Source organism: Leopardus geoffroyi, chromosome C2 (genome assembly GCF_018350155.1).
Source record: "Leopardus geoffroyi isolate Oge1 chromosome C2, O.geoffroyi_Oge1_pat1.0, whole genome shotgun sequence".
In the NCBI taxonomy this organism is placed as follows: domain Eukaryota; kingdom Metazoa; phylum Chordata; class Mammalia; order Carnivora; family Felidae; genus Leopardus; species Leopardus geoffroyi.
Genome location: NC_059333.1, coordinates 6,696,914 through 6,768,065, shown reverse-complemented (window position 1 = coordinate 6,768,065; position 71,152 = coordinate 6,696,914). Strand labels below are relative to the sequence as shown.

General features: G+C 51.8%; 1 long non-coding RNA gene across 2 annotated transcripts; it reads right to left on the bottom strand.

Moving 5' to 3' along the window:
* Positions 1–32,730: 32,730 nt before the first annotated feature.
* LOC123610576 lies at positions 32,731–70,529 on the bottom strand. Of its 2 annotated transcripts, XR_006718209.1 has the most exons (3): positions 70,386–70,529; positions 69,204–69,266; positions 32,731–33,179 (listed from the first exon to the last, which is right to left on the bottom strand). It is a non-coding gene; the product is annotated as an uncharacterized LOC123610576 (long non-coding RNA). The 2 variants fall into 2 exon arrangements; XR_006718208.1 differs by lacking the exons at positions 69,204–69,266; positions 70,386–70,529 and adding an exon at positions 42,434–42,849.
* Positions 70,530–71,152: the final 623 nt, after the last annotated feature.

Here is a 71,152-nt window from a genome sequence, read left to right as displayed (position 1 = left end):
TTCTCCAGTTTCTTTCCAAATGAAATTCAAGTCTGCCCAGATGTCTGTTCCAAAACATTATTCAGACGCCAGTGACATTAAGCCAAGTGGCAGCTCTCAGGATATGGTGGGTAAGTGGCTGGAGCTGTATGTCCTTCCTGTGCCGAGATCCACACAGGGTCCCCAGCGTCTGCGTAGCCCCTCCGTGGGCTCCAAAAGCCTCCGCGCGGAGCCCCGGTCCATGGTCATTGAGGGATGTGGTCACTGAGGGACGTGGCCCCATCACCCACAGTCAGTGAGGTCTTGTGAATGTTCTAAACACGTGGATGCCATCGTTTCTAACCATCAAATGTGTTTTGAGTAGCATCTTCTAAAACTAAACAGATCAGGGCACCAGTTTATGAAATCTGCCTTTCATCTTTCCAGCCACACACAACAAGGCATCCTTAATAAACTCAAATACTGCCAGTGTTCTGCTGCCCCTGGGGAACAGGTCCGAGGGAGGGGTGGGGTCCTGCTGTGACAATAAGAGCTTCCCCATTGTCTCTGAGCCCATGTCCAGCCTGCCGTGCCCACCAAGCCTGCAGGTGGGGTTTGGGAGAATCACACGTGATTCACGAAGGTCTGGCGGGGATTCGCCTGCTGGGCACAACCAGACTGAGCGTGTTAAGAACGGGCAGAGAGTCTGCAGGCCAAAGAAGATTTAGCTGGTGTGTGATTGGCAGAGGCTAGTCCAACACATGCTGTCACTTCTGGAGTCCTGTTCTCTCTGTCTACGGAAAAAACTCATGGCAAACCCCGCAGCCGTGGGCCGGGCACAACCCCCTGAGTCTTTCTGGGGAACTTACGCATTACTCCAGACAGAGGGGTCCCACCCGTGCTTCCCCCCACCCCGACCCCTACCACCGGCCCAAGTAGCTGGGGCTTGTAAGACACAGATGGGTGCCCGCAAACCCCCTTAGACCCATTCGGTGTCTCTTGGCGGGATTTAGTTCTGCTGTCTTCCCTCCCTTCGTCTCGATTCGTTTCCTAATGCTGCTTAGCAGATTACCAAAAATTGAAACGCAGATCTGTTATCCTACACTTCTGGAGGTCAGAAGCTCCAAACGCAGCCCCACTGGGCTACAATCAAGGTTCAGACAGAGCCGACTCCCACTTCTTGGGCTTTTCTGGCTTCTACGGGCTCCACGTTCCATGGCTATGGCCCCTACATCTTCAGAGGCAGCAGGAAACCAGAGCGTCTCTCTCTGCTTCCAGTGTCACAGCCCGTTTTCTTTTTCTTACCTGCCTGCCTCCTTCTTCTAAGGACCCTTGTGGCCACACCAGGCTTATCTCCCCCTCTCCACATCCCAAACTTAGCCCCATCTGCAAAAACCCCTTGGGGAACTCACAGGCCCAGGTCCAGTGGAGGCCCATGGCCCGGCCACATGGGGCCACACACACATTGGGTGGCAGGAGGGACGGAGCAGCTGTGTCTCTTGGCCTGGCTTCCCATGTTGACAGTATTTATGGCCCAGTTCTCCAGAAAAATGTCCCCCACCCTGTAAATCCCTTTCACCTGCCCAGCCCCACGTCCTGATCTGGCATTTGGGAAATATGGCCCCTGGAAGTGAAATGGGGACCCACCCACCCATCGCTGTGGATGTCGCTCCAGGAGACAAACACCCACTAAAAAGCTCAGGACATCAGATGCCCTCCACCACGTCCGGCGGAATTCACTATCCCACGTGCACGTGGGCTGGAGGCTAATCCTCTGCGTGTCTGGGCAGCTGTCAACAAAACCTGTCCCCAACCCATACCCATCCTCCCTCTCTGCCCACTGCTCCCCTGGTCCAGGCTGCCAGTCTCTCCCGGGGACAACACAGCGGCCACATGAACCTTCTCCCGCCTTCCCACGTGGCCCTCTCCTCTGCTGCTTCGTGGCAGCAGCCAGCACACCTCCCAAAATGCAGTCATCATGTGCCCCGCCCCACTGAGAACCTTCTGGCACCTTCTGGCACCTTCTCATCACACACACAAGGAAATGCCACAGGTCCAAATGGCCTCAAAGCCCCCGTGATGTGGTCATAGCTCCCTCGTCGATCCTACCCTACCTATCCCGGCTCCAAGATCATTCCAGCATCAGACCTTTGTCCCCAGCTGTTCCCTCTAAGCCGATCCTGCCCCAGCAGCCCATCCCTTCTGGCCTGCGGTTGCCAGTGGGTGACTCTGAGCACCGTGCATCCTGCCTCCTTCCAGGTACCTTTCTCCTGCAGAGGCGGGGTGCTGTGGGTAGATCTGTGTCCCCCAAACTCCTATGTTGAAGCCCTAACCTCCATTGCCTCAGAACGTGCCCTCGTTTGGGGATATTGTTCTTGCCGTGGTAGGTGGTTAAGATGAGGTCATTATGGTGGCCCTAATCCAATGAGACCTTATAAAGAGGGGAAATTTGGCCACAGAAACAGACAGGCACGGGGAGAATGCCATGCAGAGGTTGGGGTGAGGCTTCTACAAGCCAATGAACCCCAAAGACGCCAGCAAACCTCCAGAAGCTGAAAAAGAGCCTGAGACAGATTCATTCAAGCCCTCAGGACGAACCAACCTGGCTGACCCCTTGATCTCAGACGCCAGCCTCCGGAGCTGTGAGACAGTACATTTCTACTGTGCAATCCAAGCCTGTGGTGCTTTGTTACAGCAGCCGTAGGAAACTGATGCGCTGGGGAAGCTGACACCCACACCTCACGATCCCCGTGGCTGGGCTACCAGGAGGAGTAGGTCCCACCAACTCGAGTCCTTGCCTGAGATTTGGAGGGGGAGAGCTCCTGCCCTGGCGGTGGAGGTGGCGGGGGCGGTGGAGGTGGCGGGGGCGGTGGGGGCGGTGGGGGCATCCCTACGGCAGCATCCCACGACTTCCCTGTGTCCCAAGGCAGCTACGGGGGGAGCAGTGGCCAAACTAAGCGCTATGGGTGTCCAGAGGCATTTCCAGGAGCTTCCAGATCCCAGGCTCCAGCCTCCGATGCATTCTGAAGCCAGGGCTCCCATCGCTGCCTGCTGGTTCCCCACTCGCCTGATGGTGAGACGGTGGGTCACGCTCCCAGCAGGCCGTTTGAAGGGCCCAGGCCTTGGAAGGCTTGTGAAAGCATCTGGTCCCTGCCCTGGGATCTGGTCCTGCTTGACACAGCCAGGATGGCTGCCTTTCCCCAGCTGGACACCGAGTGACAGACAGCATCCATTTAGACTCAAATACTGCTTTCCTCAAAGACACTGTCCACTCTTCCTCGTTCCTACTGGGTTTCCTTTTCTGGTGCCCTCGCTGGTGTCTAAATGAATTGCGTTTGGTGCTTACTGTCCGAGCCGTGACCTCCATGGAGACCCTGCTCTTGTCTTGCTCACCCACATCCGCCTGCCCAGCACAGGGCTCGGCTCACAGCAGGTGTCTGGGGGGAAAGAGAGTGAAGGTAGGAGACGGGGCCACCCCAGAATAGGCCTCTTTGGCAGAAAGATTATTTTGAGCTGGTTATTTTTGAGAAGCTGCAGACATGGGAGAAGCTCTAAAATTAGAGTTGAAGTTACAGTTTTTTTAGGTTTTCTTTTAATGTTTATTTATTTTTGAGAAAGAGAGAGCAAGCAGAGAGGGGCAGAGAGAGAGGGAGACAGAATCCCAAGAAGGCTCCATGCTGTCAGTGCAGAGCCTGACGTGGGGCTTGAACCCATGACCTTGGGATCGTGACCTGAGCCAAAATCAAGTGTGAGATGCTCAGTCAACTGAGCCACCCAGGGGCCTCAAAGTTACAGTTTTACAAAATACATTTATAAGAGGCAATCTCCACATATAAGGGTGTCTTCCTCACCGTACCAGGAGCAGGGGGTGCCTCTAAATCACCAGAGCCCTTGGGGGCACCTGGGTGGCTCAGTCGGTTAAGCGTCTGACTTCGGCTCAGGTCATGACCTCACGGTTCGTGGGTTCCAGCCCCGCATCGGGCTCTGTGCTGACAGCTTGGAGCCTGGAGCCTTCTTCCGATTCTGTGTCTCCCCCTCTCTCTGCCCCTCCCCTGCTCGCGCTCTGTCTCTCAAAAATGAATAAAACAATATTTTTAAAAAATGTTAATATGAAAAAAATAAATATCATGTTTGGCCATTTCAGATAAGACAGTAACAGCTCCAAAATAATGAGATAGTTTGCTTCTCTTTAAAAAGTCACAGGAGGGGCACCTGGGTGGCTCAGTCGGCTGAGCATCCGACTCTTGAATTCGGTTCAGGTCATGATCCCGGGGTGTGGGATAGAGTCCCACTTTGGGCTCTGCACTGAGCGCATCATCTGCTTAGGATTCCCTCTCTCCCTTTGCCCCTCTCCCCTTTCTCTCTCTCTCTCTCTAAAATAAAATAATAAGTAAGTAGATAGATGATAGATAGATAGATAGATAGATAGATAGATAGATAGATAGATAGTCATAGGAATGACTGAAGTCCTTTAAGGATCTATGGGTCCCTTAGTTCCCAAACCCCTGACTGTGGCCATTTCTGGCACAATGACACTCCCTCGGTCCACCCCACTCTTCACGTGGCCCTATCCACCTGACAAACTGAGGGGCTTCGCTTAGAATCCTATGTTTTTATCAAACACACAATTTTGGCTTTCTATAGGATGCCCTGGGCCACTCTAAGCCAGAGTCACAAAGTCTGGCCCACCTGTTTTTGTTAATAAAGTTTTATTGGAACCCAGTCCATTTGTTTACACATGGTTTATGACCGTTTTCCAGAGTTGAGCAGGCGAGTGAGTGGGAGACTCTATGGCCACAAAGCCTGAAATATTTATCCCCTGGCTCTTTAGCACATGTTTGCCAACTCTTGCTCTCTATAAATCCCACTGGCCAAATGTCCTGGCCCATGAAACACAACCAAAAGGGATATGTGTCCCTTCCAGGCTGAGACAGTGACAAGCCCCCGTGCAATTCCTGTCTTGGCAGAGACCATGAGTGATAGTACAGAGCGGAGCCCCTGCCGCTGCTCACATAAGGCAGGCGTGCAGTGAGCAAGAAATAAACTTTCACCTGTCATGCCACCGAGGCTTTCGGATTGTCTGTCACAACAGCAGAAGCCTAGCTTGTCCTGACTACTGCCACAGTCTTCTGGGGGAAAGCATTAACTTGTGTTTCTCAAAGTTTAAAAGTGTGCACTTGCCCCAAATCTCACATGGGCATTTGTGAACTACCCCAGGGGAAAAAACACAACTGAGATAAAGTCTTTTTTACCCAGCCAAGATGGCAATTCATTAGTACCTCTAAGCACATTAGAAACGCCAAGACCTTCGTCTCTACCGCATGCTGCCGGGCGGAAAACAGCACATGTATGGACACCCACAGCTACTACTACTAATGACTATGCAGTGAGAACATATTTTTAAGTTTATTTGTTTATTTTGAGATGGAGAGAGAGCTCGAGTGGGGTAGGGGCAGAGGGAGAGAGGGAGAGAGAGAATCTCAAGCAGGCTCTGCACTGTCAGCGCAGAGCCCAATGCAGGGCTCAAACTCACGAAGCCAAAATCAAGAGTCAGATGCTTAACCGACTGAATCACCCAGGTGTCCCAGCATTTAACTATTCTTATAATATTTAAGAACATTTTAAATATGCCAGGCTCTGGGGCAACTGCTTTCCCAGCATTATCCTACTTCATCTGAACAACACCCTATAAGGTAGGGATCATTCCGCTCCCCATTTTGTGGATGAGGAAGCTGAGGTCTAGGAAGGTAAGCAACTTGTTCAAGGTCACCCACAGCTATCAAGTGACAGCACTCGCATACCAAACAGGCTGCTTTTTCAGACTGCAGAAGGAAGGTGGAAAATACAGGACATAAGAGCCATTCGTTTGCATTGGGTCTTGCAAAGGGGACACGTTGACAGTCACAAGGGCAGCTCTCTGTCAGGGGTGAGCCTCTCACTGGCTGCAGAAGGAAAATGGCTACTTCCAACTGTCCAGCCAAGATGATCTGGGGACCCAGACATGCTAGTCCCTGCTTTACTTTCTATCAGCAATGTCAACGCCACCCCTTGAGATAGAGAAGATAATATTGTTGGATTTAGAGTTGATTTTCTCCATCTTATGAAAACGTGGATAAAAGCATCTTGCTCATTTTATTAACCTGAAACATGGCATCTAAGGAAGAATTTTCCAACCTGATTTACACACCTAACCTCTTCTTCCAGCCAGATTATATCCCCACGCCTCTCCTTTGGGGAAATTCTGGAACCCACACTGCTGTCCATTGCACCTGCAACCAACCCACGGCCCAGGAATGGGGGACAGAGCAGAGGGGTTCATCCCTCTGGTGGTAAGAAACCCAGTGCCCCTCCTAAGTTCCTGGGTAGAAATCTCCTCCCTGGCATTTGACCTCACAACTCCCATCTTTCCTATGGTAGACACTCATTCATTAAGTTGCAGTGGCTTTGGTTTGGTTTTGAGATTTGGGAGTAAGTTTCATGACAGTATTAAATGACCAGCGATGCCCTGTTATCTGGTTAGGTCCTCTGTGGAAGATCATCACCATGGGGAGAAGGAATAAGGGCAACTGAGAGATCTTCACTTATGAACTGGAATGCCAGTATCTCCCCACCCCCAGATGATCCACCTGAACAATAATCAATGGATGATTCTTATGATACCTTAAAGCATTACAGTTTGCATATGGCCACTTTGGGGACCATTGTTCTTAGCGCTCTGGTTTGTGTTTTGTGATTCTCGAAATACCTCCCCAAGGCCTGGGTGGCCCCAAGTCCTGGAGCCACAGAAGACTGGGTCCAGTACAGAGAAGGGAACATCAAGAGGCACTGAGTTGCCCGAAAGACCGACAGTCCCTCAGAAGGTCCACAGCTGCCTCTTTCTTGCCAGTCCCCAGGGAGAAACCCCCAGATCGGAGGCTTTCGATCAGAGAAATTTTGCCCCCCATCAAGGGTATTTGGCCATGTCTGGAATGGGGAGAGACAAGCAAGGATCAAGGAAGAAATCCAGAAGGTCCTCTCTCTCTGGGCCTGCAAGTGCCGGTCACCTCACTGGCCTGGAGACACTCTGGGTTGTCACAACGGGAAGAGGGGTAGCTGCTGGCTAGCACTACTGAGTAGAGGCCAGAGTCATTGCTCAATATCCTCCAATGTGCCCGACTGCTTTCAGGACAATGATCCAGCCCAGAATGTCGGCTCTGCCGAGTTTGAAAACCCCTGGACTAGCTCAGTATATTTAACGAAGAAATGAGAACCACGGTTGATTCTGGAATTGTAAATTCTTACGTGAGCCAACCACCAGCTTCCACCCTGCTGCAATTACCCAGGCAAAGTGAGTTAGCAATCTGAGCCTCCCCATAAAACTAGCCCTCTAATTGTTGTGGTTTCACACACTCAGACCTCAGCCCGAGCAGGATCGGAGGGAACTTCTGCAGGGAACACTGGGCAAGTGCAGCTGGGCCCGGCCCCATAGCTCCCATTTGTTTTATGGAGAATACAATCTCCAAGGTCATCTGTAAGCCCAACATCATGTTAGGGACAAAACTAGTAAAGCCAGGCTGGTGATTTAAATATCCCCAACCATCTACCAAACTTGTAAGCCCAGCATTATTTTATTCCAATAAGAGCCCAGTGACATATGGCTATGTTACTACCCACAGTTTCCATCCCTTTTGGTTGATGAGCCAACTGAGGTTTAGGGAGGTCCAATGACCCATGGGAAGCTGTACAGCCAACAGCAGTGGTCCTGGGCAGCCAAGGCCTGCCTTCTGGATGCTTGGTCAACCCACACATCTACTCTGAAACCAAGGAGGAAGGAGCATAGCACCTACTCATCTGCTCTAAACCTTTTCTTCTCCTGGGAAGCCAGGGAAAGTTCTCATACCAAATTAATACTGGGCATCTTCACAGAGAGGTCTTCATGCGGGGTCGGGCTTCACCTTGACTCTCAGCAATGGGGATGGCAGGACAGAGCCTTTGAACAGCCCTTGCCAAACAGGCCATGTGTCCAGACCAGGGCCACCGAGGTATGAGCGAGGACACCAAGTTTCATTGAACGAAAGAGGGGGTGTCAATTTCAGAACTGTTTTTCACTTAAATCATGTGCAGTAATGTCCTTCCGTGTCTCCCTTGGAGGGTCATCTCAACAGGAAATGGGATCAGAGCTTTGAGCTTGGATTTGGGGGTCATTTATTCTCCCAGCTCCTAATTCATTCCTCTCCATGGTGTCGCTGTAGCCTTCTTGGGTCTTGTTAAAAAAAAGCCTGGATCGGCCCAAGCCTGCTTTCAAACAGAAACGAAGAAATCGCATTCAATGCCAGAGAGTCTGCTTGCCCAAGAAGTGTCCTCGCTTACCATATCAATGGCATTGATGGCTCCTGTGACCATGTCTCAGACACGGAAACCAGCAGCTGCTCTCTAGAAAAGGTTGTGCACTCTCTTTACCTGCAACTGCCACCCCAGCCCCGCTGTGTGATGCCCACACAGCAGGTACACCTCACAGTGCTGACATTAACCACCCTTTGGAGAACCTCCTTTATGCCAGGGCCTAGGCATATGGTGAGACAACAAACGGATGCGAGCTCCAAACAGGCCCTGCTCGCCTGGTACACACCTCGGGGAGGGGGGAGGGCCTCAGCTCCCCTGAGGGGGTGTGGCAAAGCGGTGCACACATCCACTCTGAGCTGGATCGCCGGGATTAAATCCCAGGGACCCACCGCTTAGGACCCTGTGATCTTGGCAAGCTACTCAGCTGGAATGTGCCTTAGCTTCCACTTCTGTCACCAAGGAATAAAAACCAAGCCCGCCCCTCGAGTAGGCTTGGGAATTAAATGGGTCACCAGTGCTGGCCACGGGAATGCTCCAAAACAGGGGCTGTTACATTTACCTTCACGATAACCCCGTAAGTGGGGATTTCCGGGTCTCGTGTCACAGACAAGGAACCCGAGGCTCAGAAAAAGTGCGTGACTCACTGAGGTCCCCCCAGCTGGCCAGTGGCACATACACATAACTCTGAAGCCAGCTCAGCCTTCCCCCCGTGCAGGCGGGACAGGGCCCGACACAGTCCGTGGCTGACTGGTGGCTGTACCCCCTTCACAAGTATGGTTCTGCGGTGACTCTGACCGACGTCTAGTGGAATCTAATTTTGAGTCCAACAGGAATGATCGCAATGCCAGGCCACACCTTTGCTTTTTCGCTGATGGCAAAAAAATTATCATTATTGTGTGAGCCTCATGGGTAAGGACCCAGCACTGGGCTGGGCTGCAAAGGCTTGTGCGGACTTGATCTGAAAAGCTCTCACTTCCAGGATTGGGACTCTATGTAATCGCCTATCCTAATGCTGGAGTAGAGGATTTCATTAGAAAGAACCATGGCGGAGAGATGGCGTTGGCCTCTGGCTGCTCTGCTTCGTGTCTGGCTGTGTTGCTGAGCCTGAATCCTCTGGACAGGTGGCCAGCAGGGCCCAAGCCCCCCACCCTGTGGTCTGGGACAGATGTGACTTCCGGAGAGAGGGAAGGGGAAGGGCGAGCCAAGGTTCACTCCAAGAGTAGGGACCTGGCTTTCCGGTCTATGTAAGACTCACCTGACCTTTCCTCATGCTGAACTCCCTGCTCTCCCTTCATGGCCCCCTTCATGATCTTTCTAATATTGCCTTTATTCGTGGACAGTTCTCATCACGGGTAAGAGAGTAAGTGACTTGTTAGCTCAGTCTGGCAATAAATGTTGAATGATGGAAGAGTGGAAGGAAGGAAGGAAGGAAGGAAGGAAGGAAGGAGGGAGGGAAGGAAGGAAGGAAGGAAGGAAGGAGGGAGGGAGGGAGGGAGGGAAGGAAGGAAGGAAGGAAGGAAGGAAGGAAGGAAGGAAGGAAGGAGGGAGGGAAGGAGGGAAGGAGGGAGGGAAGGAAGGAAGGAAGGAAGGAAGGAAGGAGGGAGGGAGGGAAGGAGGGAAGGAAGGAAGGAAGGAAGGAAGGAAGGAAGGAAGGAGGGAGGGAAGGAAGGAAGGAAGGAAGGAAGGAAGGAAGGAAGGAAGGAGGGAGGGAGGGAAGGAGGGAAGGAAGGAAGGAAGGAAGGAAGGAAGGAAGGAAGGAAGGAGGGAGGGAGGGAGGGAGGGAGGGAGGGAAGGAAGGAAGGAAGGAAGGAAGGAAGGAGGGAGGGAGGGAGGGAGGGAGGAAGGAAGGAAGGAAGGAAGGAAGGAAGGAAGGAAGGAGGGAGGGAGGGAAGGAGGGAAGGAAGGAAGGAAGGAAGGAAGGAAGGAAGGAAGGAGGGAGGGAGGGAGGGAGGGAAGGAAGGAAGGAAGGAAGGAAGGAAGGAAGGAAGGAAGGAGGGAGGGAGGGAGGAAGGAAGGAAGGAAGGAAGGAGGGAGGGAGGGAGGGAAGGAAGGAGGGAAGGAAGGAGGAAGGAAGGAAGGAAGGAAGGAAGGAAGGAAGGAAGGAAGGAGGGAGGGAGGGAAGGAGGGAAGGAAGGAAGGAAGGAAGGAAGGAAGGAAGGAAGGAAGGAGGGAGGGAGGGAGGGAGGGAGGGAGGGAGGGAAGGAAGGAAGGAAGGAAGGAAGGAAGGAAGGAAGGAAGGAAGGATCTGTTCTGACATCTGTGCGCTCACACAATAGAAAGTCATGACTTCGTCACTCTGCAGTATCCAGCCCCTTCTTCTGTCCCCAACTGCGGGAAGCTAGACTTGGTGCTGAATCCTGACGTCACGCTGAATCCCAGCCTCTTTCGTGCCGTTGCTGTCCTTGCTGACCTGGGCATTAGGGCTGCTGGGCAAGGAACCCAGAGGGAGGTGGAGGCTCAGAAGAGCCCAGACCTGGCCGGTCTCAGGTGCTGCGGAAGGACGGAGGAGAGGAGTGTGCCCTGCTAGGACCCACAAGAGCCGCCTCCCTGGAGAGGCGTGTTCCCGCTCCTGCGCCCCTACTCCCCTCAGCCTATCGTCACAGCTGCCTTAAATTCCCCGTCTGATCATTCCAACCTCTCTGCCACACTCGAGTCAGGTTCTGAGGCTTGCTCTGTCTCTTCAAATCCCCTTTTCTCTCTTTCGGTATGCTTTGTTGTTGTTGTTGTTAGCTTTTTTTTTAATGTTTATTGATTTGAGAGAGAGAGGGTGCGCGCTCATGAGCACGGGAGAGGCAGAGAGAGAGGGAGACACAGAATCTGAAGCAGGTTCCAGGGTCCCAGCTGTCAGCACAGAGCCTGACGTGGGGCTTGAACTCACAAACCACAAGATCATGGCGCGAGCCGAAGTCAGAGGCTCAACCTACTGAGCCACCCAGGTGCCCCTCTTTCGGCATACTTTGTCCCTTTTTATTGAAAGCCAAGGTGTCATACTGGTGCCCAGGGAGGTTTCTGCTCGTAGGTCTCTGCTCCCAAGCTGTGCTTCTCTGCCTGGCCATCTCTCACGTTTTGGAGGCGGGGGTTTGTCCTGTGCCCTCAGTCCTCTGATGACTGTTGAGTTTACTTCTCGTGTGTGTGGGAGTGATGACCTCCCAGCTCCCTACGTGTCGGACCAGGAGGCACGTCTCCCCGCTCCTTTCTTGCCCCGCACACCTTCAGACACATGTCCGTGGCCCTGCCTCCCGGCCTGGGCTGACGCTGCGGGCTCCACCCGGGTCCTCTCCCTCCTCCGCCTCCAGTTCCGCATTTCAGCATCTCTCGGGGCTGGCTGAAGGCTCTTGTTTCCAGCCACGTCTTCCCTGACAGCCCAGTTGAACTTTCAGTGCCTTTGCTCCGTCCTCCATCGGCACAGCAGGCACTGTGCCCCGTGGAGTCATGTGGTCTCACTGTCCCTCGTGAGACTAAAAGCTCCCGAGCACAGCAAGTGTGGGCCTGGTCTTCTTTCCATCTGCCAGGTGGATGCTTAGGAAATACTGATCAAACAACCAAAACTGGCCTTAATTCCCAGACTGCAGAAAACCCACATCGTGTACATTTCCAAAATCATAGTATCTTGATGGTACGAGAATATCTCTTAGGGAAGCAGGTCTCTGTTTAGCAAAATTATCTCGACGCATCTCCGCAGGGTAGAAAGTAAGGACGTGAGGGTAGGTTTTGGTGGGAAAGAAGGAGCAGAAGGCAGCCCTGGGGGTCCTCCTGGGAACCAGGGAAGGGGAGAGAGCAGAGAAGCAGGGCAGGGGAAGGGAGGGCTGAGATCTACAAAGGGGGCCGTGAGCTGGCCCCGAGCAAATGGCCCACGGGGACTGTTTCAGGCACAGAAACATTTCTTCCCATGACCTAAGCACTTCATCTCCCCCACGCCACTGGCCAAATCACACCCACTTTGTGTGAATGAATGCATAAGGGGAAGATCTGGGACCCCGTGTCTGGGTAGGCACAGTGAGAAACGGGGCTTGCAGAGGAAGGTGACAAGATGGTCTTTTAAGGGAACCCAGGCAGCTGAAGCAGAAACGCAGAAGAACCGGGCGTCCCACGGCCCACAGGTCAGGTAGGACACAGCCCGGGACGGAAGGGGCCAGGCCACCACGGCCGCCGTCTGCAACACAAATGCCCGAACCCGCACTGAACACGGAACGTCCATCGTGGTCATGCTGTGGAGAGGGCCCGCTGGCGTGACGTGAGGGGCAGGACTGGCCACTGAAAGAGCGTGACGGGAATGTAAACTCATGGCACAGAAAAGCCACGGGGAGGCAACGAGCCTCTGCCGGTTTGCTTTTTCCACGTTGTTGGCAAAGCAGATGCAATAATGACTTCATCTGCCCCGGACCGAGTTCACTGGTGGGGGTCTGCAGGCAGAGTCCGCCAGCCATGTTCCAGGCAAGCATACAGGTGAGGAGCAGAGACACTGGGAGTCACTGGGTTCGTCAGCCGGCCTTTGGTGTGGGTCTGGTCAGGGGACCAGGGCGACCCGTCCTTCCTCCTCTCTGAGGGGCAAGGCCCAGGCTCAGAGCTGACCCAGGAGCAGGTGCTGCCTTGGGATAGTGAGCCCAGAGGGAAAGAGTTCCTCTCTCTCTCTCTCTCCCTCTCTCCCTCCCACCCTCTCATTTCTGCCCAGAGCCTGGGTTCTTACAAAACTGTACCCACAGATTCCACTTGTAAGTCTTCTACCCACACCCCCTCCCCCATTATCCAAAGCAAGGGAGAACCCCAGACAATCTCCAAACACACAATGCAACGTTAACTAATTGCCGGGAGACGTCCCCAGAGATCACATGGAGACTCCACAAGAGGAAAATAAATCCAAACCACCGCCCACCAAAAAACAACAACAACAACAACAACAACCCAAAACCCTCTATAAGAGGCCAAGGTGCTGAAGTAGGTTGTAACGCAACGTCAGCAATTTTGCTTGGGAAAACAAAGACTCATAGAACACGTGGCTTTTAACGAAAATTACTGAATGCTTTCAGACGGCTTCAACAACAGCACTTGGTGGATTAAAAGCCATAACTGTACCTGCAGGTGTATATCAAGTTCAGACACCTGATTCCAGTTGCCAAGCCCTGGCAGGGCCGGCAGTCTCAATAACAGACATCACCATTCTGCTTAATGCTTTTCTCAAAGTCCGTGTCATTCACGGCGGGTGTTGTATTTCATGTTTACACTGTCTGGCTTTCTTTGTTCTTAAGGAAAACAACCAACCAATACCAGCAGACCAAACATTCTTAAGAATCATGAAATCATAGAAGGTCAGCCCTAGCCCTGGGAGGCAGCTCGGAAATCCAGGCTCCAGCCCCTCTGACTTGCAGAAAAGGTAATGGCACCTGCGGAAGGGAAGCCAATGGCCAGAGGAGCAGGGAGTCTAGGAAGAGGAGGGATAGCCCTTAGCAAAGAACCAGACACCAAAGCTTACATGAAATGGTGCTTCCCAATTTCCCACCACCGGGACCCAAAAATAAGAACAGCCACTCTTTGCATGATTTCTTTTCCGGTTTGTACAGAGCTCTCCATTGGGACCTCCTTTGATGATCACGATGCGTACCTCAATGTAGGTATTATGATCACCATTTTATAGAGCAGGAAATAACACCTGGAGATATTCAGGGGCACCTGGGTGGCTCAGACGGGTAAGCGACTGACTCCGGGTTTCAGCTCAGGTCATGATTCGTGAGTTCGAGCCCCACATTGGGCTCTGTGAGGACAGCGCAGAGCCTGCTTGGGATTCTCTCTCTCCCTCTCTCTCCCGACCCCTCCCATACTTTTTCTTGCGCTCTCTTTCTTTCTCAAAATAAATAAATAAACCTAAAAAAAAAAAAAGACCTAGAGAGATTCAGTGATTTGCCCAAGATCCCAAGGCTGGAGCTAATGTTGGGATTAACCACATCTTTGGTCAGTTTTGAGGGTTGAAGTGTCACTGGTATGAACCACAACTGCTCCAGGCAAACCCAGAGGTCTGGTCACCCCACCTATGGCTTCTGGCCAAGCCAGTCTCATTCTGCCATGCTGCCCCTGATACCACTGTCCATTGCATTAGGGCTCATAGTTTTCAGAGGACTTTCGTGGTTCTCTGGTGGTAAGTGACCCTGTGAGTTAGGCAGGAGCGGGAACACGGGATGGGATATCTAGAGTTGGCTCTTTCAGGGCAATCCGGGGTCCCTTACTTCTGTTCTAGAGCCTCCTTCCCTCCCCCACCCTTGAAAGTCTTTAATAGACGGGTAACATATGAACCCAAAAATCATTGTTGAAGAAAGAGAAAAGTGACGACAGACAGAAGCGGTGCCTTCCCGGGGTCAGGCGTCCAGGCAAATTCCCAGAATCCCACCTGTGAGAGCAGGTTCTGGGATGGCTCGCCTGTCCTCTGAGCCCCGCAGAGATGAGGAGAACCCTGATCCCCCAGAGACCATGGAGCACACAGCTCTGGGATGGAAGCGTCAGCCTAGTTGTGTTGGTTTTTGAGGCCAAATCGCACCCAGACTCAGGGCCCCAGATCTGGCAACTCAAAGGAGTCCCCTGGAAGCTGAGGCCCCCGGATCTAGGAAGCAGAGACTGTTTTTAACCAGATCTCCCGGTAATTCCAGCCAGGTGGGAGCCAGGGGTTTGCATGATTCTGTTGGTCTTACAACGATGTTAAAAATAGTTTCCAAAATCTCCCTTTTGTTTTAAATGAGATAACAAGGTGATAAATAAATCCTATTTTGACAAAGTGCTTTCACGAAGCAGTTTTAGGGTATGTGGGTGAAGCGTGGAAATGAGCAGCAGAAGGCCTGGACTGAGATGCTGGCCCCAAGCCTAACAAGCTGGGGGATCTCAGACACATCACCCCATCTTCCAGAACCTTGATTCTCCCGACTGTAGGGTGATAATGGTGACAAGGGTGATGGTGATCTAATGAGCGCTGCCGGGTTTCTATGAGAGTCAGGTTATGTCTATCAATCACCTTGTGCATCGAGAGAATCCAAAAAACAATAGCTTTTAGAAATAAGGTTTTGTGATCATTGTGGAATTTGATAATCTGGGAAATGCACACTGTGAAGTGTGGGACTTAACTTCTCTGGCTGAATTACCGCGTTAGCACCCAGTTTGAGCCAACGCAGCTGACCGTATTTCCCCTCGCACTTGGCATCCGTGTGAGACCGCATCTTGTTGTCCTGGGTCTAAGGCAGCTGTAGGACCATGGGCTGTTCTTCTGTTGGGTGTTTTCCAAGGTCAGGTTCAGACTCAGACCCTCTGGGGAAGATGAGGGAGTCTGGAGAAATCCCCTCCCATCAGGAAGAAGGAGAATCACCACAGCAGCACAAACATAAACACGAGGTGGGCATTTGAAAGGCACAATGGGAGTTCCAAAGTGTGGCTGGGAAAGTGGTGACGGTGGAGGTGTCTTCGCGGGGCGTGACGACCGGGTAGGATTTGTGCATACGGGGATGGCTGCGAGAGTTCTCTGGGCAAAGGGGACATCGTGGACAAGAGCCAAGAGGGAGGTCACCGTGGCCCAGAGTCTGAGCAGTCCTGAGTTTCTGGCCTGGTTGGTGATGTGGACACACTCAGGGAGAGGGGAGGGGGTGAGGAGAGTGTAAGGCCTGCCCCTCGGGCATCTGCTCCTAATCTCAGCAGGACCTTCCATTCCTCAGGAAGGGGACTGACCTAAACCAGCAGGGCCACCCACACCTAAGCCATCTCTAAGAACACCCTTTGTACAGGGCCTGATATGCCCTTGTCCTTTCTTCTTCTGGTCCACACGTATACTGCTTACATTTGGAGCCCAGGATTGCCCAGAAGGCCACAGCTTTGGCTTTACAGTTAAACTACAACCAGCCTCAACTGTGAATATTTGAGAGCATTTACACCAAGAGTTATCAAAATTAGACTGTAGGCGCGCCTGGGTGGCTCAGTCAGTAAAGCTTCCAACTTCGGCTCAAATCAGGATCTCAAGGTTCGTGAGTTCAAGCCCTGCATTGGGCTCTGTGCTGACAGCTCAGAGCCTAGAACCTGCTTCGGATTCTGTGTCTCCCTCTCTCTCTGCCCCTCCCCTGTTCATATTCTGTCTCTCTCTGTCTCTCAAAAATTAATAAACGTTAAAAAATTAAAAAAAAAATATATATATATATAAAAGAAAGTGCTTAGAGGTGCTGGACAGTATTGGCCCAGGTGAGAAGCCACCATAATGTCAAGGTGACATCCAGCCATGGTCTTTCTAATGGTCGACACTGGAATAACATTTGGATTGGCCAAAAAAGAGGGTCGGTTTTAAGGACTACAGGACACAGCCTCCCTAACCTCTTTTGAGACACATTCCATTTTGGCTTAGTGCTCAGAACAGGGTGTTGGGGGTGTTGGTGAGTTTCCCTCCTTCGGGAGCCCGGGTTATTCAGCCTTGCACCTCATCCACGAGATGGGTACTGGCACTGAGTTCCCGCGTTGCTCAGGCATTGAACACATCCTTGCAATCAGAAGATTTGTATTCCAAGGCCATGGAAACCAAGAGTCATATTAATTTTTGAGTGTTCCTTGCTCTACAAGACAATGGATGCCTCCATTGAGAGGGCAGGCGCGCATGAGAAAAAGCAAAGCGACTAGCGTTTCGGGCATGATCCTGTTCACAACTCCACGAGGGCAGGCCGGGGGTCCAGTCTTGCTCACTCTTGATCTCTGGCGTCTGGCCCTCAAAAGTGCTCAGTAGATGGTGGGTTTATGAATGAGGCTAAGGGAACAACTCTAGGTCTCCATGAAGACAAATTCTACAGGTAGTTGGAAGCAGTGATGGGTAGTAAACTTCATAGGCTGGCTTCAGAGTTCGCCCTTGGTGTTTCTTTTAGCCCTTAATTTACCTCCAGGTAGATTATCTCCCAGAATGGATCCTGTTTTTACATAAGTCATAATATTGAGATTTTTGGTCAAAATACTAGTGAGCTATGCATCCTCTCTCAGATTGTATTACGAGGAGGAAACTAGCCCTGGGGACCCACACCACGGTTTCTCCATCTGGGGTATGGGTGTTCATGAGAAACCAGCTTCCTAAGCCCACCTAACCAAATTCGCTGCATTTTTCCAGGCTCTTCGGATGAATCTAACAGACACCAGCATTTGAGAACCCACCTTGACTTTGTCAAGCAGTATAGCCATTCCCCCAATGGGGGCTCCCTCTGTGTACCCGGGACACAGCCACCTTTCCCAGGGCCTCCCTGCCACTCCTTTGACCTCTTTTAGTAATAGAAGCCTCCACTACCAACAAATCCACTGCCCCCAAAACAAATAAACCAGGAAAAGGGACACAGACAAGACCATGTATGCAATGGATGACGACTTTCCTTGCAATAAAAATCTCCAAAAACACCTCTCATTTATGTCTACAGTGAGCAGAGCTGACCCCACAGTCTCTGTCACAGTGAGTAAGCAGGTTTACAAGCTCTATAAATAAATTTGAGCAATGTTATGATGGAATTATCTTTCCAAAACTATATCGCATAGCCCGGAGGTTGACCTTCATGAAGGCCATCACCATGCCACCACCCATCCATCCATGGTCAGTGGGCAGTGGGCTCAGATAATCCCTCGCCAACCTTTGCAACCAGCTCTTTATTCTGTCCTATGTGTCCCTGTGTACCATATTCTTCCAGCTAATTGTGATCGTGTGTCCTTAACCTTGGCAATTAGCCATCATAAAAATAAATGTTTTACCTCCTGAAAGAAGGCTTCTTTTTTTTTTTTTAATTTTTTTTTTCAACGTTTTTTATTTATTTTTGGGACAGGGAGAGACAGAGCATGAACGGGGGAGGGGCAGAGAGAGAGGGAGACACAGAATCGGAAACAGGCTCCAGGCTCTGAGCCATCAGCCCAGAGCCCGACGCGGGGCTCGAACTCACGGACCGCGAGATCGTGACCTGGCTGAAGTCAGATGCTTAACCGACTGCGCCACCCAGGCGCCCCAAGAAGGCTTCTTAAGTTACAAGAGAACCTATCCCTCCAATGTCCCACCATCGTTCTACCTTCCCAGCAAACTGGACAAACATTTGCAGATCCCTAAACTTACTGAAGCCACACAGGAAGGATGCAAGACAGTTAAAGAAGAATCTAGAATCAGAGTCCAAAGCCAGTCCCACTGGTTCCTGATGAGCTAAGCAGAACTTCTCTGCAAGTGCGTAGACACGAGGAGACCTGTGTCTCTTCCTGCTAGATTAGATGAGCGGGTCCCAGGGCCAGCTCTGGACCTAGCACAGGGGGCTATGTGAGAGCAAGACACGGATGGGAAAGGGTATGCAGGCTTTGTGCAAGAGCACCGAGGGGCACCTCTGCCTGCTGTCCATGTGTCTGGATGACAGAAGGCACCTTGTGCCTGGAGGACACCCTGCTGGATGCATTTGGCCCCATGGGGCTGCAGAAAGTACCCCCTTCTTCCCCAACCAAGCAGGCTGTGGTTGTGGATTTGGCCAGGAGACCCCAGAGGACCAGCTGATTGGGGCGGGGGGTGGGGCACTCATGTAGGTTCTGGACTCCTGCCTCACCAGTCTGTGCCTCTACTACAGGGCACCTGTTGGCATTTTGACACACCTCAGTTTTCATTACTAACTCTCTTTCCTTGGAATCTTCCTTCCCAGGGCTCCTTAGACTGGGAGGGGATGTTCACAAGGAGGAATCAGAAAGACCCAGGCCTTCGACAGATCTTTGATGCCCAGGTTAGAGGAACAGAGACGTGCAGAGCAGAAACGTCCAGACACACCCCATTTTCAGGAGGACGATGCAACTTGACCAAGAAGTATTCAAGCTGCCCTTTCATAAATGAGTCAGGAAGATGGCAGGAAAAATGTCCCCAGATACCCCAAGTCCCAGCCTTTTACAGGAGCGGGGGGAACCCAGTCAGTCCCTCCCCTAAGAAATGACCACGTCCCTTTGCTATCTGGCTTGTATGCGTGATAAATCCAAAAGCAGCAGCTTCTCAGAAGCCATCCAGGCTCAAAGAGAACCCCGCTCAAAGAACACGAGGGAAGTGCCCACAGTCAGCCCCAAACCACAGTGGCCTTGTGACTCTGTACTCGTCCCCACCCCCCCAGGGCAACAGCTCCAAGCCAGGCACCTGCAGCCCTTCCCTTCTGTGATTTGTGTGCTCACCCTTGGGTGGGTTCTGGGCCTTGACCATAGGCTTCTGGTTTCCCCAGTGGTTTTCCATTCTTGTCTGGATCAAGGATGCACAGAGGTGATTACCACCGCGTTGCCTACAGCTGAACCTGCCCCACTTACGAAGGACAAAGCCCCAGCTAAAAGCGCTGAGCTCCCTGTGGCCGAGCTGACTGCAGGATCTCCTTCCAAGGGTGCAGCCACAGTAAACCCCAGCCACTGGCACCCACAGCGGGCCCTTCTCATCTCCGTGCCCCAGCTCCAGCTGCCTCCTCCCCACGAAAAAGCCCTATTCAAGCTGTCGTGGCTGGAGTGTGAAGTGTCTGCCTTTATTTCTTATTTATTTTCACTAGGGCCATCATAAAAAAACAGACCAATGTTCAAGAAATCCCCCAACTGCAAGAAAATGAAATGGGGGGTCTCATAGCCAGTAGGTCCCCTTTCTTCGATCTTGAACTCAGTGAAGCTCAATCAAGTGGAATGCACCCAAAAATGAGGAGTTTAAGTTCATTTACATCTAGTTTGAGGACACCATGGAAATCTCTGGACATCGGTGGAGAAAGCCCAGTCTACCTCTTGCCTTAGTCGGTGTAGTGGAGGGATGATCAACTCATGTGTTTCTGAGTGAGGAAGTCTGTGCCCTGAGGTTGTGTCTCCGCAATGGCCCAACGGACCCACCGGGCATCCACTCTGACATCTCCCGGAATGCGGCTGAATTTCTGAAATCTCTCTTCCACTTGTCTGCCTCTCATGTGCTTCTTTCTCCACATTATTTGTTGGAAAAATGTCCAGTTAGCTGAGGATTCTGGTTGTTACGCAATTAATATAGGTATTATTATTAAATCAAAATAAATATCATTCTAGAGCAGTACTGCCCAAAAAACCTTCTGTGTTGACGGAAAGTTCCCATGACTTTGTTGTCCAATATGGTAGCCACTCACCATCGCTGCAGTGGAGGAACAAGATTCTAAGTTCTACTCAATTTTGATTATTTTACATTTAAATAGCCACATATCGTTGAGCCACTGGTGTCCTGGGTGGCACAGGAAGGCCATGAGGGGCAGCCAACGGACAAGACTGGATTGAAGCTTTCTGGATGGAAGCCTTTACTCCAGCACTGATTTGTGGATTCAAGCAGGTAAATTTAACCTCTCTGCACCTCGATGTGCTCATCTGTGAAATGGGAATCCAACAGCCCTAACTCACTGTGTGGTTGTGAGGACTTAGTGAGACACCAGGCGGGGAGCCCCAGTGTGGGGCCTGGCAGGGGGGTGTAGGCCCTCCCATCAAGCCCTGCGGGTGCTTCTCCTGCAGCTGGCCTGGGGCGGCTAGATTAGGGGAGCTTTTCCACCTAATGCTTTCCTCTCTCCATCACTCTGAGACTCATCCTGACTCGGTGTTTTCGTGGGTTCAGTTGTGTCCACAAAAGGTACACGAGAGAAAGCCGCAAGACGATGGAGACAGAGGGTAGGGTGAGGCCAAAAGCTAGGCACCACCTGGCTGGAGCTGGAGAGGCAGGAAGGACCCTCCTCGGAGCTTACAGAGGGAGCACAGCCCTGCCAAAACATCAGCCTGGGCCCCTGGAAATGCAGGAAAATCAATTTCTGCTGGTTTAGGTGCTTCCCTGTGGCCACCCCAAAACAGGCTTCCAGGCGCCATCGGTTGACCTTGATGGAAACCAGGCTTCTTCATTCAGTGTCTTGCTTCTTTGGAAAAACCATGTAGAATGGAGTGGACCCATCACGTGGGCTCAGGCCCTTATACAAGAAACCAGGGCAGCTTGTCTTGCCACCTTGAAGGCGGTTACGTTTCTGGCCTCATCATGAGGACGGAGCTCTACGGGGATTGCTTAGGGAAGGTGAGACAGGGCTCAGGAATGGCAGGGTGCCAAGGGCCATGGAGCTGCCAGGCCAAGTGCGATGTGCCCGCAGGATGGCTGGGGCAGGGCACCACCAACCTGGGCCTAGAGCCGCCACCCCTGGGGCACAGAACACGGGAGGTCCCCCTGGGTTAGAAGCTCGGCAGCCTGTGAACTTGGATGGGAAAGGATTCCATCTTATCTTCCCTGATGTGACAGAACACTAACTAGCACTTCCTTTTATTAGGAGCACGGGCGTTCACCTTACCTGTGACCGTCAAAGTCACAGATGTCTCCGTTTTGCACTGCGGTTTCTGCAAATATCTTAAATACCTCCCGTGCTGATCTCTATTTTGAAATTACGGTAGTTTTTAGACGGGCCGCCCAATCTTATTTTTAATGCATTAGTTACAGAAGCACGTGGGTTACCATGTCACAGCTCTGGGTTTTGGTAATATTTTGTTAGCTGTGTTTCAGGATAATGGCTTTCTTTGTAATCCTGTATAATTTAGTTCACGCACTTTAAGTCGTTATTTGAAGGAGGGCTCCGCAAGGCCGTCAAAGGGATCGGTGGCACAACTCAGGTTAAGAACTCCTGATTCTCACGTTAGAAACCGACACAGGCCCTGTTACGTCTATTTCAGCACAAGTTTGGGGCAGCTAGAATTTTTTAAAGAGGCACTGTCACATGAAGAAGAGAGGTGACGGTCCTTAGGCACCTCCCAGAAGCAAACGGATTTGTCTCCATCTTTGGAGGACAATGCAATTGACAAAGAGCCAGTAACCTCCACCAAATCGGCATTGGTCCACTGCCCAAAGGGAACAGGCATGTTCGTCTTGGTAAATTGTTTTACTATGACGCTCTTGTTTCCAGGAATCAGATGGTAAAAATGATATATTTTTGTGGTTTGGCGTTTGGAGCTTTGCTCTGGCTTCACTGGTCACTGCCAACATCTGCAAACTATTATGTACTTAAAAAAAATCAACCACCACCGCAGGCTGCACCCACGGTCCCTGGCTGGGCTCGGCCTCCTGCCGGGCACCAGGCAAGTTGCGGGACCAGGAGGCAACTGGGCCAGGACCCCAAGGCTTCCTAGTCAACCCTAAAGACATTTGTGAACGGAGCTGGGTACGCCATCCATGTGTGACCGTCTCTTGGCTCACAGGTCCTCCTTCTCACTGTCCTTTGCTCATCTGTTTGAGGAAAGAAAAAACAAAGCTAGGGCCGCCCCAAATAAAATTTATTCATCAGGTTCATGGCAGTGTCAAGAGACACGCGTTTCTAGACCTATTCAGTTTCTATGGGTTCTATTGGTATCTAGACCAGTTCAGTTTCTAGACCCAAGGGTCTGCCAATCACAGAAGACAGTTCGGATCGATGGAGAGGCTCCGGCCCAGGACTCAGATCCTCAGCAGCAGTGAGCGCCTCACCCAGGAATCCGTCCCCTACCAGTCTGGGCCGGCTGGCTCTCGTGACTGACTGGGAACAGCAGCACGGATGTCTGTGTGGGAAGCCAGCCGCACCAGACATCTGTCCTGCGGTGGGAGGCGTGTGTGTTCGAAGATGGTGCTGGGGTTCCCTGGAGGGCGGAGCGGGCAATTAGCGACCAGCGTCACCAGGAATCTAATTACAGGGGAAATGGGGTAAAGCCCTGTGTGATAAGCAGGGCCGCTGGTCTGGGTGGCTCTGTCATTTTTCCTTCGTTAATTTGCCCCGTAACTCACGTGAATGTCATACAGGTTATTTAAAGAGCCCCCGCAGACTCATGTCACGTGGAAGTGGACAAAAAGCGTGGCCTGCCTGTCCGTGTGTGTGGAAGGGAAGACGGAGGAACAGGCCATGAGTGTGGAGGGGCATCAAGGACTCTGGAAGGAAACTACAAAGGGTTTGGGCAAAAATCAGCACATGCTGTAAAGGAGTAGATCAGTATGAACCCAATGATCATATACTCAGATGGATTATAGAGACAGTGAGGGTGGAAGGCAAAGGAATGATTCCAGGGAGGCTTCCTGGAGGAGGTGAACTCTTAAAAGAGATGATGTGCATTGCGGGGGGAGAGGGCATGTGTGGAAAAAAAGAAAGGGCACTAAAGCCAAGGAAAAAGTAGGAACAGAATCAAAGGACGAGAATCCAAACCACATGGCTAGAACTTCAAGACGAGGAAGGCTACTCAAAGGAAAGGTCTCTTTCGGAGATGGCACCTGGTCGAGGAAGGGGGGGAGAGGGTGGAGGATTTCCAATCCCAGCTGATAACAGACACCCAATGCTTGTGTGTAACCCATGTCAAAGCAGCAGAGCGTTCCATTAATGTCACCCGGAGTCCCAGACACCATATGTACAGACACCTGTATGCCTGTACACCTAAGCTTGGTAACACCTACGTTTTGTACACAGTAGGCAATGAATAGACCACGGTTGTCTACCCTAAGAACTTTGGCCTCAAACTCACCACGTCTATTGCTTGTGGATGGGCTGGATGAAACAGAGCCCATTGATTAACCACGGTAGAGGTCAGGCATTACTCTAAACGACAGAGAACAAAACTGGAGTTTTTAATTTGTATGCATATTAGATCAGGTTACAATTACTCTGTGTTTTCAGAACATACACAACAGAGGGGGTTGAAGTGTGAAATGCAACATAGGTCACCCCCGAGCAGGAGGCGTGGATGTGAAAGCCGCATTGTCAAAGAGGGTGGAGAAGTCCTCATACCTAGATATTAGATGGACAATGGCAGCTTGAGTCCCCTGATCTAGTCACCTTGCTGACAACATCTCAAGCAATTATTTTAATCTGAGACTTCACAATAACAATCAAAAGATTACTTGAGCACGAGCCCAGCAGAGAAGGCATTATACAGAGTGCAGTAAATAGATAATGAGGTAACATAGGTTTATCCACACACGCGAATAAGTTAGGAATATCTGACAATGTATTTCTGGTGTTGCCAAGCCTATGGTGGGCATGAGAAATAGCTTCCCACTAGGTCTGGCCAGGCCATCTCCTTATTTTTGTACCTGGATTCACTAATCCTGGCAGACTTTCTCTCTGCACCCTGCTTTGGGGTATTCTACTCCCCTGAGTGTTGGAAGAGCCTCTTCCTTGAATTCAGAACTTGAGATTAATGCAGAGGACGCTCTGTCTTCTCATCTGCAATCAAGTGAAGATCGCTCTGTAGTTTCCCCCGGGGCTGCTAGAGGAAAGCACGCAAACTGGGTGGCTTAACCAACAGAAATGTTCTGTCTCATGGTCCTAGAAACCAGAAGTCCAAAACCAAGGCGCAGAAGGGTTGGTTCCCTCCAAGGGCTGTGAGGGAGAGTCTGTTCCCTGCCTCTCTGTTAGCATCTGCTGTTGCCAGCAGTGCCTGGCGGTCCTTGGCTTCTAGACACATCAATCCCATCTCTGTCTCCGCCATCATGGCCGTCTCCTGTCTCCCTGTGTCTGCCTCTTTTCTTATGAGGGCACCATCATATTGGATTAGGATCCACCCTAATACAGCATGACCTCGTCTTAACTAATTAGATCCACAAAGACCCCATCTCTAAATAAGGACACATTCTGAGGTACCAGAGGTTAAGACGTCAAACATATCAACACATCAGTTTACCGGACAAGATGTCACCCAGAGCAGTCACTTAGATGGACAGTCCTCACCAGCTGCATACACAGACCCACTTTCTGTGGTTCCCAGTGGAGGCACTGTTCTGTCTGAGGCTGAAATCTAAGGAGACTCCCTCTCTGGAAAGGTACCCTACCCACAAGCTACCAGCACAGCTGTGTGTCGCTAGACGTTGTCGCCTTTCACAGCATACGGTCCCGTGACAATAGGCTGCCTTTTGCGTTCTCACACATACCCATAGACAGACACTAAGGCTTTGGCAGGAAGAGAATGAAGTCGAGGTTGAGTGTGTTCGAAAGAGTCTTCCCGCAGAAGTGTGGCCACATGTAACAGATAAAAATACAGGACTCCCGGTTAAATTTCACTTCCAGATAAACCATGAGCAATGTTTCACTATACGTATGTTCTAAATAATATTCGGAGCGTATTCTACATTAAAAATTGTGAGGGGCGCCTGGGTGGCGCAGTCGGTTAAGCGTCCGACTTCAGCCAGGTCACGATCTCGCGGTCCGTGAGTTCGAGCCCCGCGTCAGGCTCTGGGCTGATGGCTCGGAGCCTGGAGCCTGTTTCTGATTCTGTGTCTCCCTCTCTCTCTGCCCCTCCCCCGTTCATGCTCTGTCTCTCTCTGTCCCAAAAATAAATAAAAACGTTGAAAAAAAAATTGTGAAATTTATACGTAATTGGGGGTCTCATATTTTGTGCAGCGACCCTGTGGTGGGAAAACCCTTGATATGAGCTGTGGGATCATCCGCGACCTAATCCTCTAAGTGGCTTTGACAATTCTCCACAGACTCGCCAAGGTAACCCTCCTCCTCCTTCTTACCCAAATCTGATGGCAACGACGTTCTCGGCCTGGGGTCCTTCCTCCTCTTCTGTCCTGTACGGTGAATGCAGCTGGGGATGGCTTCGGGGTGGCCCATGACCCCGAAGTCAGTAGCTGGCAAACGTGTGCCTTTCCTTCGCCTGTGGAGAACCCACTCGGCTTCTCACCCCCGCCTCCCTCTCTCTCTCCACCTCTGTGGACGCATTTGGAAGCCAGGCATCAACCCACCTGGGTGGCACTTGGCAGGCTTTGAGATCCTGTTGTGACCATGCCAGGCTTTGGAGCGTTCCAATCCTTCACGCGCGTGGCTTCCACCTCACGTTTGCTTGTTTTTTTATTTGAAAGGGGGGGTGGCACACACGTGAGTGAGTAGGAGAGGGGCGGATAGAGAGAAAGAGAGAATCCCAGGCAGGCTCCGCGCTCCTCGCAGAGCCCGACACGGGGCTCGATCCCACGACACTGGGATCATGACCTGAGCCGAAATCAAGAGTCAGACGCTCAACCGACAGAGCCGCCCCGGGGCCCTACTTACGCTCCATCTATAAAATGAGAACAGAAATGTCTCCTTAAAATAGGGCTTTTTTAACTGTGGCAAAGCATGTAATTTTCTGAAACCGCAGACCTAAAATCTGATCGCTAATTTCCAGGGTAGTTTCGCCTCTATTCCTGACTTTCCTGTCCATCTGTCCCTTCTGTAGGCCACGCCCATGCGCTGCTCCAGAGATGTCACTCTCAGCTCAGGAAACTGACCAATGACCGCCCCATCCTGGGAAGGCGCCACCCCGCTCCCTGCTGGATGGCAGTGACCATCTGGTCTACCCCCATCATCCCCCGGCAACTTGGAATCTGATGACTCTCCCTTTCCTGCCCTGGTCACAGGTAGCAAGGCATCGGTTCTGACTTCTTGCAGGAATGTCTCAAAGCCCAAAGAAGATTGTGGGCGCCCAAGACCACGTGGCAGACAACAGGTACAGTCTAGGAGTCGGAGCTGTGCCCCAGGGGATGGGGGCAGCAACTAGGGGCCGAGGGGACACTCAGAGGTCAGTAAAATGTGAGACAGGTAGGTGGCAATACCCACTGTCCACCAGGTAAGGGACTTTGTCTTGCCAGCAGTGGGACGGATGTCCTTGGGGACGCGAAAACAGCGTCTTCTGGTTGGTCACCTGGAGCCATGCTGAGCTGGAAACAGCGTCTGGGGCTCCATCCCCAGCAGAACGGGGAAGGGGTGTGGGTGGGGGGACCCTGTCTGAGCCCCTTACTCTGACCCGTGACACCTTCTCTAGCCATGACTCCCCTCTCGGCATAAATGGTCCCCCTGTTAAGAAAGTAAAGTAAATAGGGCACCTGGGTGGCTCAGTCGGTTGGGCGTCCGGCTTCGGCTCAGGTCATGATCTCGCAGTTCGTGAGTTCGAGCCCTGTGTGGGGCTCTGTGCTGACAGCTCGGAGCCTGGAGCCTGCTTCGGATTCTGTGTCTCCCTCTGTCTGCCCCTCCCCCACTCACACTCTGTCTGTCTGTCTCTCTCTCCCAAAAATAAACATTTAAAAAATTTAATAAAAAAAGAAAAAGTGAATACCCTGATGAGTGTGGGGGAACAGTTTTGCCCTCCACTGGGAAACCTGCCTCAGCGTCTCTCCTGCGAGCCTCCCAGATGAGGCCTGGGGATGGACACCTGAGTGGCTGAGCCCTCCCGACAGAACTGCATGCTGGTGTGGTGGTCGCTGAGGTCCGAACACGGGGCTGGTGTCAGGCTGGTGTATTGTCCCGAAAGCAAAAACTCCAAGAAAATGAGATTAGAGCCTGTGGGTGATTTGCTCGTTTACATCAGGATCACATGCCCCTTTTCTCATTCCTGCCCCCCAAAATCCCCACACGGTGGCTCAGAGGGAGCGAGGGGTCAGGCAGGGTTCAGGGGGGCCGTTCGTCCAGTCCAGACTGGGGAGGCCGGTCCTTCCTGCGGAGTGTCTCTGCGGAGCGGAAATGCACCCAGAGCAATCACCGGGTCACCTGCCCTCCTTGCATTTTGCAGGGAGTCCCTGCATCTCGCTGCACCGGCCAGGGCTGCTTCTGCTCGGGGTTCTTCTCAGCTTCTTTCCCTTTCCTGATCCACCCGGGAGAGATCCCTGTGGCCAGAGCCCCGCAAGTCAAAGACGCGCTGCTATCGAGGAGCGCAATCGAGGCTCCGGACACCTGCTCCAGGCAGGACAGAGCTGCTGCCCACATGCCCACAAACCTCCTGGAGCCCCTGAAAACAGAGCACGCTGCTGGCAACACAGCCACACAAAGGCTGGCGGGAACCGCCCTCTGGAATCCGGAGGCGCCGGGCTTGCTCAACGCAGCCCAGCTCTGTGTAGGCCAGACGGCCCTTCTGGGGAAGGGGGCTCCCGGTCCAAGCCTTCCCTTGGCTGCCAGGCGACCCCACCACGGCAGCCGAGCGGCCAGAAAACACCCGACCGCCTGGAATAGTGCTCGACAGAGAATTCCACACCCAGCCCTGACTCCCCACACAGAAAGCCCTCTGCCGGCCTGAGAGCGTGGGCCAACATGAGCCTGCGAGCGGGGGAAGTGGGGGCGCGTGTGTGTGTGCGTGTGCGTGCTTGACTTGTTGAGAGTTCGTCAAAGACTCTGAGACTCCGGCATGGCTTTGACTTTCTCCACTGCAGAGTGTGCGTGCTTTGAAGGGAGGCGTCGGCCGGCCAGAACGTGGAACCGGGAGCCCGGAACGCCGCCCACCCAAACCCAAACCAGCTCTGACGCGGGGATCGTGCAGAGCGTTTCATTCCTCTGCTTGTTTTCTCTTCCGTCTACGAAAAGTAGAAGTGGGAGGAAAAAGAACATGAGACCGAAAAGGCTTATTATTACCTGGACAACAGGGTCATTGGAATGGACCAAAGTCAACGCCATGCTTGGCAGATTAATGGGCCCATTTAAACGTGAATCGATTGTGAGGTTTCTCCCAGGACGTTACACAGAGCTCAGAGGACTTGCCTATAAAATACAGCAAGTTCCTCCACTTTAATTACTGGCTACAAAGGCCTCTTTATCACATTCTGCCGAAGCCATTGCAGGAGGGGCCGTGAAGTGCTCTTGCTTTTAGACCAAAAAGTGCGACTGCGGGTTGACATGTTCTTTGGAAACAATCATTGCATGGGAAGCGAAGCAAAATCACAGGGAGGGGAGGGGTTGATGACAGTCCCTGAAAGCGGGGAGCTCCAGTGAGCCCCTCGCCCTGGGGAACTCTCGGGAGTCCCGTGGGCAGACCCAGGTGACCAAACGCCTTGGGTTCACCGTCATCTGCAACGTGCCCGTTCTTCCCTCTCTACTTTCCAGAGGACGGGCCCCAGGGTGCTCTGCAACCCCAGCCTTTCGAGCGGACCCTGGCTCGGGACCCGAGAGCCAGAAAACCCCACCTTCCCACAAAGACAGGGTGCTTCCTGTGGGAACACACCTCACACCTGTGGACAGCGAAAGAACCCTAGAGTCCCATGGAAAACCACTGTGGGGACCGTGTGGTAACTCCCTGATTCCCTCGGCCAGCCCCAGGAGACCCCAATCCTGGGTCTCTTGTTACGCCCTGTGTCCCCGTGCCCAGCTCCGTGCCTGGCACTGGGTGCACGGGCTTCTTTTACCCAATAGTTATCAAGTGACTCCGGCGTGCAGGCCCTGGGGAGAGAGAAACAGCACGCGGGCCTGGGCCTCGCAGAGCGGACGTACCAGGTGAGGAGGTGGCTGAGCCCAGAGGCTGCCCCACGTGGTCCTGCCTGTGCCATCCTGGGGCATTCCAAGATTCAGGGGCGCACGGGGTCGGGCCTCTAACCCATTTATGGCGGTCAAGGGTGACCATACTTGGGAGTATCCCACGGAAGCCGAAACCTGCTGGGGGATTAGGACACAGCCAAGCAGGGCAGGGGGGAGTGTTTTGTCAGAGGGAACAGAACATGCGACGGCCCAGAGGTGAACAAGAACAGTTCCAGTAGCTGGAAGAGGCTCACGATGGCTGCGTGGCAGGGCTGGGGGGGGGGGGGGCGGGACATGGGGCTCGGATGGGGAGGTTACTAAAGCAGGGTACGTAGCACCACTGTCCGCCAAGGTCAGGGCCGTGGCAATCCACCGAGAAAGGAACGGCTGGGGGGCGGGGTGGACAGGGAGATCAGCCCCTGGGGATTTTCTGCTGGTTCCAAGCCCTCGGGTGCCTACCAGCCAGTGGCTTTTAAATACCATGACCCCAACCCATGGCCTTCTGCCCCTAGAGATATGGGTGAAAACCTCTCTACCAAAGGGGCAGGACCATCAGTGCTTATTTGGAGAGCTACAGAGAGCTGGGAGCTCATCCGATCCATGGTCCGATGCCCCTGTCCTCTCCTCTTTGGGGCCTCTTTCTATCCCCCCCCCGCCACTCCCCCAAAATGAGAGGGGCAGATAGCAACACTCGTCACCTCAGCCGTCAGACACCGGCCCTGCCTCTGAATGAAAGAGGGCGAGACCCCAGCACCTTTGTAAAAGAGAGGCAGTCATCCTGGCCTCTGCTCCTGGAAGCCGCCAGCCTGCAGCCCCGGGGAAAAAAAGACAAGCTGGCGAGTAAATAGCACAGTCTGGTCCACCGGATTTGGAAAACAGAGGTGCCTTTTTGGAGAGGAGAGAAAATACAGCATCGTCCTTGGCTGCATCGAAGGAAGAGCCCAGTCATGGGGGTGTATTCGTTCCAGGAACCAGCAGACCTGGGGAAGTCGACAAAGAAAACATGAAGCTTTCTGAACAAAGGGAGGAAATGGACCAAAACAGAGGAAACGGTCTTGGCCAAACTGCTCTTGAATGTGCGTCTTCCCGGGAGTCGCGAGCCCTCGGGTCTGCTCCTGCTTCCGACGATCCATGCCACCCCATCGGGACGGGGGGCTCGGGTCACAGACGCTCGTGCCTGCGATAGCATCTCCCGGATAGTTATGGCAGCAGCAGAAAATTCTGTACATATCTTGACATAAATACACAGAGGTTGGCTTCAAGGATTTTTTTTTTTTTTTTAAATCAAGCCATGTAAAAGTGTGGGAGTTAAGTACTGAGGATGATTTGGAGTTCTTCAAAGATACAGAAGAGATGGAAAAAAAAAAAGTCTTTTTAGAATAAAGTTATTCCACAAATGTGTTGAACATTCCAGCAGAATTAGCACGGCACTGTGTGTGTAGTAAGGGAATGGTGACTGACCCCAGGACTCAATCAGCCATAGGTGCTTGACAAATATTTATTCAACGATTGCATGAATGAATGAATGAATGAAGTCAGGGGCAGGGGTTGGTGTATTCCAAATTCGCACGATAATGAGTCCTCCGAAGAAGCTTCCGACATTGCATGCTAACACCCTGAGTTCTCAAGAGCGCTGCACTCTACGTTTTCCTCTCCTAACGCCCTTTCCTGCAGTTTCTAACAAATAGAACAAGACAAATGATACCTGGCAACTTGCCTTTGCACACATTCCTTCTCGTGGTCATGGGTGATTGGCCTCCATCGTCCCCAGATCCCGTGCACACGGCCCGGGGCTCCCACCGCCCAGAGGAACCCTGCGAGCCGGCCACACAGCCTGCCTTGGATCCGGGCGGATGTGCTAGGAGCCTCTTTATTTTGTTGTACCAGCTGCCTGTGGTAGTTCAGGCATTCTCTCTGTCTCTCTCTCTCTCTCTCTCTCTCTCTCTCTCTCCCTCTCTCTCTCTCTTTCTCCCTCGTACCCAAGCACCCCGGCCAATGAAACCACAGCCCTCAGCTCTGTGAGCCAACACGCCCAACCGCTCAAGATGTCCTCCCTAGTCTAGACCCTTCCCTCTTCCCTTGGGGCAGCAACGGTGACTCCTGGGGAGATGGGCTCCAAGTCCGTCCTCCCCATTGCCTGCCCCTCGGTCCATCCCCACCTTCTCCGTGAGGAAGTGTAGACATTTGGAAAACAGTTATCACGAGCACAGGCCCTGTCCTGACACCTGGAGGGCCGCAGCTCAGATCAGCAAAAATCTCCCAAAGGCTTCTGAGGAAATACATTGTACATGCACACAGGGACCTCCGATGCGCGTTTCTTCCAGAAAAACATCCCACAGAACTTGTTGCTCACAAATGCCAGTGTCCTGGTGACAGACAGGAACGGGTCCCGCTATGTGAAAGGGAGGGACACCTTCTAAACTTCATTCACACGCGTGTGCTCTCTCTCACCCTCTCTCTGTCTCTGTCTCTGTCTCTGTGTGTCTTTCTATCTCTGTCTCTGTCACCCCTTGTGTCTGACTCAGCCTCACCGGTTAGACCCTCAGGTCACCAACTCCGATCCCTCTCAGGCCTCCCGCAAGCCTCCCTTGGTATGGCCCCATGCTCAGCGGGCAGCGATGAAGTGACAGAGTTAGCGTCCAGAACACCTCACTCCCCCCTCACCTCAGCCCGACTCTGGTTCAGAGATCCCCACATGCGGCTGAGTAGAAGGCCAGGCCAGCGCAAAGAGGATTGGATAGGTCAGCGTATGCGATGTCACACGAGGGACAGGCAGGGGCCGCGTGGCTCTGGAGTCCCTGGCTCCAGACCCCGCCGGGCCTCAGTGTCACCCCTCACAGTGAGGAGCCGTCTGGAGGAGGCGTGGTCTGCAGAGGCCAAGGGCGCCCAGCACGGTCTGGGACATGTGCAGTCAAGAGGTGAGCAGAGGAGAAGAAACCAGCAACGATTACTAAAAAGGAGGGATTTGGGGAACCTCCTTTCATTCAACGAACACTTGCCGGGGCACCTGGGTAGCTCAGGCGGTTAAGCATCCGACTCTTGGTTTTGGCTCAGGTCATGATCTCACCGTTCGTGAGTTTGAGCCCCGCATCAGACTCCACGTGGGGCTCTGCACAGACAGTGTGGAGCCTGCTTGGGATTCTCTCTCTCCCTCTCTCTCTGCCTCTCCCCCCACTTGCTCCCTCCCCCCCCCAAAAAAAAAGAAAGAAAGAAACTTGAAAAAAAAAAAAAACAAAACACTTGCCACCACAGAGCACAGTGTATGTATTCGGTGCTGATCTGGTCACAAGGGGCCTCAGCAGTGAACCAAACAGACAAAAATCTCACACTTACGGAGTTGGCACGGGAGGGAGGGCGCTTTGGGACAGACGAGGGACCAGATAAATAAGACATGGGATCTGCCAGGTGGGAATAGAGACTAAGGAGAAAAACCAAGCAAGGAGGGGAAGACAGCGTTGGGAATGGGGCGGATGGAAGTGTTGTCTTAGCGTGCGGCTGCCATCACAGGCACCCAGACCATGTGGCTCAAACAACAGATGTTTGTCTCACGGTTCTGGAGGCTGGACGTCCAAGATTGAGGTGTGAATGGGGTTGGTTTCTTCCAAGGCCCCTCTCCTTAGCTCGTGGATGGCAGCCTGCTCCCCGGGTCCTCGCAGGGTCGTCCGTCTCTGTACCTCTGTGTCTTAATCTCGTCTCCTTATAAAGACACAAGTCAGACTGAATTAGGGCCCACCCTCATGATCTCGTTTTACCTCAGTTACCCCTTTAAAGACCCTGTGTCCACATAAGATCACATTCTGAGGTCCTAGGGGTTAGGACTTCACCACATGGATCTGGCAGGGACACGATCCAACCCGTAACGGGTAGGGAGGTGGCCGGATGCCTTCTGTTTGTCCCCGCAGATTCATTCTCCACGATTTTCCACTCTGCTCTTTGTCCCAGGACACCGGCGGGTGAGATGCATAGATGGCCCCCTGCCTGCCGGCCTCCTCTGGGCCTGTGGGGGGGGGGACGTCAGGAGATCACACTGAGTGTTGTGGCATCTGCTCCCGCCTCTCCCTACTGGGTTCCTTTGTGGACATGCTTCCTCTCTCCAGGTTCTGCCCATGGCACCTTTTCCCTCCCTTTGACCCCTCAGACCGAGTTGGTGAGAGATTCCCCCCTACTGCTGGTCCTGGGGTGCTGCCCCATCCAAACACTGCCCACAGCTTGGAAAATGGTCCCTTTACTAAGGGACCCCATTTCAGCAGGCCATCTAACCAATACAGGGGCCAGGGCAGGCCTCCCTGAGAAATGACCAGAGAAATAAGGAGATCAAGAAACAGTGGTGTCCCAGAAGCCAAGAGTGTGTCAGGAAGGCAGCTGTGATCTGCAGCCAGAGGTACAGAGGGTACGAACTGGACAGGCGGCCATGAATACAGAGAGGCCCAGGACCCGAGCAGTGGCGGTCGTTGGCAGGGTGGCGGGAGACAGGACGCTCAGCACGCCCAGAGAAGCTCTTTTCATTAAGGTGAAGAGGAACGAACGTGTCAAAATCAGAAGTTGGACGCTTGGCCAACTGAGCCACCCAGGCATCCGCATGATGTGCACTTTTAAAATATATTTTAATCCATTTTTTAGGTTTATTTATTTATTTTGAGAGAGCGGGCACAAGTAGGGGAGGAACAGAGAGAGGGAGAGAGAGAATCCCAAGCGGGCTCTGCACTGTCAGCACAGAGCCCGACGCGGGGCTCGAACTCACGGACCGTGAGATCATGACCTGAGCCGAAGTTGGACGCTCAACCGACTGAGCCCCCCGGGGCGCCCGGGAGTGAATTTCATTGCAAGAAATGACACCAAACACCTTAGCTATGCCACAGTCCACAGTCAGTGAATGGGTACAGGCTGACTTGAAGCGCTCAGGGCTCCCAGTTCTGCATGCAACACAGGCAGGAGGGCGTGTGTGCGTGCGTACAAACATACACGAGCCAACGAACAAACTGTCATGTGGGGCCTGAACTGCAGAGTTGATTCAGTTAGTAGAGATGGCTATCTCCCACTGAAAGCTGAACAATAATGCTAGTCTAGCTTTGAAGATGAGGCCCTGTCTGTCCACGCTACCTCGCCAAAGATATGTTTTATATTACCCCTTGATTTACAATGCGTTCTCCATATTCTTGTTATTTGGGTGCTGAAGTGGTGGGAGATCTCCTTTTTAAATGGCCCCTCATTTTTAACAGACTTTATTTTTTAGAGCAAAATGGAGTAGAAAGAACAGAGTTCTCATGTGGCTCCTGCCCTCACACATGCACAGCCTCGCCTACTGGCAGGGTCTCATACCTTAATGTGCACTTTTTTTTGAGAGAGAGAGAGAGAGCCATGTGTGAGCAGGGGAGGGGTGGGGCAGGGTGGTGTAGAAAGACAGAGAGAGAGAGAGAGAGAGAAAATCTCAAGCAGGTTCCACACCCAGCATAGAACCCAACATGGGGCTCGATCTCATGACTGTGAGATCATGACCTGAGCCAAAATCAAAAGTTGGGCCCTTAACCAACTGAGCCACCCAGGCATCCTCATAATGTGCACTTTTAAAATATGTTTTAATCCCTTTAAATAACCACGGAATTTTTCCAAAATCTTCCTGACAAGAAATAGCCCTCATGTGTCTCAAAAACGGACAAAGGACTTGAACAGACATTTCTCCAAAGAAGATATATTGATGGCGAACAAGCACATGAAAAGATATTCAACATCGACAATCACTAGGAACACGCAAATCAAAAACACGATGCAACTTTACACCCATCAGGGTGGCTATTGTTAAAAAGCCAAACCAAACAGAAAATCACAAGTATTGGCCAGAATGTGGAGAAATTGGAACTTCTGTGCATTGCTGGTGGAATATAAGGTGATGCGGCCACCGTAGAAAACAATATGACAGCTCCTCAGGAAGTAAGAGTTGGAACCAACAGACTGAAGGCTTTCTTACAAATGGTTCTCAAAGCCAAGAGTTAGGTCCATGACAAAGCCTCCCGCCTCCCTCCTGTGCCTCAGCCTTGCCGTGCTGATAACCACCACCCTGGCGTTAGCTGCTTGCTTTCCAGGCCTGACATAATCTTCCTTTATGCTCCATTTCCAACAAGGAGATTGGCATAAGCAGACCCCAGTCTCTTGGGTGTCCCTGAGAGGCAATGAACCAGCAATAAGTAAGGGCCCCACCTCCCCGTGGAGACAGAAGAAATACGGTGGATGTCCGTTTACACACAATGCAGAACCATCTTTTTCGAAGCATACGTTGTCCAGCCAGTTACAGGAACACGTTGTTTTTCCTCAAATGAGATTTTCAAAGAAAATATTTTAAAGGACATTGAGACCGTATAGCCCAGCCAGCCAGCCTTCCAGCTACAGCTAAAATCAGAGTCCAGTTTCAAAAATGGACAAAGGATTTGAACGGACATTTCTCCAAAGAAGATACACAGATGGCCAACAAGCACATGAAAAGACATTCAACATCACCAGTCCGACAAGCTGGAAAACACAAGAAAGCAGCTTCTCTAGAAAGGAATGCACGCAGCTGACACCAGATTTTAAGTCAGTGAGACCTGTTTGGACTTGGGATTTCCAGAATGGTAGAGAATACATTTGTCCTGTTTGAAGCCACGGAAGCCAGGGTCTACTGTTACGGCAGCAACAGAACAGATACAGTATTTTATTGTGTATATATGTGTGCACGCGTATCCCCGCTCTACCAAAGGTCTTGGTAGACAGACGTCTGATTCGCCTCGATAGCTCGTGGACCCAGAAGGTTCCATCGCACAGTGTGCTTCGTATATACTGGTGCGACTCCACCTGTCCGTTGGTAATTTTTCAATGACACAGAATAGACACTGGTGGGGGCCAACGTTCATTCCTAGGCCCAGAAAAATGGGACGGGGATGCAAAAAGGAAAGGAGAAGGGTACCCTCGGGGTTGCCAAAATCTCTCAACCAGGAAGAGGCCTTCTGAGAAGAGACGGGGCCCAAACCAGACCACAAGGACTTGCTTCCCTGGCCTGTAATTACCTCATTTGATAACGACCTGAAACCCAGGCTGCTTGCTCCCAGGGGAGCCTGGGGCTGCTGAGTCATGTTCAAGGGCCTTCGCCTCCTGCTGACCCCACTCACCGGCAGGGCTGAGTAGCTGAGTAGCTGCAGGACATCAGAAGACAGAGTCTGTGGTCAGAGCGATGGGGAAGGTCAAGGCAGGTGCTGGGTGCCTGGATGCTGGAGAGGAGGCTGGGTGGGGGGGGGGGGGGGGGGGGGGAGGGGCAGGAGGTGTCCCCAGGAAGGAGACTGCACTGGGGAACCCCTGATCCCGACCCAGTGGTCAGGACACAGGAGTTCCCTGCTGAGCTGGGAACGGTCACAGCATCTGGTGGCCCAGCCCAGACCAGTCAGGCCAGATGTATGATGACACCGAGACCCTAATGATCCTCACAGCTGACCGAAACACAGTTTAGAAACACTAAAACAATAAATCCAGAGAAAAACTCGCCTGCTGATTAAGGCAAGGTGATAAGATCTACGGGTGGTTTCCTTAAAAAATCGCTGAGGGGCCTCTGGGCTCAGTCGGGTAAGCTTCCGACTTCGACTCGGGTCACGATCTCACGGTTCGCGAGTTCGAGCCCCGCACGGGGCTCCGTGCTGACAGCTCAGAGCCTGGAGCCTGCTTCGGATTCCGTGTCTCCCTCTCTCTCTTTCTGCCCCTCCCCCACTCATGCTCTGCCTGTCTTTCTCTCTCTCAAAAATAAATAAACATTTTTAAAAATTAAAAAAAAAAAAAAGGAATCGCTGAAATGTGGTTCAAGACCACCTTCCTCTGAACCAACACGGTTGGGCAGAGTCACTAGGGACCGGGCAGCGAGGACACAGAGGTGACATTTCCAGTCTGTAGCGGGGGATGAAAGGACCTTGGGAATAATCTGGCGGGCGCTCCACACAGCACAGTCTCCACAGCAGGAGATGAGCCCCAGAGGGATCAGCACCCACTTTACAGAAGAAACACTGAGTCTTGGGAGGTCGGCAAGTCACCCAGGGTCGGGGGGCAAGTGTTTTAGCCGGGGTCATTCAGCGGGTTAGCTGCCAGACGGTTAGCAGCAGCCCCCTGCGTTCCTCCCACGTCCTTCTGCCACACAGCCAGGCAGCCCAGCTCCGGGTCCCGAGACAGGAAGGTATTGTGTTCGGAGCTGGGGCTGCCTCACTGCCTGGCCCTCGGTGAGGTTTCCTCTCTCTGCCTCAGTTCCCTCCTCTGTAAAATGGGGAGAGCACCTCCATCGCAGGACGTGGTGAGGAGTCATTGGATCCTCACACGTAGCTGCATCTCACAGTACGCTCTCAGTAAGTGTAGTTCTTTTATTTACATTCTATTATCTCAGATTTTGAGTAGCTCTGTGACCTTGAGTGACTTCCTTTCTTTCTTTTTTAAACTTTGCCTCTTTTAAAAAAAAAATTTTTTTTTAATGTTTATTTATTTCGGAGAGAGAGACAGAGCCCATCAGAGCAGGGGAGGGGCAGAGAGAGAAGGAGACACAGAATCGGAAGCAGGCTCCAGGCTCCGAGCCGACGGCACAGAGCCCGACGTGGGGCTCCAACTCACGGACTGTGAGATCGTGACCTGAGCCGAAGTCGGACGCTCAACCGACTGAGCCCCCCAGGCGCCCCAAGTGACTTCCTTTGTTTGCAACCCAACGTAGAAGGTCCCTTCCTTCAGGAGTCAATCTTGGGGTCAGTAAGTATCCAACACCTGAGAAGGAGAATCCCCAGAGGGAGACTTCCGCACGCCGAGTCTGGCGAGCGGAATCCGTTGGTCTTTGGTTTCTCGAATGTTCTAAGGGGCTAATATGGTGAAAATGTTCTCTCACTCTGCTGCATCACTCAGAAGCTTCTTGTCAGGAGATAATATCTTATCAGGCACAGAGTCATTGCCTAAAAGCTCCAAAGAACCCTCAAAGCCTTGTTAGAAGCAGCGGTGAAAGGTCGGCATGACTTGTGCAGTTGGGGTGGGTCACCCGCATTTGTCTCCCTATTCACGTCACCGCAGCATGGGGTGTGACGGCGTGATGCAGGGGTGCGTGGGCGGGAATCCCTCCTGCCTGAGGCACAAGTTCGCCCAGCCTGAGAACCACCCCCTCCGGAGAAGAGGACCCTTCCGGCGCTGCCCAGCTCGGCACTTGGCCCTGGGAATTTGCAGACAGCAACATCTGTTGGCAAGGAAACCACGGGGTCACTTAGAAGACACCGACAGCCCCCATGTGAGGGTGCTCGGCAGATGTGACAGCGTTCTCACCTGCCTGGACTCGCGTGTCCCCTGCAGGTTTGGCCAGGATGCACATTCGTGTCATGAGCCCATCTCTCAGCTGAGCAAACAGCGGCTCAGAGTGCATCTGCTTGAGGGGACGTGATGAGAGACAGAGTGGTGACAGCACAGGTGTCCGCAGAGACCCGAGGCGCTGGGGCCCATTTCTCGGGGCCCCATTTCAGTCACTTTCCTCCGCGCTGAAGCCAGGCTCCCACTTCCTCCCGCTCCCTCATCTCCTGTGCGCACAGAGGAACAGAAACACCACAACGTGAGATTTATATCCAGCTTGGAGCCTCCTCTTGAGTCCCTGCCTGCTCCGCGGAGGCCCAGCCAGAGAGGAAACCAGTGATCAGGGAGATAAGGGGAGCACGCAGGGACTGGCCGCTTCCGCACCTTATCGGAACGTGGTTCCTTCTCCGCTCTCACTCTCGGACACATGCCCCTGGAAAACGGCCTTCCCCCCTGGATTCCTTTCTAGGGCTGCTGTAACAAAGCGCCACCAGCAGGGAGGCCGGGAGGCCAGAATCAGGATAGCACAGCCCGTGATCCCTTCCCAAGCCTCCAGGAAGGACCCTGCCAGCCCCTCCCAGTGCTGACGGCTTCTGGCGGTGGCCATCCATCCATCCTTGCGTTCCTTGCCTGTGTCTGCCTCTGTCCTCACCTGCCTTCTTCCCTGTGTGTCCACGCAACCTCTCTTATTCTTCTGAGACACCAGTCATTCAACGTAGGGCCCACCCTAATCAGCATGACCTCATCCTGACTTCACCAACTGTATCTGCAAAGACCCTATTAAAGGTGACCCCAACTAAGGTCTCGATGTGAGGTTCTGGGTGGAAATGAATGGGGGGACACGATTCAACCTGCTACACCAGCGTCTCAGGGCCCCGTACCCATTGGCTCGGCCATGCCTCTCCCCAAAGCAAGCAGCTGGAGAAGACCATCCAGACAGGCATCAAAACAGCATCCTGGCACCTGACTGAGACAAGTCTTCCGTCATCAGGAAGGCTAGAGGAGGGGGCTTGGGGCCCCCTCCCTCGGCCATTTCTTCCGGGGCAAACATTTCATTCTTCCCAGGATACCGAGGCGAATAGCTGAGAACCTTCCACTTTGGCAACGCCCCATCTCCTTCCACAGCTAAAGAATACGTGGTGTGTGTCGTCTGTGGGTGACTTAAGAGCCTTTTCCACGTATTCGAGTGTAACACCGCACTCTAAAACTTCCGAAGGGGATGGCTTGGGGGATGGTGGAGGTGGGATGTAGGAACACCAAGTTCGACTAAGTCCATGTTTAGGCATCACGGCATTGTTCCTGAGTCCCTGCAAGCTGGAAAAGACACGTGTCTGTCACACGCCCGTGTGGCCCTCATTCCTCAGTGACCGTGCCTCGTACGGAATGCCAACCACCTCGTTCTCCGGCTCTGGGTTTCCAAGGAGACTGCCCCCCAAGTTACAAGATTCTCCACATGGGAAAGGCCTGCAGTTGTGGTCGGAAGTCCTGGCTGGGGCTTCTGGGCTTTATGACCCTGGGCAAGTCAGTCGGTCCTTGGCCGGAGTTTTTGCACCAGTCATACAGAGAGAGCCGAGGGCGGAAAGGACACTAGTCTCATTGCCTGTCAGAATGGATCACATGGCGGCTGAGACGCGCACATCGGGTCAGAAAGGAAAGGGCGCGCGGCGGACGGCAGCCCCCCACTGCAGGGGCCCTTCCTTAAGGAGAGTCCAGCAGAAGGGAGAAGGCAGCCGCTTGAAACGCTCCAAGATTTGGACCCGAAGACCTGCTTAAAGCGTGCGGGCTGCTCCCGCTTCTGCACTCGGTTTATTCTAACACGGTGATTCTCTCCCCAGCCCCCTGGAGAGGTGTCACGGGCCTCTTGCTCTGTTTCCTCCCCAGCCAGCCCCCAGGTTTTAGGGAATCATTCTACCCATCACCCAGATGACACCTGATGAAAATAAAGAACACTGAGCCCATCCGAGAGAGAGAGACTCACAATTCACTTTGGGCTGGAAACATTTCCCTTTTTTTTCCTAGATGTTTATTTATCTCTAGGGGAGAGAGAGAGCACAAGAGGGGGAGGGTAGAGAGGGGGGATGGACAGAGAATCCAAAGCAGGCCCTGTGTCGACAGCAGCGAGCCCAATGTGGGGATAGAACCTGTGAACCGTGAGATCATGATCTGAGCTGAAGTCAGGTATCCAACCAACTGAGCCACCCAGGTGCCCCGAAAAGAAATTTTTTAACCTGAACCAAGGGGCACCTGGGTGGCTCAGCTGGTGAAGCGTCCAGCTTCGGCTCAGGTCACGATCACACGGTTCGTGGGTTCGAGCCCCGCGTCCGGCTCTGTGCTGACAGCTCAAAGCTTGGAGCCTGCTTCGGACTCTGTGTCTCCCTCTCTCTGCCCCTCCCTGCTCACACACTCTCTCTCTCCCCCTCTCAAAAATAAATAAACATTAAAAAAAAATTTTTTTTTTTAAAAGATAGTCTCACAGAAAAAGACTAACTCAGTGTTTCACCAATGAAAGAGGATCCATGGTTTTTTCCTTCTCCCTTTAAGTGGGGTCTAAGCATTACTCGTGTCTGGAGGGGACAAACCGGTGTTAGCGTAGGTCTATGATCCAGTGGTTCTCCAGATGTTTCTCTGATCAGGAGCACCAGCAGCACCTGAGAGCTTACTGGAAACGTAAGCCCTTGAACTTCACCCAGACCTCGGAATCAGAAACCCAAGTCCGTGTTTCGACCATCCCTCCAGGGGATTCTGACACTAGCACATCGTTATGCCAGAAGCTGGACTCCCTGCCTTCTGTGATTGAACCCGTGACATTGCTGCACACAGTTTCCCTGCTACCTATTTCGCTTTGGAACGGGTCCCTTTGGACCAATCGCATAACGCCACGGAAGGAGCTTGGGAGGAAGTCCTGGTGCTCGTCCTCCCTGGACTCACCCTTCCGAGGACTGCATCGTTCACTGAGCACTGAGCCCTGCCAACAATCCATGAGAGTAAAAAAAAAAAAAGATTATTAACTTCATTTCACAGATGAGAAAAATGAGGCCCAGAGAGGTTAAGCAATTTGCCCAAGGTCACACGGCTGACTGGGACACAGATGGGGCTGGGCCCACAATGCCCGATCCCCACACCCACGAGCCGTCAGCATCGTTCAGAGATGCATTCTAGAACAGAATAGACGCACAAATGGCAAACGATTTCAGAGGCTGTCGAGTCTGGTGGGGGTTGCGGGGAACGGGGGGCAAGGCGCAGGTTCCCCCAGCAAAGCCAGGACAAACCCGAGGTCCGCGGTTTCCCGGCGGGTGTCTCCCCCCGTCTACTGTGTGCTTTGCACTTTGAAAAAGCCAGAGCCCTGGATGGCGGTGGAGGGGGCTCTGAGGCCGGCGGGCCCTTTGCGTGCCACTAAATTTCCAAAGCTTTCACGGTTCCCAAGATACAAGAACTCAAGACCCGACCTCATGTGAACAAAAGAATTATTTCATTCCAATTCATAATGAACCAAATAATTCTCCCCTTTGGAAAGGGGTATTTTAAGCCAAATAACTCTGGTTGCAATCGTTCAGCCTTTTCTAAGGAAGTCATTACTCTTCCTGACACGTGACATCAAAGAGGATTTTTTTACGTCAAGTCGTTCGAACCTGTTTCTGGCTTCTGTCAGGCCTGGATGTGGAACTGTCCTGATAAAAACACCCTCTCCAGTCTTTTCTCTTCTTCTTTTTTGTTTTTCTTCCTTCCTCTGTCACTGCCACTTTTATTTTCGGGTGCCATCTGCCCCCATGCCTCTCCAGTCTCTGCTTACCAAGGCCAGTCTCCACTTTTCTTGTTCTGGAATGTTCTGCCACAATTAGTTCTTACCTCTATCCCTGTGTTCCGGAACCAGATTTTGAGCCCTAACCATTTTCGGGGCGCTGCCTATTTTCCTCGATGAAATATACCTTTGGACGGCCTTATTTTTGCCCCACGTCCGCCTCTTGAATCACTGTTTCTCCTTGTGCGACCACAATGTAGGTTTTCATCACAGACGTGTTTTTCCCAAAACACCTGGCCTCCAGAATCTGGCCCTTCTGGCTCTGCTGCTGTGTCATCTTTTTTTTTATTTTTTATGATTTTTTTTTTAATGTTTATTTATTTTTGAGAGAGAGAAAGACAGGCAGAGCATGAGTGCGGGAGGGGCAGAAAGAGAGAGAGGGAGACACGGAATCTAAAGCAGGTTCCAGGCTCCGAGCTGTCAGCACAGAGCCCGATGCGGGGCTCGAACCCGCGAGCCACGAGATCGAGACCTGAGCTGAAGTCAGACGCTCCACCAACTGGGTCACCCAGACGCTCCTGCTGCCGTGTCGTCTTAACAGTATGCCTACGTTTCCCACACTTCCTCAACAGGGCACCTGCCACCATGCAGCATCCCTGTGCCCCGGCAGACCTTACCAACTCCCCGGGAAGACAAAACCTGTACGTACCCAATGTCCAATTTACGAGCATGGTGTGCTCACCGGAAAGCTTCCGTAATCCACGTCCTTGGTGAGCCACATGGTTGTGACAAGGGGGTTACGGATCCCGATGCCGATCAAGTATTAGCTAAAAGTTGAACACGCGTGGCTGTCCTTCAATCATAGGTAGGTGCTTTTGGGATTGACAAAACCCAAATTCCTTAAAAGAGTTAGGAATTTCTAACACCTCTTTGACAATCTTTGCTTAGTCGACAAATGCCAAAATCCTATGGATCTTTAAGATGTGTTGCCATCACACGGGACCTTCGTTTTCCAAAAACTCTGGGAGCCCCTGGTCTGGCCAGATGTCCTGGAGGCTAAGGTGTGGGAGAGGTGTGGACGGGCTCTGAGCAAAATGTTGCCACCTGGGTGGTGAGTGTGAAAAACACCTCGCTCCTGGCAGGGGAAGAGCCTGAGGAGAGGTGTGGACACGAAGCAGCAGATCTGACCTTGGCCTCTGTCCCCCGTTCTGCCCCGCCCCCACCTCCCACGTACTTGCTCGTTGGCATCCGGAGATCAGAAAACACTTTTTGCTCGGGACCGCCACTCGCTTGGGCAGGTTTGAGCTCTCGGAACACAGGTCCCCCCGCCCCATTCTCCCGCACCTCCGCTCCTTGCTCAGCCCCACCTGGCCAGGCCAGATGACTCCATGGAAAATGCCAGCCCCTAGACCAGAAGCCTCGTCCAGGGCGGCAGGCAGAGCTGGAGGGATGTCCGACGTCTGACGGCACGGTGCCGGGTGCCCGGTCTGTCCCCTGTGAAGCCCACTGGCCCGCCGAGGAAAACAGATTCACTTCCATCGTGTGTTTGGGGTGAAAGGCAGAGACTGTTGAATCACCTGGACTTAGTCTGCACGAATAATAACATGCTGGGAGTATTCAAGTGCTGTCGCCGTGAGAGCACTTTAACGATGCCAATGAAATAGCACAGCCTGGATTGCCACCTTCCAAGCTGAGGGGGTAACCCACACGCCCCCCCAAATTAAAATACCCTTTTTGAGTATCCAGACCCAGCAGCTCGAGGGGCACGAGGCCGACACTAGGATGGGAAGCCAGCACGTGCAAGCTGCTTACTCCTGGCGCCCCACCAGGCGCTGACCTTTGTCCCCGTCCACGGCCCTGAAGCCAGGACCGCCCTGCTCAGTTCAAGGACCACATCACCCCTGCGTGGCCTCCTGTGCGGCACCCCACAGCCCAGTCCTCTGCTTGTTCCGAGCCCTTATCCCCTCACTTCCAGGATGGATCCAGCCTCTGGAGAGCACATTCCGCACGAGGCCCGCCAGCTTTGCCCCCCCACTCAGCCTCCGTCACCACTCCAGCACCTCCCTCCACGCTCCTGCCACAGTCCAGCGCTCACTGTCCCCCAGACGGGCCGAGGCCACTCCGTTTGCAGTCCTTCCTGTCCAGAGAACGGCCTTACCCCTCGAGCTCCAGAGATTTCTACAGTCTCTCGGTTGAGCGTCCAACTCTTGGTTTTGGCTCAGGTCATGATCCCAGGGTGGTGGGACCAAGCCCCACATCAGGCTCCACGCTGAGCGGAGCTCAAAATGCTCTCTCTCCGTCTGCCCTTCCCCCACTCACGGACGTGCATGTGTGCACTCTCTTTTCTCTCTCTAAAACAAAATTAAAAAAAAAATTGAAATTGTCATATTAGAGTGGTAGATTTGGAGTTTCAACTTTACTTCTCTAATGTTATCATGTCACACTTTTATTTTTTTTAATGCTTATTTATTCTGAGAGAGAGAGAGAGAGAGAGAGAGCGCGCGTGTGCGCAAGCAGGGGAGGGCCAGATAGAGAAGGAGAGAGAGGATCCCAAGCAGGTTCTGCACTGTCAGCATAGAGCTGTGAGATCTCACAAAGCCTGAGATCATGCCCCGAGCCGAAGTCAAGAGTCGGACACTTAACTGCATGAGCCACCCAGGCGCCTTCATTTCATACTTTGAAATACTTTAGCAAAAGGAGAAATATTCAGCCCCTTTTGCTACCTTGTCAAAGGGTCACAATGTCATGCTCTGCCTCCGCAGCTGGGAGCTGGGGCTCTCAATTCCATGCATCTGCTGTACACAATCACATAAGCATCCCGAGACACCCCGCTCCAAGGCACAGCCGTATCTGGCCCACGTGTCACCCCACCAGGTCACCACGACTGTTTTGTAAGAAAACCAAAACTTCCGACTTCATTACTAAACATCCAGAGACGTGTGTTTCTTGGATCCCGGTAGAAGGGCAGCACCGGCTTCAACGGAAACCTCGCGAGCAGAAACCCACATGCAGACAAAGGAGAAGTGAGCACCCTGCCCACTGTTGTGGTTTTTGCTTTTCTGGAAAGTTTAGTTTGTACGTCCTTGGGCTTAAGTCACTCTGTAATATTAGCAGGCAAAATTTCCTCAGAGTTACATGGGGTTTCTGAGCTCGTAGAGGTCCGTGAATGTCACCACGTACATTCCTCCTCCTGGGATAAAACTTTCCATCCTTTCTGAGTTAGGGTTGCCCAGTCAGAGCCGTTTCCTTTCTCACACAGTAGTCGGAGGCTTTCAATGCACTCTCTGAAGGGAGGGTCAGACTCAGAATCTAGCTGCCACTTTCGTTTCCTTCCAGCATTTGGAGTAAGCTGGGTATCAGAAGAAAATCTGTCACCCCAAAATGTGTCTCTTTGGCATGTGGATTACTTTAGGCTGATTACTTTTAAGGAACAGAAGACTCACGAAGTGTTCCTTTTTTGCCTCCCCCCCTCCCCCACCCCAACCTCCTAAAAGAATTTAGATAGAGGGCCTGTTCCAGGAAGGGAGCTATCGCCATGCGAACTAGGTACGGTAGACAGAGCAAGGCTTGTTTGATCAAAGTCTTCTCTCTAGGTCCCGTTGTTTCTGGGTGGTCCAGCAAAGATTCATTTACCAAACATTTACTCCTTCCATTCTTCCTGTGGTTTGCCTTCCTTTCCTTTGAAGCTCCAGCCCTCTACCCCTTCTCCTCAATGCAAAATGACATATGTACCTCATTTTGCCTGACTGTCTTTGGAATCCCTCAGGTTTATGTGGATTCCCCATATGTATGTAATTAAATTTGATTTTCTCTTGTTAATCTATCTCATGTCAATGCAATTCTTAGATCAGCCAGAAGAATCTTGAAGGGTAGAGAAAAAAATTTTCCTCCCCAATAGCTGCTTCCTTCCCCAGGGCCTTTGGTCTCTCTCTGGATGCCTGGATCCCATTTTTGTAGACTAACCAGTTTTCTAAACCCATTTGCACTCTCTGTCCTGGGTTCCTTAGAGCTCTTTTCCAGGCATCCACAGATAGATAGATAGATGATAGATAGATAGATAGATAGATAGATAGATAGATAGATCCTGTTAAGATGAACTTTTTGCCCTGTGGTAGAAAGAGCAGCTGATCAAACAAGCAAAGTTTCATTCTGGGATCAGGTACGGTGCAGCAACCAGACCCAATCATTCGCCTTCATCCCTTGACTTGAAAAATGCCTGCAAACAACCACCTGGGCTTTGCTGAAAGGTGCTTTCATATTGACTAGGGTGTTTCTGTTTTTCTTTCGTGTGCCCAAAGGGAAGTGACCTGATCACAAGAAATCCCATCCAATGGAAACGCCCCCAGGAATGTTATGGGGAGAAATAAACACACACGAAGGGCTGTGGGCTCCAAGGGGCAGTTGGGTAAGTATAGCATATGCAGCGTGATTCCTAACGTGATGAGGGTGAGGACTCCCTAACTACTGGCTGACTCCAGCGTCAACATCCAAACAAAGATAATGACAAGTTGAAGGGGACGAGGATGGCTTGCCCTTGAACACGTTGCTATGCCATCACGTCATCAATCTGTGTAGCTTCTTGACTTCTCAAAATCTGACTTCACCACTTTCTTGAAAAGCTTTCTCAGCTTTTCCCTGCCCCTTCCTCTACCTCCCACCTGACTCAGGCAAAATTCCCTGAGAGGTCCTCCAAAACAAATGTTGAAAGTTATTCAAGGAATTAAAGTTATTCAGCTTCAAAACACTCTCTTTCCACAAAGGTAAGTCCCTATAAAAATGTTATCCCGGGAACTGAAGCCAATGTTCTGAGGGCGAGGGCCGGCAAACTATTTTACGTAAGGACCAGATAGCAAGTCGTTTTGGCTTTGTGGGCCATTCGTTCTCCTTGAAGCCACTCAGCTCTGACACTGGGGTGTGCAAAAGCAGCCACAGATAATACGTAAGTGAACGGGCATAAATACGTTCCAACAAAACTTTATTTATGGATTTAAATTTCATATAATTTTCACGTGTCACAAAATAGTGTTCTCTGGGTTTTTTCCCCCATTTTTCCCGTTAAAAAAACTTCGTCAGCTTGTGGGTCATACAAAAGCAGGGGTAGGTTGGTTTTGATTTGTTGGTTTTGAAGTGTGCAGACCCCTGATCTATGACATTTTATCAGTAACAGAATCATTGCGCTTACCTCCAATAAAGCCCATGTACGTTGTATTGTGTATGTGATAAAACATACTCAAAAGAATCTATGAGGAGATTGATGTTCTAGAATTCTCTTCCCGAACTCCTCCAGCAGGTTACCTTATAATGTCTAGGTGCACCCACTTTGGAGACGTCTGATCTAGCAAATGAGGAGAGTAAACTCCTATGAGATTTGCGTGTTCTATTAGCCCCCTGTTTCAAGAGATAAAGGAACCACAGGGCACGCAACATCTCAGTTTGAGCTATTTTGATAAATGCAGATGTGCTGGCTCGTATTCACAAAGCCTAAACATGAGACAAAAAAAAGAATTCAGTATTTCAGGATCTGAGGAGGACCACACTAAACTCATTCAGCTCCAATTCTGCAGAAGCACTTTGGGTGGCTCAGAACCAGTGAAACCTGTACTGTGGGGACAATAGGTCTATTATCTTATCTCAGTTGGAAAAGGATTGCTGGGCCCTCCATCCACCTCCTTCCTTGTCTTCTGTAGGGCATGAAACCATCCCAATTTCTCTTTCAAACTCTGACAATAAATCTAAGGTGTCACCCTAGCCTTGGAATGAGCCATTACCGAATGCCCATAGAAACTGTCTATGTGGGGTATATCCTTGTTTATCTTCTGTAGTAGTGGGTCTCAGCCTAAATCTGGATCAGCCCAATCACCTCATATTTAAATCTGTCCCCCAGACAGCTCAGAACTAGAAGTTGACTCAAGAGTGGTCTAAACAGCCCCTCCCCACTACCCAACTGTGTCTCTCTCAGTCTCTCTCTCTGTCTGTCTCTCTGTCTCTGTCTCTGTCTCTCTCTCTCTCTCGTGCGTGCACATACACACACATACACACACCCCTAAGGTAAAGCCACTGAAGCCAGACCCAAAGGGAAAACAGTGTTAGGGATGAAGCATGTCAAATGATCGTTACTGCTCCGAAGGTATTTTGGTAGTTCTGAAACTGCCACAAGGCAATGTGCAGGAGACAGAACATTCCAGAAAGCTGGCTAAGGCACTGAGAATTTCCACAAAGGACTACAGAGATTGCCCCCATGTGCAAGGTGACCAGATGGCCTGGATTTTCCAGGTGAGTGTCCACTGCAAACATTCTATCTTCTTGTCTTTTGTGCAGAATTGTACTCACAGGTCAGGAAAGCGGGTCCTCGGTCAGACCACGTGTCCTGATTTGAGAGTCGGAAACATATGGTCATAATCCCTCTGCAGATGAATTGTAAACATTGCTACAAACTGTGGCAAATGTACGCTCACTTCACTGGTCACCACGTGCTCCATTCTACGTCTCCCTCCCACTTTGTGGGGTAAAGGTGTCTGAGAACTTCCGCAGGGTCCGAAGACTGTGACACAGCTCCGGGGCCGTTAGGAAACTTGTGGAAACTCTACACGAGCCATCCTTTGGCCTCTGAACGGCTTGAGATGAAAATCCTGGTGAACTATCTGTATATTGGAGGAGATTAAACTCAGGAAAGTAAAGAGAAATGGAGAGCTGGCACTCTGCACGGATGAAAGGCTCCCCGCACCTCCTGCCCGCGTGGCAGTCCGCCCTCAGCAATTGCCACGGCCCATTAGTACAGACGTCTTCTGCCTGGTCCTGTCTCTCCAGTCGGGAAGAAAATCACGGGCCCCTGAACCTCCGTCGTCAGCTCACGCAAGACACAGCGGCAGATTGCCTTCCGAATTAATTCCTCTCTGTTGTCCTACAACGCGCTAATTGCCCGTAATGAGCAAATTATAATAATTACGGATGATTACACAAAACCTTTGACTTAAGTGGCAATGCTTCACCCGTGACTTGCAGGGCCTTTCCTAAATATTAATTAAAGGCCACACCAGTCACCGGAACTAAGACCGTGTTGCCCACTTTAGAGATGGGGAACACAGAGGCACAGCACACTTCTTAGTCTATTCCAAAAGACACACTGGCACATTTTCATCAAATCAAACTGTATAAATTATCTGTAAGGAGTTAATTAAATAAACGGCTTAGCTTCCTAAAGAATGGTAGATAGCTGTTAAAAATTCCTATTTTCCAAGACAGATGAACATAGATAAAGAGAAGGAAAAATAAGATAAAAACAGAGAGGGAGGCAAACCATAAGAGACTCTTTTTTTTTTTTTTTTTTTTTTTTTTTATTTTTGGGACAGAGAGAGACAGAGCATGAACGGGGGAGGGGCAGAGAGAGAGGGAGACACAGAATCGGAAACAGGCTCCAGGCTCTGAGCCATCAGCCCAGAGCCCGACGCGGGGCTCGAACTCACGGACCGCGAGATCGTGACCTGGCTGAAGTCGGACGCTTAACCGACTGCGCCACCCAGGCGCCCCCATAAGAGACTCTTAAATACAGAGAACAACTTGAGGGTTGCTGGATGGGAGGTGGGTGGGGGATGGGCTAAATGGGGGATGGACATCCTCGATGGGCACCTGTTGGGATGAGCACTGGGTGTCGTATCTAAGTGACGAATCACTGGGCTCTACTCCTGAAACCAATACTACATTGTATGTTAACTAAATAGAATTTAAAATTAAAAAAAAAAATCCTGTTTTCAAAGGCACAGGTAAGAATGCTGGCGTTGGGATTTTATTATTATTTTATTTTAGAGAGATCGCACACACGCAAGAGCTGGGGAGGGCAGAGAAAGGGAGAGAGAGAATCCTAAGCAGGCCCCACGTTCAGTGCAGAACCTGACATGAGCTCGAACCCGTGACCCTGGGATCATGACCGGAGCTGAGATCAAGAGTCAGATGCTCAACGGACGGAGCCACCCAGGTGATGGAATTTTAAATGAAAATGAAGGATGGTCGCAATCGCGCGTGAAGGTGTGTCTGTCTGGGTGTCTGGGTGTTTATGTGTGAAAACTACGCCGTAAAGTTGGGCAAAGGTTTAGTTGCCAGTTTCTGCTGGGATGATTTTTAGCTCTGCCCTGAAACTTTTCTGTCACTTCTAGATTTTCTGCCATAAACACCTAATGTCCCATAATAAGTATATAATAAGATTAAGAATAAGAATATAATAAGAATCTCCTATAATAACAAGAGCTATTTTAAAGACATTTTTCGTTTTTAAAAAAATAAGGTATTTTCAAAGACTTTTCTAGTCCCTGTTTTTTTTTTCTATTTCTTTAATATATTTTTTAATGTTTTATTTATTTTCGAGAGAGAGACAGAGACAGAGCACACGTGGGGGAGGGGCAGAGAGACAGGGAGACACAGAATCTTAAGAAGGCTCTCGGCTCTGAGCTGTCAGCACAGAACCCGACGCGGGACTCAAACACATGAACCGTGAGATCATGACCTGAGCCGAAGTTGGATGCCCGAACAACTGAGCACCACCCCCAGGCACATCTCCTAGTCCCTGTTTTAAATCAGTTTCCTTAATTCTTCAAATGCATCTGGGCCATCGCCTTTTCCACTCTCTCCTCACAGAAATGCAATCCCCAGTCGCTCTACTCTTGCTTATGGTGACTTAATAAGCATGACCCAGGGTGGGACTCTGGCTTACGTTGCCCCGTGGCTGGAATTCACCTAGAGAGGCTAGAAACATCCACCAAAGTCTGGAGATGAGGCATCGGACCAAATCCCAGGTCTCCGAGCAAGCGTCCCTCTGAAGGGGGTTAGGATCCCCCCTGGTCCCCGTTCAGATTCCATGGAGTGACTTTTGCCGGCCGCTGTTTTCCTGGAAATGGATGCGTGCCCGCACCTCCCTCTAAGCCACCCCGGCTGTCCGGCTGTCCGGCTGTCTGGCCGTCAGGAAGAGAGGAGGGGGCAGCCGACATCAAAGACATAGCAACTGCCTGCGAAATCCTCCCCCGCCAGCCGGGAGGTGTGGCTTCTGCTGGAGGGCAGCTGCTCTCTCTTCTTGCCCTTCAGCCAAAGGGTATCAGGTTCACACTCCCCTGTAAATACCACCCTGACCCTTTCACATCCTTGCCCTAAACAAAACAGCAACCAGACGTCAGGGGCCAAATCTGACACGTCCCCCTCCAACCCCAGGACGGGCCGTGTGGAAGGGCTCCCGTCCACCTGTCACACTCCAAAAGGAAAGAGTCAGCCCCCCTTAATGTCCTTCAGATCTGCCCCTCGGGCCACTTGGCTGCTGCTAGGGGCTCAGGGGACACGGAGCGCTGGGGGATCCCGGCCTCGCTGGGTGCCGCGGAGCACCGGCTGCCCCTCTCTGCGGCCGTCAGGAATCTGGCTGCACGTGGAGAGCAGGGGACGCGGAGCACCGCGGGCAGAGCCGCAGCCTGAAGTCGTCTCTGGCTTGTGGCTCTGCAGGGCGATTCAGCTCAGTTTGACTGGTCTCTGTGGACACAGGGATCTCAGAGCAGGGCCTGCGCTGTGCCCCCCGTTCTGCGAGGCTGGACTGCTTCTGCACGGAAACTTGCACAAGAGGCTTGTCTTCGTTAAACCCTGCGCGAAAGCTTCCTGTAGGAAGGACAGTCCTCCTGAGACCTGCCAGGGAGCTCGGGCCTGAGGGAAGGTGGAAGGGGCACCCCCCCTTCTAGGGGGGCAAAGCTGGCCGTTTGAATCACTGGCCTTTTCATCCCACTAAATGGGCCTGGGTGCCAAGGGGAGGTTTGGGGCCGGCGGTTCTGCGGGGAAGTACTGAACACAAGCCACGGCAGGGAGGTGAGTAAAGACGGTGCCTGGGGCCTCCCTGCAGGGGCCAAGCAGGCAGAAGCCTTCGTGGGTGCTCAGGAACTTTCTTTTACCTGCCAGCTCATGAGTCAGAGCCTACTTACTGTCCTCCGTGCGAAGCTGCAAACAGGAGCAAACACAATCTTTGCGCCAAGAAAGTCACAGCCTGGTTGGTTAGAACCTGTCCGTTTGGGGGCACCTGGGTGGCTCAGTCCGCTGAGCGTCCAACTTCGGCTCAGGTCATGATCTCGAGGTTAGTGAATTCAAGCCCCGCATCAGGCTGACTGCTGTCAGAACGGAGCTCGCTTCTGACCCTCTGTCTCCCTCCCTCTCTGTCTCTCCCTGGCTCACGATCTCTCTTTCTCAAAGAAAAGAAGAGAGGAGAGGAGAGGAGAGGAGAGGAGAGGAAAGGAAAGGAAAGGAAAGGAAAGGAAAGGAAAGGAAAGGAAAGGAAAGGAAAGGAAAAGAAAAAGGAATCTGTCCATTTTGAGAACGAGGATGGGAAGATGGTGCTCAGCCTTCCTTTCCCTGGACTGATGGCCCAGCGTGTGGGACCCAACCCCTTCTCCAAAAGCCCCTGGAAGGTTCCCTAAGTCCCTCACTTCCTCCGAGTCCACCCTGCCCCATGTCTCAGGTTCCAGCTCTTTCCAGCTTGCAAGCTAGCCCTCTCCCGACAGAGCACCTGACCACAAATACCTTTCCCCAGGGGCCACCCACACCCACCTCCCCCTCCCCTGTGGAGGCAGTGGCTTGGGGAAGGCTCCTGCTGTCACCTCAGGAAACCACACCAGTGGCCCTGTGGACAGTCACTGTCCACATGAATGACCCCCAGGGAAAAGCGCTGTCGGGCCACTCCAGCTGGCCTGGCACACTCAGTGACTGGGGACGGTGTCGATGGTAACATCTATTGTCACCTATCCCATAGACACGTGTTTTCTGTCCCAAATATGGGACAGGGACAAAGCACAGAGTTGAGAATTTGGGAGACTTGGATTCCCACCCCCCCTTCTGGCTCTCACCCTTGTGTAATGTAACGTACAACTCTGCCTCAGTTTCCTCATTTGTAAAGCTGCTGACGAGACACCTCGGAAATTCATTTCATCTTTGAAAGCAGCGTTGACCGTAGGGTGCCAGCTCGCCCTCAGGAACTGCGTCCTGGTGCTCATGCTCTCCTGCTGTCACCAGCTTCTCCCCTCCCTCACCCCAGAGCCAAGGCCCATCCCCACCAAGGATGCCTGTCCTACATCCCCGTCGGTCAGTCATGCACATGACAGCTAAGTCCCTAAGTGCCATTTCCCGGGTGGTTGAGAGGAGACTGTAATCCCAGACCAAGGGCACAGGAATGTCTTTTCCGGGGAGAGGCAGGGCTGAGGTTCCTGGAGGACCTTAACACCCAGCCTCCTTCCTCCTGCCTCTGCGGTAACCAGTACCATTAGGGGATTTCATCTCTCTAAAGGCCCAGCTGGTACCTTCAGCTTTGCTCAAAATTTAGTGCAGGGAGGGGCCCCTGGGTGGCTCAGTCAGTTAACAGTCCGACTTGAACTCAGATCATGATCTCGTGGCTCGTGAGTTCGAGCCCCACATCGGGCTGTGTGCTGTCAGTCCAGAGCCTGCTTTGGATCCTCTGTTCCCCTCTCTCTGTCCATCCCTTGCTTGCACTCTCCCCAAAATAAACAAATGTTTTTAAAAAAAAAAAAAGTGCAGGGAGGGGCGCCTGGGTGGCTCAGTCGGTTGAGTGTCCGACTTCGGCTCAGGTCATGATCTCACAGCTTGTGAGTTCGAGCCCCGCGTCGGGCTCTGTGCTGACAGCTCAGAGCCTGGAGCCTGCTTCTGCTTCTGTGTCTCCCTCTCTCTCTGCCCCTAACCCACTCACATTCTGTCTCTGTCTCTCTCAAAAATAAATAAACGGGGGCGCCTGGGTGGCTCAGTCGGTTGAGCGTCAGACTTCAGCTCAGGTCACGATCTCGCGGTCCGTGAATTCGAGCCCCGCATCAGGCTCTGTGCTGATGGCTCAGAGCCTGGAGCTGCTTCTGATTCTGTGTCTCCCTCTCTCTCTGCCCTTCCCCCGTTCATGCTCTGTCTCTCTCTGTCTCAAAAATAAATAAACATAAAAAAAACTGAAAATAAATAAATAAATAAATAAATAAATAAATAAATAAACATTAAAAAATTAAAAAAAAAAATAGTTCAGGGAGAAAAACTGACCACTTTGGGCAGGGGGGAGGCGGGGGCTGAAGGCAGTCATCTTTTCGTGCCTCCAGATTACACTTGGGAACGTAGCAAAGCCACAAACCAGTGGGTGAAGATACACTGTCATCGCTGACGTTAATTCAGGCCCAGCATTATCAGCCGACACTGAAATGATCGTGCGAATACCGCCGGGTCAGAGCCCGCGGGTCAAGGCCAAGCCTGCCCTCGCACCTTGCTCCCGGGGCTGTGATGTCAGGGACAAAGAGGGCAGTGACACCAGCATTAGTAAGTGCAGGCAAGTTCTCGGGCCCAGCTGGCGGTAAAGGGAGGCCTCCTTGAGCCCGTTTCCAGAGCCGAGGACATGTGGCCAAATGCTGACCAGGAATGTGACGCTGGCCCACGCTGTCCCCCTGGCTGGCCGTACTGCTGACCTTGGCAGGGGGCGAAGTCTGCAGATCCCGCCCTCCCACAGGGGACTGTGGGGGGGGCGGGGCGGGGGTGAGGAAGGCCAGCGTAACCCGCTACCCAAGCTGGCTGGACCTGTACCGGCTCGTGTGCCTGCCGACCATCACGTAGGCTCAGCAGAACCTATTAGCGAGATGTGAGCCTATGTGGGACGGGATGCTGGAGAGAATTCCCAAACTGGGGTCTGTGTTCGTTCCCTGCTGCTGCTGCAACCAAGCACCGCCAGCCAGGACTGAAACAACAAGAGCTGATGGGCTCCAGGGAGGACCCTTCCTGGCCTCTCCGACTTTGCGACAGCGGGGGGCAGTCCCTGGCGGTCCCGGCGGTCCGTGCCTGCAGACAGCACCCCAGCTCTGTGCTCTCCTCCTCTCCCATGGACACCAGTCCTGGTGGCCTGGCACCCATCTAATGACCTCAGCTTGATTCCACCTGCAAAGACCCTATTCTAAATACGGTCGCATCCAGAGGTACTGACAGTTAGGACTTCAGCTTGTATTTGGGACGACACATCAGCCCCCAACCCAGTTCACATACCTGGCCTCAAAAGAAAGGAAACACTATCACTCAGAATTTTTCACTGCGACAGTATAGCTAAAAAAAATATTAGGAAGTTTTGTTTGTGCCTTCATTTAAAATGGTTATTGGGAGGGGCGCCTGGGTGGCTCAGTCGGTTGAGCATCCGACTCTTGATTTCGGCTCAGGTCGCGATCCCAGGGTCGTGAGATCGAACCCTTCGTCAGGCTCTGCACTGGGTGTTGAGCCTGCTTAGGACTCTTTCTCTCCCTCTGCCCCTCTCCCCTGTTAACGCTCTTTTTCTCTCTTCGTCTCTCTCTCTAAAAAAAAAAATTTACTATTGAGACACTATGTGGCAATATGACAAGACGTTTGTAGCAATGCTGAGTCATACCTCTGACTACAATTCTGTGCGAACAAGGCCTGGTGGGGAACTGAAAGGAGGGATTACAGACAATTTTTCTTTCAGCAATGTTATCTTAAATTTCTCTTTATGTCATATATTTTTAAAATTAAAAAATGAGGAAGAAACGATGGTTTGCGTCATCTCTAACGCTCAACAGCGATGAGATTAGGGAAGGCAGGTCTGTAAACTTCGGGTTACTAACTGCAGAGGGGACAGAATGTGTGTCCCTTCAACTTCCAGGAACTGTTGGCGGGGCCACTGGGGCCACGTGACCGGGGAATAGGGAGCCACCTTGATGGCCAGGGTCATGGAGCTAAACATTTCATTGTTTCTGTGGCTAGAGAGACAGTGTGGCTTCCTCACTGTCTAAAGAGGAAGAGGAGGAATTGGCCCATCTGAGGAGCCCAGAATCAAAGTGAGCTCATCGAGCTGACATGGGAGGCATGGGCAGAAGCTTCTGGAAGTTTCACTGTCATGTGATTTCCTTTCCACCTTGGAGCTGCCCTGACAACTTGCTGTGTGTTTCACCCGGCACAGCTCGCTCACTTCTGGAGCCCCCCGCCCAGCCAGCCTCCCACCGTCTCCACCAGCACGTGTGTCTGACTCAGTATCTACCTGCTGAGCGTTTGGAGTGTGAAATCATTCCTCTGCAACTGGGATGGGGCAGTGGGCAAACAGAGTCCCCGAGGGAGACAATCAGTGGACAGAATGCACTTTGTGGGTCCATGGGCCATGAATGCCAAGAGGGACAAATAAGGCAAGGAAGAGTCGTGTCGGGCGAGGGGCTGTTTTGGCAAAGATGTCATGAAGAGAGGGAATGAGCATCTGTGCGGGAGCCCGGGAGAAAGAACACCTCCTCCAGGAGGACCAGCAAGGGCAAAGCCAGACAGGGGGGTGGGCTGGGGGGAGGGGAGGCACCAGCAAGGAGACCAGTGTGTCTGAAACAGAGCCAGGAGGCAGGAGGGGCAGGAAAGAGGCTGGGAGCCGTGGGGGCCAGACCACCTGGAAACAAAGATCCGGACTTGTGGATTGTAACCTGCGTGAAAAGGGAAAACAAGACAGGGTTTTGAGCAAAGGAGTGACATCTTTCAAAAGATCGCCAGGACTGCTGTGTAGGGGACGGCAAGGTGCAGACTGGGGACCAGCACGGGAGAGACGATGCTGCCCCCCGAGGGCAGAACTGCCTAGATTCTGCACGGTTGTTAAGGGATTTCTGGATGGATCGGATGTGGGAAGCAGGGAAGAGTCTAGAACTCCAGCATCTGGGTCGAAAGACCTGGAATAATGGAGTTCCCATGTGCTAAGATTGAAAAACCCCAACCGGGGCAAATTAGGAAAAGCAACGGGATGGAGAGGTCACAGTGGGTTGAGACTACGGTGAATGAAACCCTACTGAGCGAATGTAACCAATACTGAGGCTTCAAGCTGCATGTGAACTGAGGGAAACCCACCCTGCTTCCAGAAGTGCTGCTGCCTCCTCGCCAGCCCTGGGATGTGCCAGGACTGTGAGCACTCCTTCCCCCTAGGGATTTGTGCAGATACAAGAAAACGCTGCCCCAAGTGGGGGAAGATCCCCAGTGAATGATCTCCAACAGGGGGGCTCTTCGTGCTGAGAGGAGTGAAGGCTGTTCTCGGTGCTTCTCCTAACTAAACCTGGGACAGACTGTGGGGTTTTTTCACCCAGGAAAGGGATTCTGCCAGTGGGGAGAATAGGGACAAGTGGCTTAATAGCCACACAGATGCCACAAACCTGCCACAGTCAGGGCCTTGGGTTTGTGGGGGGCCCGGTAGGGCTCAGAACCAACGGCGGTAGGGTGGGAACGTGGGGTTATGGTCAGAACCTTTGCCCACTGCAGGAGGGACTGGGGAAGGCCGGGTGGGCCGGGTCCCTGAAGCGTGGGTACAGACAGGCCACGTGCACCCAGCAGCCAAGGCGGGACTGCCAAGGGGAGCTCAGGGCGAGATGGGTGGGAAGCCGTCAGCAGGGCCAGCGGTGGGGGGACAGGGGTCCAGGGCAGAGGAGAGAGCAAGCTGGGAAACACCGGACACCCCTGCTCTGTCCCCCACTGCTTTGGACCACAGTGACCTTCTGAGCCTGCAGGATTGTCATATAAGACGCAGGATGTCCGTTAAATGTGGATTTCGGATGCACGCTGGATCATTTTTCAGCATAAGTATGTTTCAGGCAACATTTGAGACATACTTACACCGAGAAACTATTTGCTACTAATCCGAAGTTCAAATTCTTTCACTTGCTTAACCTTCAGCCAGCCTCTACCAGAACTGTCCGAGGACGGGGCCCAGGGCAGGGGTCTGGCCCCCAGGGGTTGCTAGCACCTGCCACCATTGGAGTGCTTGTGGCACCCAGACCAGCCCACACATCAAACCCTCACGGGCTTCCTGACCGCTGCGTTGCAGGTGGGAGAACTGAGTTTCCGAATTAACAATTCCCCCCAAAAACGTGTAGGTGCGAATACTACTTACAGGTGGACTCTTAGCCAGCACCTGTAAGGTCAGGCCCAGCTCTCCGAACTCTGGGCACGTAAGATCTCGTGTCATCCTTGTAACAACTCTCTGGACGGCTCCTGCTGGACCCATTTTACAGATCAGGAAATCAAGTCACGCTAAGAGTAAGCGGCCCAGCCAGGACTTGAACCCGGGGAGTCTGTGATTACAGTCTGTGCTCTCCCCCATCATCTTAAACCACCACTGCACAAACGCCACCTGCGCCCCCTTCCGCTCTTGACCGGGCGGTGTCCACGCACAGGAGACCCACAGAGGCCGCGAGCCCGCGGGGAGGCGGGGAGGCGCAGGACGCTGACAAGGCGAGGAGTAGAAATCATTGGGGTTCGGGGAGACCAGGGGAAGGTTCGTGGAGGCAGCTACGTGGGTGACACGTGGAAGATGTGGCAAAGGGGAGGTCACACCCACGCCGGGAACTGTAAACACGGGAGGTAAATGTCACCGATGACAGCACTTCCCAGGAACCAGGTGCTGTGCTACACCCGGACGCCGCCCCCAGCCCTCCTGCTCACCTCCTCTCTACAAGCTAGAAAATGGGGGCTCAGGGAAGCCAAGCAGCTTGCCCGAGGTCACCCCACCAGGAGGAGGCAGACGCAGGACCCCGAAGCCGGCACGCCTTCCGTGGCCCCTTCCTCCCTCGCCTGCTTGTGAGCATCCGTAGCCCCGAAGTCAAGACTGAGACGCACAGGCTGGAGCCAGTGAAATGTCTGTCACCACTGCCTCTGTGACAGCGACAGAGCCCGGGGTCTGTTCTGAGAAATTCCGCCTCCGTCTCAGAACCCTGCAAAGGCTCTCGCCTGCCAGGGAGGCAGAGGAAAGGCGAGCTTGCTGACTCTCCCTCTGGGAGAGAGCTCACCCGGCAGAGGCTTCCGTCCGGGGAGAATGGAGGGGGGACAAGGGGAACGGCCGCCTCCTCCCTGAAGCCCGCCTGGAAACCGTCCCTGCCGTGCACGACTTCATCCGCGCCTTTTCTGGACCTACTCCGCAAGGCCACCCAGACACTCCCGGCACGGAGCCACCTGGTCAGCGGAGTGCAGACAGGACAGGGCTGGCACTAGACTGTGCCACAGAGGGGGGGCCCGTGACGGCATCGCGCGTGGCAGACACAGACGCACTGTCTCAGACCCGCCTGGGCCCCGCCGCACCCCCGCAACTCTCGCCCCTTTGCCTCTATCGCCCTGGGCTTGAGGTGACGGGAGAGGTCGGTCTGAGTCGTTCACACTAGACAGAGCGCTGTTCCGCCGGCATCTTCTAGAAGCCTGTTGCCCTGTCTCAGCCTTTCTCTGTACTCTTCCTCCCTCCCTCCCTCCCTTCCTTCCTTCATTTCTTCCTTCCTCCCTATCTTTTCTTTCTCTTTCTTTCTTTCTGTCTTTTTCTTTCTTTCTTCCTTCCTTCCTTCCTCTCTTTTCTTTCTTTCTTCTTCCTTCCTTCCTTTTCTTTCTTTCTTTCCTTCTTTCTTTCTTCCTCCCTTCCTTCCTTCATTTCTTCCTTCCTTCCTATCTTTTCTTTCTTTCTTTCTTTCTTTCTTTCTTTCTTTCTTTCTTTCTTTCTTTCTTTCTTCTTTCCTTCATTTCTTTCTTTCTTCCTTCCTATCTTTTCTTTCTTTCTTTCTTTCTTTCTTTTTCCTTCACTTCTTTCTTTCTTTCTTTCTTTTCTTTCTTCTTTCCTTCATTTCTTTCTTTCTTCCTTCCTATCTTTTCTTTCTTTCTTTCTTTCTTTCTTTCTTTCTTTTTTCCTTCACTTCTTTCTTTCTTTTCTTTCTTCTTTCCTTCATTTCTTTCTTTCTTCCTTCCTATCTTTTCTTTCTTTCTTTCTTTCTTTCTTTCTTTTTTCCTTCACTTCTTTCTTTCTTTTCTTTCTTCTTTCCTTCATTTCTTTCTTTCTTCCTTCCTATCTTTTCTTTCTTTCTTTCTTTCTTTTTCCTTCACTTCTTTCTTTCTTTCTTTTCTTTCTTCTTCCTTCCTTCATATCTTTCTTTTCTTTTTCTTTCTTCTTCATTTCTTTCTTTCTCTCTTTCTTTCTTCTTCCTTCCTTCATTTTCTTTCTTTCTTTCTTTCTTTCTTTCTTTCTTTCTTTCTTTCTTTCTTTCTTTCTTTCTTTCTTTCTCCTCCCTTCCTTCCTTCCTTTCTCTCTTTTAAAGTTCATTTATTTATTTTTTTTAGAGAGAGAGAGACAAAGCATGGGCAGGGGACGGGCACAGAGAGAGGAAGACTGAGAGGCCCAAGCAGACTCTGAACTGTCAGCTCAGAGCCCAACGTGGGGTTCAATCCCATGAACTGTGAGATCATGACCTGAGCTGAAATCAAGAGTTCCAACGCTTAAGCGACTGGGCCGCCCAGGCGCCCCTCTCTGCACTGTGTCCAGGCTGTGAGTCCTACTGGCCGCAAGCCCAGAGCAGAAAGTCAGAGTGAGTTGCGCTTGGACTCAGCGGCTCTCGGTCCCAGAGGAGCTGACAGAAGGAGCACACACTACCCAGGACGCTCGTGTACGTGGGAGGGCAGCCCTGGGCCCCCCGTGTCGGCCCTCTGCCTGATTTTTACCTTTTGCTTGTGGAATTCGGTTAATTTTTGAAGTTTATGTAAGTTTATGTTGCATTTAAAATAAGAAAAAAATAATTTCAAAATGTTTAAGAAAGAGGACATAAAAAGTAAAACTTGAAAGAAAGGGATGTTGAGGGTAGCAGTTGCCAAGCCTCACCCCCCGGGCTACAGACCTCACCCGCACTTCACCTACAGAATGCATCACGCTTTGGTTTTACGGATGTCGATGCCCTTAGTAACGAAACACAGGAGGATGTTGCAGGTGCAGCACTGACCTGAAGTACTTTCTGAATCCCGGAAGCATGGAAGAGAATCCATTTCTCTGTTGGAGGCTTTCCTCCTTTGCTGGTTTAAAATAACTCAGCGGGTGGGGGCACCTGGGTGGCTCAGTCAGTTAAGCGTCCGACTTGGGCTCGGGTCATGATCTCACGGTTTCGGGGGTTCGAGCCCCGCGTCGGGCTCAGTGCTGACAGCTCGGAACCTGGAGCCTGCTTCGGATTCTGGGCTTCCCTCTCTCTCTGCTCCAACCCCTGCTCGTGTTGTGTGCCTCTCTGTCTCTCAGAAATAAATAAACGTTTAAAAAAAATAACTCATCGGGTGGCACTTAATTTCAGAAGTTGTGCTCTGCACATACTTTCCCAGCACGTCACAGAAAGCAGGCCTGCAGAGGCGGGCACTCCACTGTCAGCAGCCTGTGTCCTCCTCTGAAACGGGTCTCAGCTGGCGCCATTGTCCTGACTTGCTGGCCCTCCTCCCCCCAGAAGAAAATCGCTATTAATACCCATCGCGGTGTTCACACGGGAGGCACAGCCCTTTCCAGACGCCACTTACGGTCAGTCCATCCTCCTTCCACAGCAAGAGGCTGGAAAGTAGGCAGCACAAGGAGGGCTGTCAGGGAGGGCCATCCCACGGGGCAGTGGAGGGAAGCTCATTCTCAGTCAACCACCGAGTTCCTAAAGCCAGCCAGCAGGTGACCAAGCAGGGAAGGTACTGATAGAAACCAACTCACACAGGGGCGCCTGGGTGGCTCAGTCGGTTGAGCGTCCCACTTCAGCTCAGGTCATGATCTCGCAGTTTGAGAGTTCGAGCCCCACACTGGACTCACTGCTGTCAGCACAGAGCCCGCTTTGGATCCTCTGTACTCTTCTCTCTGCCCCTCCCCTACTTGCGTGCGCGCACACGCTCTCTCTCTCAAAAATAAACATTAAAATTAAAAAAAAAAAAAGAAAAGAAAAGAAAACAAGTCACATAAACAGGCTCCACTCACGCTGGCCCCACGCCTGCTGGTTGCCCTCCCCGGCCCGTCTCTCCCCTGCTCCGCCCCCTGCATTGCTGGGAAGACAGCAGGTGCCTCCTGCCTGGCCTCCCTGGACCCAGAGAGATTCCTTCACGGTCGGTCCGGTCGGCTGGAAACAGCCATCCCTCGATGACGACCGGGTAAACCGATGGATGGGAATGCACTTCTGACACCTGCTACAACACGGGTGGAGCTTGAAAAGCCAAGGTGAAGGAAAAGAAGCTCGTCACCGAGGACCCCCAGGTCATATGAGACAGGAAGTAGAGCAGGGGTCACCGGGGCACGGGGGGGGGGGGGGAAGGGGGGAGGGGGGAGGACGGGGGAGGGGAGGAGGGGCTGGGGAGGAGGAGGAGGGGGAGGGGAGGGGGAGGGGAGGGGGAGAGGAGGGGAGGGGGAGGGGAGGGGAGGGGGGAGGGAACAGTCAGCTTAGCAGATAGCAGGTTTCCTCTGGTGGTGAGGAAATGCAAACAAACTAGAGAGAGAGGGCTGGTGGCTGCCCAACAGGTGAGGATACAAAAAACCCCTGAATTGTACTCTTCAAAATGATTCCGATGATGAATCTCATGTGACTTTGAGCTCCATTTGAAACGCCGGTAAGTCACACCATGACATCCCTTAGCTTCAAATCCTTCGGTCCAGAGGCTTCCCGCCCCCCTGAGCACCGCACAAATCCTCCCCAGGACCTCCGAGGCTCTCTCTGTGTGTCCCCGCCCCCGGCCACCTCCCTGCCCGAATCTCCTACCACTTCTTTGTCCCCACAGCTCTGCAGCTGCACTAGCCTCCCTCCCGGACTAGAACGGCCCAGGTGTGCCCCTGCCTCAGGACCTTGGCACGCGCTGTTCCCTTTGCTAGAAGGCTCTTCCCCAGGTTTTTCTATGACCTTCTCCCTCTCTCCCTTCAGGTCTCATCTTGGATGCCACTTTGTCTCACACCCCCAACTACGGCCCGTGACTCTCTTGCCTTGCTGTTTTCTCTTGGCATCACCCCTACTGAAACCCTACATTTATTCTTTTATGTATTCGGTTGTTCAGCATCTGTCTCCCGCACCAGCAGCAACCCCAGTAGCCAGAGCAGTGCCTGGTGTGGACCGTGGACACACACATGTTCGGGATCGGGCTATTTGGGGACAGCGCCTCCTGTATATTACACGTGCACTCTCTGCAGACACCGGGCTGCCCGGCCCCCACCCACCCCATCCCCCCCAGCCTGACCTGGGGAACAAACACCCTGGGACCTACAGAGCCGAGAGAATATGACCTCCCTGGTCCTGCCTCCTAGGCCGCCTACTTGAAGGAAATGCTTCAATGTTTATGGAACACTGGATTACTTAATAACTATTAGATGATTCTATTCCACACACACACACACACACACACACACGATAAAACCCAGAGGGAGACAGGCAATTCAGGAAAACAGGAATAAAAGAAATTATTGTCCAAAGGTAACAGGATATGAAGAAAAGTGCCCGCAGGCTGATCCGCTGAAACACCGTAACGCAGCAGAACAGAATGCGGTCCTCTTTCTAATCTCCTAGCCTGACATTCACCCTCGTTTTCTCCCAGCTTCATACATAAATAACACAGGGAAATGAGGAAAGCTATGGAAGTCACTCCCTCGGCCTGGCTGTCCCAGGACCCATGGTGGAAAATGACCCTGCTGGAAGGGAAAAAATCCTCCTCTACCCTTCTAGGTTCTTTGGCTGGTTAATTGATATAAGGCAGATTAACAAGAGAAAAACAAATTTAATTATGTGTGTTCGGGGGCCCCACAAAGACACTGCGACCCAAGGACATGTCAGGCAATGAAGGCTTATACGCCATCTTGAGCAAAGGAATAGGATGTGGTCTAGGTCCTCAAAGGAAAGTGGGGGTGATGGGGGAGCGGTGATTCACAGGAGATAAGAAAAGCCAAAGTTTGATAATCAAATGTTCATCCTGCCGTCCAGATCGGTCATCCAGATAAGAGATATGTCCTGGTAATAGTTCTGCTTCTGGGCCAGGCCCCCTGTCTGAATTCCTTTAGTTAGCTTAAGAGGAAGTTCATTTTTCTGGAGTCTGTTGGGTCTTAATTGCCTTCAGCTCAAAACAGTCCACATGCCAGAGCGGCACCCTTTGGGGAGACTGGTTCTGAATCCCTTCAACCCCTTTACTTGTAATTCCCCATACTCCCTATTATACCCCCTTGATTTTGCACACAGATACTTTTTTGTATTGGGTAGGTGCCAAGCACACACACAGAGAAGTTGTGTAGGTGAAGCCTGTAGGCGCCGGGAGCAGATGGCCTGCGTGAAGCCAGCACTGCCTCTCACCATCCGTGCGACCCTGGGCAAGATACACAACCTCTCCGTGCCTCAGGTGGCTCGGCTCCCAAGTAAAAAGAATAATCGAGCTGCCTCATCGCTTTCGTGAGGTTAAATGAATCGACACATACAAAGTGCTCGGAGTAAGAGCCATGAAGCGTTGGCTACTGTTACTGTCGTGTTAGTGTCCCGCCCAGCTGTTCATTCACCGTAGTCCTCGATGGCTGGAAGATGGTTAGCATCGCCCCATTTCACAGCAGTGGAAACCGAGGCTCAGGTCTGTCTGACTCCAGAGCCCTTCTGTTCTCCTCACACCACGAATACGCAAGCAGCGTCCCTGCGCGAAACTAACTCCAGCTACCTGTCGTCATCTCCTCTCTCCCTTTCCTTTCTCTGTCCTCTCCCTTCCCTCTTTTCCGTCTAATACTAACAGCGAAGCCAAAATACTAACATCTGAGAAAAGCCGGTAGTGAACAGAGCCACCCGCTCCCCAGTTTATGTCCCCAGTTCTGATCTCTCTCCCGGGTTCCAGACCTGTGTATTCAACAGCCAGCTCAGGACAACCCCAGCATCTCACGCTCAGTGGGCCCGACACTGAGCTGCTGTCTACACCCAAATCGCTGACCCCCACATAACCGTGGACCCCATCTTCTGATTGCTGCACTTTTTTTCTCACTTTCTCCAACCACCCCCCCCCCCCCGCCAACACACACACACACACACACACCTCTGATTAGCCAGGAAATCCTGTTGGCCCTTCCTTCACATCACGTCCAGGCCCCAGCCCCTGCTCGGCACCGACACCCTTGGGCTCGGCCCCAGGCCGTGCTCAGCTCACTCCTGGTTCCCACCCCAGCCCCCCGCCGGTCTCTCTGCTCCTGTCCTCACCACCTAAAGCTAGACAGTGTCACTCTTCTGCTTGGCACCTGCACGGCCCCCAGTTCACTCAAAGCTAAATGCAGGGGCGCCTGGGTGGCGCAGTCGGTTAAGCGTCCGACTTCAGCCAGGTCACGATCTCGCGGTCCGGGAGTTCGAGCCCCGCATCAGGCTCTGGGCTGATGGCTCAGAGCCTGGAGCCTGTTTCCGATTCTGTGTCTCCCTCTCTCTCTGCCCCTCCCCCGTTCATGCTCTGTCTCTCTCTGTCCCAAAAATAAATAAACGTTGAAAAAAAAAATAAATAAATTAAATAAATAAATAAATAAATAAATAAATAAATAAATAAAAAGCTAAATGCAGAGTCCTTGCAACGGTCTACAACACCCTCGGTGGTGCCTCTCCTCCTGCGGCAATCTGCCCCTCCCCCCCGCCCCCACACCGGCCGCTTTGCTCTTCAACCCTAACAGACCAGTCCTGGCCCAGCTGCTCTCTTGTCCCCCTTGTCCCAGCTGCTCTCCTCCCAGAACACACTTAACCCGGGAAACTTCTGGCTCATTCCCTCAGCAACTTTCAGCTTCTTTCCCATCTTACTTTCTCGCTGAGGTCTGCGTTGACCTACTCTGTACTGGGTGTGATAGCGGCCCCCGAAATTCACGCCCATGTGCAGCCTGTACCTGTGAGTAACTGTCCTCATTTGAAACAGGGTCTTAGCAAGTGTGATTAGTTAAGAATCTTGAGTTGACATCATCCTGGACTTAGAGCGGGCCCTAAATCCAATGACTGGGGTGTCTGTATGAGAAGAGGAAAGGTGGGGGGCACCTGGGTGGCCCAGTCAGTCAAGTGACTGGCTCTGGATTTTGGCTCAGCTCGTGATCTCACGGTTCATGAGTTCAAGCCCTGCATCTGTGCCATCAATGCAGAACCTGCTCGGGATTCTCTCTCTCCCTCTCTCTCTGCTCCTCCCCTACTCACGTGCTCGCTCTCTGTCTCTTTCTCTCTCTCAAAATACATAAACGTGAACAATTTTTTTTAATTAAAAAAAGAAGAGGAAAGGGAAATTTGATGCACAGAGAGACACAGAGGGGAAGAAAGCCACCTAAAGACAGAGGCAGAGGTGGAGGGATGCAGCCACAAGTCAAGGAATCGAGGCACCAGAAGCTGGAAAAGGCAAGAAGGATTCTCCCCTGGAGCCCTCAGAGGGAGCATGGGCCTGTGAACACCTTGATTTTGGGGGGGCCTTCTCACCTCCAGACTGTGAGGTGTTATAAGACTCCCAGCCCGTGGCCCTTTGTCACAGCCACCCTAGGAAACGAATCTACCCCCCCCACTCTCATTGGCTACCGTCACCTGCCCATCCCTTCCCATCCTCAATGGCCCCACTTCCTATGACACTGCTCTGCCCTTTCTTTGCTTTTTACATACATACATACATACATGTACATATCCACAAACACTTGAGAGTCGGTTCTACCCATCATAGCCCCTCACGCCCCAAAACTACCACAGTAATTTCCTAGGCACCTAGAGGTCCCCTTACAGAGCCGAAGGAAAGCTATCGAGTTCAGAAAATGTAGCTTGATGCAATACTTTGATCTGACCTATAGTCCAGACTCCACTTCCATCAATTACTCCAACGTTGTTCTCTGTGGCCCCTCCCCCTTCATATAGCATCCAGATTACACTGAGCCGACCCGTCTCCTTTGGCTCCTTCAATTTCCTCCAACAGCTCTTAACTTTTCCTGTCTTTCCCGATATTTGTGCAACGTGGGCCAGTTATTTTACGGGATGTCCCTCTCTTTGGTTTGGTCGGATGTTTCCTCTTGGTTCGTGTCAATCTCTGCACCCCAGCTAGATACGTCATAAGGAAGGTTGTGTCCTTCACAGGGTGACCCGTCTGGAGTACCCAGTGTCACCTGTCCACACTGAAGACGTTGACTCTGGTCGTCCCGTAAAGAGCGTGGTCTGGTGTGGGCACAGTACTCTCCGTTTCCTCGCTTGCAAATAATGAGTAATCTATGCGATGTGCAGGGAGATGCTTTGCAATCAGGTAAATACCTTGTCTGTCTCTCAGTCTCTGTCTCTGTCTCTCTCTCTCTCTCTCTCTCTCTCACACACACACACACACACACGCACACACGCATGATAATGTTCTGGCTTAAAGCAATGATTACAAAATGCAACACTTACACTGCATTTATCAGTCAGCACCGCCTGTAAGGAAGAGTCTCCCCTTTCCTTCATTAATCAGTGTACAACAACGAGAAAGCCTCACTTTCGAGATCATTGTTTCCACCGTGCACTTGAAAACAGTTCAATATTTACTGCGGAGGCTGAATGGTAACTTCCTCGTTCAGTTCCACCTGCATCCACAAAAAATTACTGGGAATAAAACCTCCATCAGGCAACCTTTTAAAAACATTATTCCACGATGGGTATATTCCAACCCAGAGAGCGTAAGTTTGTAAGCAACGTGAGGCTGAAGTTTTAATAGACATAACTAAATATTACACGGTCCTGAACCTGGATGGATATCACTGATGGTCAGAGTAGCAATGAAAGAGTGTGTTCTGTGCTCACAGAAACTAACAGGAGAAAAAGGCCCAAACACCGTATGTCCCAGAGTACGGGTGGACATGTACGGGGTCTTTAGAGTATTTCACCAAAGACAACATCAACGGTGACCCGGGATGTGAGGTTGTTTTCAGAATATAGGACAGGCCACCCAGCCAGGTAGAAGACAGTAATATGAAATACAGATCCAAAGTCGAGCCCGAAGCCCAGGTACCACAGTGATGGTGGCTATCGACAAACCAGAGGTTGGCAGGAGGCCTGATTCAAGTACAGCATCTGAGTAATTCCTGGCATGCCTCCTTAGAAATGTCATCTCTTACAACTTTGATCAGCCCCAATCACTAGGCGGTCCTAACAGCCAGTCGCCCGTGGGGTGTCTTTAGACTGGAAGAGTTCATATGGCGACCAATGGCGACCTAGCGTGTGATCCTGACCATGACCTCTCATGACTCACAGGGATGGGGTGGGGGGAGGAGAATGTCACCTTGGGATCTGTATACTCACCGCTGCCCCTCCTCGATGCTTAGACCGCGAGATTCCACAGGCGCTAAATTCACTTTTAACTTACGTTCCTAACACACAGCTTAGTTGGCGTGCAATCCAGGAACCATGTTTTAAAACCGTCTTTTTCTCTTTCGTACATACAGCTGTAATTTATAAATAAATATATATGCACCCACATGAGTTGAAAACCTACATCCACACACAAACCTGCACACAAATGGATACAGCTGCTCTATTCATCATTGCCCAAACTTGGAAACAACTAAGATGTCCTCCAATAGGTGAATGAGTAAATAAACTGTGGCACCTGCGCATGATAGAATGCTGTTCAGCAATTAAAAAGCAGGGTGGGAGGGGAGCGCCTGGGTGGGGTCAGTCAGTTGAGCGTCTGATTTCAGCTCAAGTCAGGATCTCACGGTTCATGAGTTTGAGCCCCATATCGGGCTCTGTACTGACAGCTCAGAGTGTGGAGCCTGCTTCGGATTCTGTGTCTCCCTCTTTCCCCGCCCCTCCCCTGCTCACGCTCTGGCTCTCTCTCTCAAAAATAAATAAACATTAAAAAGAAATTTAATTAAAAAAAAAAAAAAGAACTATCGAGCCACAAGAAGACACGGAGGAACCTTAAATGCGTACCACCAAGGGAAAGAAGATAATCCACGAAGCTCACACGCTATGTGATTCCAATTCCATGACATTCTGAGAAGACAAAACCATAGTTTTGGTTGCCAGGGCTTGTTGGGGAAGGAGGGTGCAGATCAGAGCACAGAGGATTTTTAGGGGGTGAAACTATTCTCTACGATGTCGTAGTGGCACATTACAAGCGTGTCAAAACCCAGAATGCACAACGAGAAGAGCGAACCCTAATGTAAATGAGGGTCTTGACTGAATAAAAACGATCCATATTGGCTCACCCGTTGCAGCAAATGTGGCGGCTCTAATATAGGCTGTTTACACCCGGGGAATCTGGGAGCGGGGAGGGCAGGGAGGGAGACGGTCCCTGCGACTCTGTGTACTTTCCACTCAATTTTTCCGTAAACCTAAAACCGCTAGAGAAAAAATGGTGTAATATGTATAAAACCCACTCTCAATTATACAGGCTTCATATGATATTGTTGTACGTGTTAAAATTAACGGGCCAAATATGTCAACACCATCTACTGGATTTGGATCCCATAATAGGTGTGACCATGCACTGAAAATGAATACTTTGAAAATTTAGACAGAAGTGGTCCAGCTGTGATTTCTGGCACAGATCAAAGATTATTCATCTCCAAACATGCGCAGATAGGTCAAGGGAAAATATCTAGTAGAATTTTTTTTCAGTTAAGTTGTAAAAGGAAAAAAGTTCAGTTGGATGTTTCAGGCTTTCTTAAACGATGGAGTTCACAACCAACCCCTGTGTGTGCACAGTCCTGACGCTTCCTGATGAAGGTCAAAGTCTGAAACACAAGGATACCCCCTGGCCATGTCCTACATTCCTTTGGTGTATTCCTGCTTGCGTAGAATGCTTGGATTTTCACGCAGCCTCAGGTAAAGTGAGAGCTAATCCTTCAGCAGAGCACAGCATCCCATTTCAAAACCACATACGACTTTCGGGCAAAAGAGTTATGTGTTTGCCCAACACGCCCTTTGAAATTAAAACTCCTCACAGGTTCCAGGAAAAGCAGGAAGGTATTTTCCCTGGTAGCTCTATAGATCACACTAAAGGTTCTACTTCAGTACAGACCTAGACACATATCCACCCACGGTGACTAAAGCTGTTTAAACACTCAGTGTGTAGAGTCAAATAATTCACTGGTGCCAAGTTTCATTTACCTTAGGTGGGGGCTCTGTTTCTCGGGCGTCTCATCCCCTCCTATGCTAAACAAACATCTCATTCCAAGAAAGAGTAGGAGCCAATTATCAGGGGTTATTTTGGGAAATGACTCTTCAGTAGACAGATTGCCTTTATAGAAAACCGATCTGTAAAATAAAACAAAATTTAAGAATAGCAGACTTCTGTTTCAAAGTAAGTTCAACCCGATACATTTAGTTAATAACATATATCTGCACTAACAGCACGGAGCCTGCTTGGGATTCTCTCTCCCCCTTTCTCTCTCTCTCTCTGCTCCTCCCTCCCCCTCTCAAAATAAATAAGCTTTAAAAAAAATGTTTTTAAAAAGAAGCTATAATGGAACTCGGGCTCCAGCTGCAATCAGTTAAGGGTAGGACGGCCACATTGTTTGTGCACCAGTGCATAGTGACGGCCCTTGTTCAAACACTAAGAAATCCAAGATGGCAACAGCACTAAGCCATGCCCAGCGGCCTTGCGCTTGCGGGTCCACAGGTGGGACACCGCACGGGGGCCACCCTGGAAGCCAGCATGGGCTGAGTTGCCTCGGACGTATCCTCATGTTTTAGTTTGCCTTTTGCAGAGACACCAGACGGCCACCGGTGTACAGCCAGGATATTTGAGCAAAGGAAAGTGAATGAGGGAAAGTTTTCACCCTTTGTCTCTTCATTAATTAAAAAAAAAAAAAAATTGACATTTATTTATTTTTGAGAGACAGGGTGAGAGAGGGGGAGACACAGAATCCAAAGCA